This window comes from Cajanus cajan, chromosome 3, assembly GCF_000230855.2.
Source record: "Cajanus cajan strain Asha chromosome 3, NIPB_CcT2T_4, whole genome shotgun sequence".
In the NCBI taxonomy this organism is placed as follows: Eukaryota; Viridiplantae; Streptophyta; class Magnoliopsida; order Fabales; family Fabaceae; genus Cajanus; species Cajanus cajan.
The window spans coordinates 51,231,641-51,303,729 of record NC_138519.1 but is presented as its reverse complement, the minus strand read 5'-3'; the positions used below and the strand labels follow the sequence as shown (position 1 = coordinate 51,303,729).

The following is a 72,089-nucleotide window of genomic DNA, read 5'->3' as shown; positions in this document are numbered from 1 at the left end:
AAGGGCAAAATACAGAAAATCCAACAAATCATACAGAATAACTGAGCCTGGAGAGGCTTACCGAAAATACTCGTACAGAATAAATTGAGCCTGGAGAGGCTCGCCGAAATAATACTCCCTCAAAATAATTGAGCCTGGAGAGGCTTGCCTAAATAATACTCCCGCAGAATAATTGAGCCTGGAGAGGCTTGCCGAAATAATACTCCTTCGGAATAATTGAGCCTGGAGAGGCTCGCCGAAATAATACTCTTTCATCATAACTAAAGCCTGGAGAGGCTTGCAAAAATAATACTCTCTCAGAATAAATGAGCCTGGAGAGGCTCGCAGAAAAAATACTCCCCAGAGAAACCTCAACTCAAGCTCACGGGCCAAATTTCCCAGCGAGAGCTATCAAAGCAAGATCGTCAAAATGCCCAATGGAAGTACGATCACCCAAGCAGTATATACAAGTCAAAGGACTTAACACTTCCTCAGTGGAAGATAGCTCTCCGACTCAAAGCGCTGAGCGAGGCTAAGCCTGTAGAGGCTTCCTAAATAATACTCTGGGATACAATAAGATCCCCAAATCCCCAATCGCCTACTCAAGAGGCATCCCTGCAAAAAGGAGAAGAAAATCAAAAATATCAATAAGTATTCCCCAAGTGGAATCCGGCTCTCAGCCAAACATCGAACGTCAAGCCGATACGCCTAACAGAAGAGGCTAATCAAAATCAACGACAAAATCCCCCAGTGGATAACAGCCTACACAGAGGCAACACAATCAGAAAATCAAAGAGAGACACCCGAATAAGGATAGCCGGGATACTCCACTCACGTCAAAAGGACGTCAGCCAAACATAAGGCATCGCTCAACTCAGAGAGAGAGCATCTGTGTCTACACCCCAAGGAGTCAAAAATTCCCATGGGTACCAACTAAGCAATGCAAGTTGGGACACAAGAACCTATGAATGACTGCACATCCCCTAGACGGATCCCTGCGTTATCCAGCCCTCAGCGGCACAAAATCAGAAAAACAAACCGTCGAAGCAGCATTGTGGACTGTGGAGACAAACTATACTCAACTACCTCATTTTTGAGAGGCAAAGTCTGGAGAGACGATACTCAAACGAAGTCTGGAGAGACAATACTCAAACAAGGTCTGGAGAGACAATACTCAAACGAGGTCTGGAGAGACAATACTCAAACAAGGTCTGGAGAGACGGTACTCAAACAAAGTCTGGAGAGACGGTACTCAAACAAGGTCTGGAGAGACGGTACTCAAACAAAGTTTGGAGAGACGGTACTCAAACAAGGTCTGGAGAGACGGTACTCAAGGTCTGGAGAGACAGTACTCAAGGTCTGGAGAGACAGTACTCAAGGTCTGGAGAGACAATACTCAAGGTCTGGAGAGACAATACTCAGCCATCAGCGTCGTCAAAGGCACGTTGGTGTTAAACTTAGCTACCGAGGTTGTCAGAAGCGCCGAGGTATGCAATAACCTGGAGAGGCTACTCAACAATTTTCCCACCTGAAGACACTACAAGTCGGAAGGATGGCACATCACCCGGACAATTGGGTCAACTCCTTTACTTGTCAGCCGGTACACCAAAAGACCGTTTGACTAAGTAAAGGGGGGGCAGCTGTAGACCCCTAAAATTGTCCGGGTCGGAAATAAAGCTTGAAGACTCTCGAAGACTGAAGGAAGATCAGCCAGAAGGACTCCTGGAAGGCCCTAGGAGGGTTCTCTGTAGGTCTAGAGGTCTTAGAATAGCTCAAAATAAGGAAGTGGAGGGAATGAAGCCCAATACGGCCGTACTGAACTTAATACGGCCGTATTGAAGCTTCAATACGGCCGCAGTGAACTCAATACAGCGTATTGAAGTTTCTGAAACTTCAATACGGCCGTACTGAAATCAATACGGCCGTATTGAAGCTTCAATACAGCCGTATTGAACTCAATACGGCCGTATTGAAATTTCTGAACTTCAATACGGCCGTATTGAACTCAATACGGCCGTATTGAAGTTCAAAAATTTCAATACGGCCGTATTGCTTCTGTAGGCCGTATTGCGCCTATTCCCTATAAATATGACGTCAATTGGACGTCATTACACACTTTTTCACTCAGTTTTGACTCCCTCCTTGAGTATTCTGGGGTTTTTGAGCAGTGTTCTGCCCTAGAAATCTCTCTGGGAGTCGATCCGACGAAGTTCTGGAATTCCGAGCACTTAGCTTGGAGATTCGAACCTAGTCGAAGGGAAATCCCCCGGATTTCCATAGTCAAAATTTTATAGGAGGGAGTGAGCGGGCTTGTAGAGCGAGGGAACGCCAAAAAGCTTCCCAGTTTTACGAAATATATAAAAGCACGCTTCAAAGGTTTCTTCTTAAAATCCTTCCTTTTACTGCTTTCTGTGTGCATATTTAATTGTCATCATGTAGATATTTAAAGTATAATCGCTTATAATAAATAGGGGTAATTTAGTAATTTTACTGTTATTTTAGAAATAATCTGTCATAGGGAACCCGAAAGGGGCGCTGTGGGGTGCTAACACCTTCCCCACGCGTAACCGACTCCCTTACCCAACTCTGGTTGTAATGGCCAAAGTTGATTTATAAAATCAATTGCCTTATCCCTTTTTCCAATGTTTTGAGTAAAACATTGGTGGCGACTCCACGAACCCCTCCTTTTGCGAAAACCACTAATCCATGGAGGGTCCCGCTTGGGATTAATATGGATTAGTGAGACTTTTAATAAAATTGCTCGTTTGACAAGGTCTCAGTTTGAGAATACGTCATTCTAGCAATCCATATTTTTAAACAAATAAACGAGTCCAACCATCCTTCGCGAATGCCGAAAGCCCGTTTCGGGCCGGTGGCGACACCTCCCTCTACAAGACCGCTCGCTCCCTCCTATAAAATTTTAACTATGGAAATCCGGAGGATTTCCCTTCGACTAGGTTCGAGACTCAAGCAAATGGCTCGTGACTCAAGAACTTCGTCGGATCAACTCTCCGAGTGATTTCTAGGCAGAGCACTGCTAAAAAAAAACCCAGAATACTCAAGAAGAGGGTTAAAACTGTGTGTGAAAGTGTGAAATGACGTCCCATTGACGTCATATTTATAGGGAAGAGGCTCAATACGGTTTCTGGGGGTCAATACAGTCCGTATTGAAGTTTTGAACTACAATACGGCCGTATTGAATTCAATACGGCCGTATTGAAGTTCAAAAACCTCAATACGGCCGTATTGAAGTTCAGTGCAGCCGTATTGAGTTCAATGCAGCCGTATTGAACTTCAATACGGCCGTATTGAGTTCAGTGCGGCCGTATTGTAGTTTAAAATGTTCAATACGGCCGTACTGAACTCTTGGGAGGCCGTATTGGGCTTCATTCCCTCCACTTTCTTATTTTTTGCTACTCTAAGACCTCTAAACCTAAAGAGAACCCTCCTTGGGCCTTCTGGAAGTCCTTCTGGCTGATCTTCCTTCAGTCTTCGAGAGTCTTCAAGCTTTATTTCCGACCCGGACAATTTTAGGGGTCTACAGCTGCCCCCCCTTTACTTAGTCGGACGGCCTTTTGGTGTACCGGCTGACAAGTAAAGGAGTTGACCCAATTGTCCGGGTGATGTGCCAACCTTCTGACTTGTAGCATCTTCCGGTGGAAAATTGTTGAGTAGCCTCTCCAGGTTGTTTGCATACCTCGGCGCTTCTGACAACCTCGGTAGCTAAGTTTACCCTCTCCAGGGTCAACTTCACTTGACGCCCGAGCCGGAAGCTGAACACCAACGTGCCTCTGACGACGCTAATGGTTGAGTACTGTCTCTCCAGACCTTGAGTACCGTCTCTCCAGACTCTGAGTACCGTCTCTCCAGACTTTGAGTACTGTCTCTCCAGACTTTGAGTACCGTCTCTCCAGACTTTTGAGTACCGTCTCTCCAGACTTTGAGTATCGTCTCTCCAGACTTTGAGTATCGTCTCTCCAGACTTTCTTTGAGTACCGTCTCTCCAGACTTTCTTTGAGTACCGTCTCTCCAGACTTTGAGTACCGTCTCTCCAGACTTTGTTTGAGTACCGTCTCTCCAGACTTTCTTTGAGTAACGTCTCTCCAGACTTTCTTTGAGTACCGTCTCTCCAGACTTTGAGTACCGTCTCTCCAGACTTTCTTTGAGTACCGTCTCTCCAGACTTTGAGTACCGTCTCTCCAGACTTTGTTTGAGTACCGTCTCTCCAGACTTTCTTTGAGTACCGTCTCTCCAGACTTTCTTTGAGTACCGTCTCTCCAGACTTTGAGTACCGTCTCTCCAGACTTTGTTTGAGTACCGTCTCTCCAGACTTTGTTTGAGTACCGTCTCTCCAGACTTTGTTTGAGTACCGTCTCTCCAGACCTTGTTTGAGTACCGTCTCTCCAGACCTTGTTTGAGTACCGTCTCTCCAGACCTTGTTTGAGTACCGTCTCTCCAGACTTTGTTTGAGTACCGTCTCTCCAGACTTTGTTTGAGTACCGTCTCTCCAGACTTTGTTTGGTCTCTGACGACCTAGGCAACTGAGTTTGCCCTCTCCAGGGTCTGCGTCCGTGTCTTCTGATCACTTCGGCAATGCGAGTTTACCCTCTCCAGGGATCTGAGATGATTTTTTTTGTCTCCACAGTCCACTATGCTGCTTCAACGTTTTTCTGATTTTGTGCCACTGAGGGCTGGATAACGCAGGGATCCGTCTAGGGGATGTGCATTCATTCATAGGTTCTTGTGCCCCAACTTGCATTTGCATAGTTGGTACCCATGGGGAATTTCTGACTCCTTGGGGTGTAGACACAGATGCTCTTCTTGATTTGAGCGATGCCTTATGTTTGGCTGACGTCCTTTTGACGTAAGTGGAGTATCCCGGTTATCCTTATTCGGGTGTCTCTCTTTGATTTTTCTGATTTTTGTAGCCTCTGTGTAGGCTATTATCCACTGAGGGTTCTGGATGTTGATTTTGATTTTGTCTCCACAGTCCACGATGCTGCTTTGACGATTGTTTTTGATTTTTGTGCCACTAAGGGCTGGATAATGCAGGGATCCGTCTAGGGGATGTGCAGTTACTCATAGGTTCTTGTGTCCCAACTTTCCTTTGCATAGTTGGTGCCCATTGAGGAATTTCTGTTTCCCTGGGGTGTAGACACGAAGATGCTCTTTCTGAGATGAGCGGTGCCTTATGATTGGCTGACGTCTTTTCGACGATGGTGGAGTATCCCGGTTATCCTTATTCGGGTGACTTTTTGTTTTTCTGGTTTTGTCGCCTCTGTGTAGGCTGTTATCCGCTGGGGGATTTTGTCATTGATTGTGATTAGCCTCTTCTGTTAGGCAGATCATCTTGACGCTTGATGTTTGGCCAAGAGCCGGATTCCACTTGGGGAATGATTATTGATCTTTTGATTTTTTTTCTTTTTGTAGGAATGCCTCTTGAGTAGGCGACTGGGGATTTGGGGATCTTATGTATCCCAGAGTATTATTTAGAAAGCCTCTTCAGGCTTAGCTTCACTCTTCGTTTGAGTTGGAAAGCTATCTTCCACTGAGGAAGTCTAAGTCCTTTGACTTGGATATTTTGTTTGGATCATGCTTCCGTTGGGGAATTTTGCTGATCTCGCTTTGATAGCTTTCACTGGGGAATTTGGCCCGTGAGTGGAAGCTGAGATATCTCTGGGGAGTATTATTTCGGCGAGCCTCTCCAGGCTCAATTATTCTGAGAGAGTATTATTTCGGCGAGCCTCTCCAGGCTCAATTATTCTGTGGGAGTATTGTTTCGGCAAGCCTCTCCAGGCTCAGTTATTCTGCATGAGTATTGTTTTTTGTTCAGCCCGAGAATGCGAGCTGAGACGTCTTTTGGAGAGTATTATTTCGGCAAGCCTCTCCAGGCTTAATTATTTTGTGGGAGTATTTTTTCAGCAAGCCTCTCCATGCTCAATTATTCTGTGGGAGTATTATTTCGGCAAGCCTCTCCAGGCTCAGTTATTCTGTGGGAGTATTGTTTCGGCAAGCCTCTCCAGGCTCAGTTATTTTGCATGATGAATTGGTTTTTTTGTTCAGCCCAAGAATGCAAGCTGAGATGTCTTTTTGGAGAGTATTATTTTGGCAAGCCTCTCCAGGCTCAGTTATTCTGTATAATTTGTTGGATTTTCTGTATTTTGCCTTTTTGTTGATTTTGGCTTTTTCTGTGTTTTTGCCTTTTTTGTTGATTTTGGCTTTTTCTGTGTTTTTGCCTTTTTTGGTTGATTTCGGCTTTTTCTGTACAGAAATGTCTCTGAGGAGTATTATTTTGGCAAGCCTCTTCAGGCTCAGTTATTCTGAGAGAGTATTATTTCGGCGAGCCTCTCCAGGCTCAATTATTCTGTGAGAGTATTATTTCGGCGAGCCTCTCCAGGCTCAGTTATTTCTGAGAGAGTATTATTTCGGCAAGCCTCTCCAGGCTCGGTTATTCTGTATGGTGAGAGAGTATTGTTTCTGCAAGCCTCTCCAGGCTTAATTATTCTGAGGAAGTATTTTTTCAGCAAGCCTCTCCAGGCTCAATTATTCTGTACAAACTGAGGAGTATTGTTTGTATCCTTGCCTTTTTTCGTTTTCGGCTTTTGTTTACTGCTGTCATACACAAGCAATTTTCTATTTTTTCTATTTTATGCAATTGCCTCATGATAAGGTCTTTGAATGTGCAACTAATGTGTGTGATGCACAAATGCAAGTTTTATTATTTAATGTTTTTAGAAAAATGAATGGTTCTCCCTATCCTCCTTTTCTTGGAGGAATTTCTGTCATCGACGTGAGGGAATATTTTTGTGAGCCTTTTATGCAGGAGATTATGGATTTTATAGGAACCCCTCCAATTTTCTTTATTGACCGATTATTAAGGAATTTCATACAATTTTTTTTTTTTTTTTTTAGAAATACCAATTTAGAGGCATAATCACATGGTCAAGAGAGAAAAGAAATGAATAGATATTTTATTAATATTCACAAGTGTTTTTACAGAAAGATATACAGAAGGAATTTCTGAAGAATGGCTGGCCAGGGTAGGCTATATACATTTTTGGCTTAAACAATTATATCTGTAATTGTTGCTCTTCCCGTTCCCCTAATCGCTTCGGGTGAGATGCATGGGCCAGGAGTGTAGATGCTGCAAGACGCTCGCTTCTAGAAGATAATCACTTGAACCGCCTTTCGGTTTTCGATTCAAGTGACCGTTGCTTGTTTTGCTTTTACATCTTATTCTTTTGCCCCTAACTTTTGCCTAGGACGTATCCTAGCGGGGATAATTTTGCCTTTGTTTTGCCTAGTACCCTTGTACTGGTGGGCTTTTTGTTTTGCCCTAACTTTTGCCTAGGATGCCCTTTTTTGGGTTTTCATCCTAGCGGGCTTATGCAAGCAACGTCTTCAAGCATAGTACTTCTTTACCACGTCAGTGTTGACTGGGTATCGAAGTTCTTCTCCATCCATGTCCGTGAGGATCAATGCTCCTCCTGAGAAGGCTCGTTTTACCACGTATGGTCCTCCGTGATTTGGGGCCCACTTTCCGATTTTGTCCTTTCGAGTTGGTAGCAATTTCTTCATTACCAACTCTCCCTCATGGTAGACTCGAGGGTGGACTTTCTTGTCAAAAGCCTTTTTGGTCTTCCTCTGATAGGCTTGACCATGGCATATGGCGTTCAGCCATTTTTCTTCAATGAGGTTCAACTGGTCATACCGGCTTTGAACTCATTCTTCCTCGGAAAGTTTTGCTTCCATAATTACCCTTAGAGAAGGTATCTTGACTTCGACGGGTAGAACTGCCTCCATCCCATAGACGAGGGAGAATGGAGTAGCTCCTGTAGATGTGCGTACTGAAGTCCTATAACCATGAAGAGCGAAGGGTAAGATTTCGTGCCAGTCTTTAAATGAGGCAACCATCATTTGCCCTATTTTCTTGATGTTCTTATTGGTTGCCTCGACTGCCCCATTCATCTTTGGCCGATATGGGGAAGAGTTGCGGTGTTGGATCTTGAATTCTTGGCACAGTTCTTCCACCATTTTGTTGTTCAGATTAGGTCCATTATCAGTGATGATTTATTTCTCCGTGCTTCCACTAGATTATCCTAAAATCTTTTGGGACAAGAGAGAAAAGAAAAGAAAGATATTTTTGTTCTGAAGTTTGTGTTTTAGAGGGGATTTATTTTTCAAAAATGGTTTTTGTAAGAATGGATGGCCAAGGTAGGCTTATGTGTTTAGGCTTGTTTGATTAAACACTTATGAAGTTAAAAAGTCGTGTTGTGATTCGACAACTTGGATAGCTTCCCTTGAACCTTTCTTTTTGAATTCGGTTCATGGTACCATCATGGATTTATTTTTGTTTTTTGATTGTCCTTATTTTTGCCTAAAACACCCTTTTGTGGCGTTTTAGCGGACCTTTGTTTTTGTTTATTTTTGTAACCCTAACTTTTGCCTAGGTCACCCTTTCGTGGGATTCCTAGCGGGTCTTTTGCTCTTATTTTTGCGCAGTCCCCTTTTTGAGTTTCCTGCCGAGCTTCTTTTATTTTGAAAGGTTTCTTTTTACCCATGATGGTCATTTGTCAAGGCCAAGGGAAGGTGCTCCAAGTTGTCACACACACCTCCACATGAAAATGATGTGGATTTATTATTATTAAGATGGTTTTAACCTCATTCATGTTTATTCAGACAGGGTTAAAAATGATGTGGTTTAGAATTTTATTATAAGCAAGAAAAGAAGCAATGAAGAATGATTTTATTATAATCATAGTGGAAACATGTGTCCTTATTTCATCACTGATATGGGTCCCAATATTGACCTCTTTTATCTCTCGGCCCTCCCCCAAATTCACGGTCTCGAGCTTCTTGATCTAGCAATCTTTGCAGATCCGGAGAAATGGTCTCCTCATCACTGTCCAACTCAACCCATTTATCCTCAACTTTTCGGATCCCGGTCAGAGCGAACAATTACAGACATAATTATTTTATTGGTTCTGTTTAGGTTTAGAATTATTAATGTTAATGAGGAAAGAGAGAAAAGAACAAAAAAGAGAGTAAAAATGCCTCTTTATTGATATGTATTAAAACTGTAGAAAAACCCTTATTTACATGAAAAGGTTCTCATGATCTCGGGTACTGATCATGAGTCCCTAAAAGAGAAAAATGAAGGGGCCCTATCGTGGCTTGTTCTTCTCTCTACTCCTGCTTTGGTAGAGGATTCTTGCTCACGTCGGGCGCTGTCGAATCGAAGGTGACCCACCCGGCATCAATAAGGTTTTGGACCTTGTATTTGAGAGCTAGGCATTTCTCTGTTGAATGCCCTGGTGCCCCCGAATGGTATAAACATTTGTCTTGTGGCTTGTACCAATCGGGGTAAGGTGGGTCGATCTTCCTTGGTGGAACATGAGCTAGAAGTTTGGCTTCTACTAGCTTCGGCAGGAGATCGCTATAAGTGGTCGGAAGTTTATCAAACTTCTTCACAGGGGTGAATTACGATCTTCCCGACTTCGAAGTGAAAGTAGCCGAGGGTATGGTTATAGCATTGACTCCTCCCTCTTTCTTCTTCCCGAAGGTCTTCTTAGCTTCATATGATTGGGAAGGCTTAGCCAGCTTCCCACTTTTGAGTCCTTGTTCCACTCTCTCCCCAATGGTGATGATGTCCGAGAAGAGTGTCGTTGTGTTCCCTATCATTTTATCGTAATAGGGACCAGTCAACGAGTTGATGAATAAGGACACCGTCTCCTTATCCGACAGCGGGGGCTCTATCTGTGCCGCCAACTCCCTCCATCGTTGGGCGTACGCCTTGAAAGATTCGTCACTTTTCTTACTCAAGGCTTGAAGATCTGACCTATCGGGTGTTAGGTCGATGTTGTATTTATAGCGCTTGAGAAAGGCGTCGGCCAACTGCCTCCATGTATGTACTAGATTTCCATCTAGCTGCATATACCAATTGAGTGCGGTTTCAGCCAAGCTCTCTTGAAAGCAATGAATTAAGAGCTTTTCATTGGTAGCATATGCAGCCATTTTGCGACAGTACATGGTGAGATGACTTTTAGGGCAAGTCGATCCCACGTATCTCGGGAAATCTGGCACTTTAAATTTAGGAGGAAATTGAATATCCCTCACTAAGCACATGTCGGCGGCATCTTTAATATCGAAATCATGCCCCTCCATAGCCCTTAGCCGATCCTCTAGGGCGTGGAATTGTTCCTTTGAAACTTCGGGCTCTTTAATCATAATTCCAGCCCCAATAGGTATGGCGTGTGGAGGCTCTTCTTCATGCACCTCCTCTTCCTCATGATGGGACCCATGGTCACTGTGGCTTGATCCATGGACGTTATGTTGACGCATGAGTTCCATCATTTGCGCCATTTGTTCTTTGAGCTGTGAGAGCTCGGCTGTAAGCTTCTTATTTTGGTCCTCCAGCGCTTCCATCTTCTTGATTTTCTGCGCGCGTGTGAGGACAGAGAGATGACCAGCCACTTTCTAAAATGAATGTTTTATTCTAATTAGTTTATTCATGGTATGAATACACTCTCGATGTGAGCTTGATAAGACTCCATCTTTAAGGCGCTGCCTTTTTAAGATGAAGGTTTATCACCCTCCCTAGCCTATGATCTCTCCCCAACGGAGAATCTCAATAGTCATGGGTCCCTTTTGCTCACATCGAGAGGGTATTGGTGATCCTAAAATGAATAATTGATGAGGATGCATGAGGTCTTATTGGCAATGATGTACATGCTCCTCGCTTTTTATTATATTTTCACACATTGGTTTTTCCTCTCATGTCATGACATTTTCATGCATGGGGATTATTCTTTAGACCTTATCACGAGGTTATTTATTAATGCACAAACAATTGCACATAAGCATTTACACAAACAATTCACTCATCCACGAACAGTCACGAGCGAATCACGAGGTAGGGGTATCCTGCAGAAAAGTGCATATTCAAGGTGGTTCTAACTGTTCTCACCGGTCTGAGGCCCCCAAGGTGCCCCCATTATAGGGACCCAATTCCTCTCGTTGTAAGTCGATGGAAAGCTCCAACGCACTGTCGGACTCGAGTTCATGGTTATCACCTTGAGTGATGCTTTCCGACAACGGTCTACGGGCACCTATAGACCCATTCGACAACCGGCCGTACTAACATCCACTCCCTATGGCTTACCACTCATGCCCCCGGGTATAGAGGGAACTGTTGTGTGCAAAGGTTTGTGTGCAGTTTTTATTTCAAACATTTGCGAAAATTTAAACATACAACAGTTATTAAAGCCATATAAATAAAGCATGTTATCATACAAACAAGGGGTAATGAAGTAATTTTAACTATTATTTGTTAAAAATAATCTGTCACTAAATGGGACTGACTCTCTAGACTTCCCCAGCAGAGTCGCCATCTGTCGCCACCGGCCCGAAACGGGCTTTCGGCATTCGCGAGGGATGGTTGGACTCTTTTATTTGTTTAAAAATATGGATTGCTAGAATGACTTATTCTCAAACTGAGACCTTGTCAAACGAGCAATTTTATAAAAAGGCTCACCAATCCATGTTAATCCCAAGCGGGACCCTCTATGGATTAGTGGTTTTCGTAAAAAGAAGGGTTCATGGAGTCGCCACCAATGTTTTACTCAAAACATTGGAAAAAGAGGTTTAAGGCAATCGATTCAAAAATCGACTTCGGTCATTACAACCAGAGTCGGGTAAGGGAGTCGGTTACGCGTGGGGAAGGTGTTAGCACCCCACAGCGCCCCTTTCGGGTTCCCTATGACAGATTATTTAAAAATAATAGTGCAAAATTACTAAATTACCCCTATTTATTCTAAGCAATTATAAATTAACTATCTACATGATGACAGTTTAAATATGTACACACAGAAAGCGGTAAAAGAAGGGACTTTAAAGAGATAAACCTTTGAAGCGTGCTTTCTTATATATCTTGACAGAAATTGGGAAGCGTTTTGGCGTTCCCTCCCTCTACAAGACCGCTCGATCCCTCCTATAAAATTTTAACTATGGAAATCCGGAGGATTTCCCTTCGACTAGGTTCGAGACTCAAGCAAATGGCTCGTGACTCAAGAACTTCGTCGGATCAACTCTCCGAGTGATTTCTAGGCAGAGCACTGCTCAAAAAAAAACCCAGAATACTCAAGAAGAGGGTTAAAACTGTGTGTGAAAGTGTGAAATGACGTCCCATTGACGTCATATTTATAGGGAAGAGGCTCAATACGGTTTCTGGGGGTCAATACGGTCCGTATTGAAGTTTTGAACTACAATACGGCCGTATTGAATTCAATACGGCCGTATTGAAGATCAAAAACCTCAATACGGCCGTATTGAAGTTCAGTGCAGCCGTATTGAGTTCAATGCAGCCGTATTGAACTTCAATACGGCCGTATTGAGTTCAGTGCGGCCGTATTGTAGTTTAAAATGTTCAATACGGTCGTACTGAACTCTTGGGAGGCCGTATTGGGCTTCATTCCCTCCACTTTCTTATTTTTTGCTACTCTAAGACCTCTAAACCTACAGAGAATCCTCCTTGGGCCTTCTGGAAGTCCTTCTGGCTGATCTTCCTTCAGTCTTCAAGAGTCTTCAAGCTTTATTTCCGACCCGGACAATTTTAGGGGTCTACAACCCCAAGGAGTCAGAAATTCCCCATGGGTACCAACTATGCAAATACAAGTTGGGGCACAAGAACCTATGAATGACTGCACATCCCCTAGACGGATTCCTGCGTTATCCAGCCCTCAGTGGCACAAAATCAGAAAAAACGTCGAAGCAGCATAGTGGACTGTGGAGACAAAAACCATCTCAGATCCCTGGAGAGGGCAAACTCACATTGCCAATGTCGTCAAGAACACGGAGGCAGATCCTGGGGAGGGCAAACCGCAGACCCTGGAGAGGGCAAGACTCACGCTACCAAAGTGACTAGAAGCACGGAGGTACGCAGACCCTGGAGAGGGCAAACTCACGCTACCAAAGTGACTAGAAGCACGGAGGTACGCAGACCCTAGGGAGGGCAAACCGCAGACCCTGGAGAGGGCAAACTCACGCTACCAAAGTGATCAGAAGCACGGAGGTACGCAGACCCTGGAGAGGGCAAGACTCACGCTACCAAAGTGACTAGAAGCACGGAGGTACGCAGACCCTGGGGAGGGCAAACCGCAGACCCTGGAGAGGGCAAGACTCACGCTACCAAAGTGACTAGAAGCACGGAGGTACGCAGACCCTGGAGAGGGCAAGACTCACGCTACCAATGTGACTAGAAGCACGGAGGTACGCAGACCCTGGAGAGGGCAAACCGCAGACCCTGGAGAGGGCAAGACTCACGCTACCAAAGTGACTAGAAGCACGGAGGTACGCAGACCCTGGAGAGGGCAAGACTCACGCTACCAAAGTGACTAGAAGCACGGAGGTACGCAGACCCTGGAGAGGGCAAACTCACGCTACCCCCGTTGTCAGAAGCACCGAGGTATGCACGAGCCTGGAGAGGCGACGACTAATACTCAACCTGGAGAGGCTACTCAACAATTTTCCACCGGAAGACACTACAAGTCGGAAGGATGGCTTATTCCCCGGACAATTGGGTCAACTCCTTTACTTGTCAAACGGTACACTAAAAGCCGTTTGACTAAGTAAAGGGGGGGCAGCTGTAGACCCCTAAAATTGTCCGGGTCGGAAATAAAGCTTGAAGACTCTCGAAGACCAAAAGAAAGTCAGCCGGAAGGACTCCTGGAAGACCCTGGAAGACCCTAGGATGACAATCTGTAGGTTTAGAGGTCTTAGAGTAGCAAAAAATAAGAAAGTGGAGGGAATGAAGCCCAATACGGCCTCCCAAAAGTTCAGTACGGCCGTATTGAACATTTTAAACTACAATACGGCCGCACTGAACTCAATACGGCCGTATTGAAGTTTCTGAACTTCAATACGGCTGCACTGAACTCAATACGGCTGCACTGAACTTCAATACGGCTGCACTGAACTCAATACAGCCGTATTGAGGTTTTTTTGAACTTCAATACGGCCGTACTGAATTCAATACGGCCGTATTGTAGTTCAAAACTTCAATACGGACCGTATTGACCCCCAGAGGCCGTATTGCGCCTCATCCCTATAAATATGACGTCAATTGGACGTCATTCTACACTTTGACACGGAGTTTTAACCCTCTTCTTGAGTATTCTGGGTTTTTTTGAGCAGTGCTCTGCCTAGAAATCACTCGAAGAGTTGATCCGACAAAGTTCTCGAGTTCTGAGCTTTTTGCTTGAGTCTCGAACTGAGTCGAAGGGAAATCCTCCGGATTTCCATAGTTAAAATTTTCTAGGAGGGAGCGAGCGGGCTTGTAGAGCGAGGGAACGCCAAAAAGCTTCCCAGTTTTACTTGAATATAAAAGCACGCTTCAAAGGTTTCTTCTTAAGACCTTCCTTTTACTGCTTTCTGTGTGTATATTTAACTGTCATCATGTAGATAGTTAAGTTATAATTGTTTAGAATAAATAGGGGTAATTTAGTAATTTCGCACTATTATTTTTAGAAATAATCTGTCATAGGGAACCCGAAAGGGGCGCTGTGGGGTGCTAACACCTTCCCCACGCGTAACCGACTCCCTTACCCGACTCTGGTTGTCATGGCCGAAGTCGATTTTTGAATCGATTGCCTTAAACCTCTTTTTCCAATGTTTTGAGTAAAACATTGGTGGCGACTCCATGAACCCTTCCTTTTTATGAAAACCGCTAATCCATGGAGGGTCCCGCTTGGGATTAACATGGATTGGTGAGCCTTTTAATAAAATTGCTCGTTTGACAAGGTCTCAGTTTGAGAATAAGTCATTCTAGCAATCCATATTTTTAAACAAATAAAAGAGTCCAACCATCCTTCGCGAATGCCGAAAGCCCGTTTCGGGCCGGTGGCGACAGGGATGATCAAACGTTCAATGGTGAAGAGGAGCTCCTTTCCAAGGCCAAGATGGTGACCTTAGAGGGTGGACGTTCCTTCAAGGGTGAGGCTAAGTGATGGTGGGCGTGAAAGGTGGAGTCTTGGGCGAATAGGAGAAAGGTTGGGAGGATGGTGTTTTTGGGTGTTCTAGTTGGCTCTCTTCACCAAGTGGAGATGAAGTCCATTCAAGGTAACCCTAAACTCACTCTAGGGAGGAGATAGGAGAGGTAGGCCATGTAGACCTAGTGACTAAGGAGAGGATTTGAGGCAAAAATGCTCACTCAAATTCATATATTCCAAAGTATTTACATGATGCATAGCCTAGGGTATTTATAGGAGTGGGAGGCATCTAGGGTTGCATTTGGAGAGTGCATGGACGAAATTCACAAGCCAAATGCACACCAAATGAAATGCAAATGAAACCTAGATGCAACTTGGTGGCCAAGGATGGAATCTTTGGGATTAGTTAGGCTACATCTAGGTGCATGATAAGACCATGCAACCTTTGCCCTCCACTTGGGCCTAAGCCTTTCTAACACCAAAAATAGGTCCAAGAGCCACAAAAATTATGTCTAGGTTTTGTTCCCACCCTAATCAAATACCTTAGCCCAAAAATAAAAACCTATGATCTAAAGCACCCCATAATACAAGGGTAAAATGGGAAATATAAAAGAAAATAAATCCTATGACTAAAATACCCCAAAATACAAGGGTAAAATTGGAAATACAAGTAAAATAGATCCTATGTCTAAGATACCCCAAAATACAAGGGTAAAAATGGAAAATCAAAGACAAGGGCAAAATAGGCATAAACATAAATTCTAGGCTACCAAAGCTTAGGAGAGTGATTAGTGTATTTTAATCTTGAGAAACATGTCTTCTAGGATTTTGACTTCCCTATCCTCTTCCAATCTCCTAGCTATGGATTAGTGATGAGTCCCACATGAAGTTCCATGGATGGTCCTCCATCAGTTCTTCACCTACACCCAAAGATAACAAACCAACCAAGAACAAGAAGGAGGCCAAAGGAATAAAAACTGAAAATGCTCAATTAAAAAGCTAAACTCAAAGAGAGATTAATGAGACAAACATAAGAATTCCAAAGAAGACAAGCAAAAATTAAGACAAATTAAGAAGGCTAGCACTCAAAGAGAAAATCCTAGAATGGCACTAGAATGGAGTAAGTCTTTAAAGGTTTTGCAATTGTGAATCTAAGTCCTTTTTGGTAAGGTCCAACGTCGGTTTTGAGTCTCAAATTAGGTCCAAAAATTTATTCCAAGTTCAACTCCAAAGTGCAAAGGTAATTAGGTCAAGTTCACAAGTCTAACAACAAGTCCTTTTTGTTTTCTTTTTGTTCCTTTTGTTTTCTTTTGGGCCTTTTTGGTCACTTTTTTTTTCTAATTTTTTTGTCCAGTTTTTGTTTCTATTTTCTTTTAAATATGTTACTTGGTTTTTACAGTAGATGAATAAAATGCAGCACATAAAGGAGTCAAATTTAGAGACACAAGTGGCAACACATGAGTGGGTGATAAGGTATATTGTGAGTGGAGTGTGTGTTATACTAATTCTTTCTTTTTGTTCAGATTTTTGTCAAAGATTCCAGCACTCACACACAAAATTTAACCACTCGCACATGTGCACAAAGGAATAATCATGTAATGATGAGCATGGAAAGGTGGCCAATCATGTATGTGTAGGAAGCAAATAACATATAAATTTCAACACAAATTTGGAGCATTCCAAGGACTAGTTAACATGCATGAATGACCTCAAAATGGTGCAGCAAAATTTTGGCCACCTCATGGAAAAACATATACATTTCATATTTTCATGGTTTCATACATCAAATGGGTGCATCATACATATATATTTTTTTATCTTTTTGAGAAAGGTGAGATAAACACTTTTGACAAAACTTTAAAGGTAAAAAGATCAAAAAGAGATGGAAGACATGTTCTTGATGTTCATAATATATTTTTCCAGCAACAAGAGTAAAGACAAAAATGGCACACAAGAACCTAAAACTCAAGAAAAACCTTAAAGCATAAAAGGAGGCTCATGAATAAGTAATGAACCATGGAGCAACATAAGAAGACATTTTTAACAAGGTTTTCATGGATGACAATGAACTCAAAGATGACGTAAATCAAGACTCAAAAAAAGAAAAGACTCAAAGAAATGGAAAGGAAGCTAGTTACCTTTAAAGATAACCTAAGCTCTTGATACCAAATGATGGACTCCTTCCACCAAGGGGATGATCAAACGTTCAATGGTGAAGAGGAGCTCCTAGCCAAGGCCAAGATGGTGACCTTAGAGGGTGGACATTCCTTCATCTTCCTCCATTCTCCTAGCCATGGACCTAATAATGGGTCCAATATGAAACTCCAAGGGTGGTCCTCCATCACCGCCTCTATCAAACGAAAAGGCATGTCGTTTCAAAAAATGAGACATGGAATCCAACGTTTAGAAAATAAGGAGACTCAATAATAGGTGAAACGAAGAGTAACAACATTTTCGCGCGGTTTCCCAACAGCTCCTTCATTCTTACATTATTTGGAGCTCGAGGGGCTAGTGTACCATCCTGGTTGGGTTAGTAAGCTTGATCAAACTCGGCCAACAGTCAAGGTTATCAGAAAGTCACATCGACTCATATCGGCTTATAAAGACCACATCACCTATCAACCACCTTGGAAAGATAAGATACAATCTATGCACCTGAGCACAATTATCATGAAACCGGTAAATAATGATAATCCTAAAATCACCAAGGTACGCATACTGCCTACATATGAGAGACATCTATACCATCAAGGACTAACTTAAGCATCGAAGTTTTTTTTGCAAGTACCAACCCCACCTCAGAACATCCTACCCACACTGTCGCAACCCAAAAATTTCCAATCTCGCGACTAATGGTTTATACATCGATCCTTTTAAAACTCTCATTAATCAAGGAATGCCCGGACACCAAACTAATCCTTAATTAATGGTTTTGAAAAATGGTTCATGGAGTCGCCACCAATGTTTTACTCAAAACATTGGAAAAAGAAAAGGTTTTTTAAAACAGAATCCAATAATGGCCTTGATAGCTAGAATTGGGTTCGGGGGTCGGTTACGTGTAGGGAAGGTATTAAGCACCTCCACAACGCCCTCAATTGGTACCCTATGATGAAGTTAACATTATAAAAGATAATAATAGAAATATTAAATCCCTTTTTGTTAATAATTATTTACATGCTTGAAATTTAAATTATACAATTATCCCTAAAATGTCTACATGATTGTTTTTATTACAACAATAATTGTTGTAAATAAAAAATAAATAAGAGAGAAAGAAATTAACTGAAATACCTCTTAAATGAGCTCTATTTGATCTTCAAAACAGGAATATTTTAGGTGCTTTATGACAACCCTTCACACTACAATGCCTCACAAAATCTCAAGAAATACAAAAGAGAGGGAGAGAGAAAAAGAGAGAAATTTTGAGCTCTAAGGAGTCTGGACGAAATTTTGGAGTCCTGAGAAATGAGTCCAAGCAGTCTATTTATAGACTTCAGAAAGGGTCCAGAACGGCCCGTTCCAAAATTGGAACGGCCCGTTTTGGATCTGGCCGTTATGTATAAATTTCATAACTGGAACGGCCCGTTATGAAATTGGAACGGCCCGTTCCAGAGATAAGATTAACACACAAATTGTTGGACTGGAACGGGCGTTCCAATCGAGGATTTTTAGGCCATTTTATTAACTTGGAACGGCCCGTTCTAGTTTTGGAACGGTCCGTTCCAATTAAGATTTTAACCCTTTTTTGAGGAGGTTGGAACGGCCTGTTCCAATCTTGGAACGGTCCATTCCAATCTTGGAACGGCGCGTTCCAATTTAGGAACAGCCCGTTCTAAATTAGGGTTATTGGCTCTTTTAGGAACTTGGAACGGCCCGTTCCAAATTGGGAACGGCCTGTTCCGGGTTTGGAACAGCCCGTTCCAGTCTTCTAAAATTAGCTTATTTGGGCTTTTGGGCCTTCTAAAGTCCTATCTTGTTGTTTACATGCTTCGGAGCTCTTTTCCTTCGTAACAGAGGTCCATTCCCTTGTTTGTATGCCCCCAGACAAAAATAGGTGTCTACACGCACGAGCAAAGGAGATCCACCATTCTAACAAAGGAAGTCATCCTTAGACCAACTTCTAGTGAGAATACTTTTTATAATGTTTTTCTTAGTCATTAATGCATTCACCATAGGTTTATTTATTATTTTACTCTACATGATGGCATTTAAATGTTAAAATTTTATAAATTTGATTCAAATAGATGTATAATTCCTATAAAATAAGGTTGATTTCATTTTAATCCCCTTAATTTTAGTTATCTTCATTTTAGTCCTTTCAACTTTTAAATATTTATATTTTGATCCTCTTAAATGTTAGTTATTTTTCGCTATAGTCCTTTCAAATTTTGATCCTATAATTTCTCAACCTTTTTCTTTCGGTTCCTATATAATTTTTTCTCTTTTGTCCATTGGATTTAATAGCTAACACCATAATGAAAAAAAATTGCAGGAATTAATTTGAAGAAAAAATTAAAAAGACTAAAAGAAAAAATCCATATTTTCCCGGAAAAAGTCATTTAAGTCTAAAAAATAAACAAAATAAAATTTTGTGTTGCTCATAAAAAACAAAATAAAAAAGAGAGAAGAATTTTCCAAACTAACCCAAAACCTGGGCGGGCAAGTTACATACATATAAATATATAGATACAGAGTCAATTAACAAGTGCGTTGGTTTTTGTTTTGGGGGGAACACAACACTAACCCCCACCGCTCCTACCTTAATTTTCCCTTCGGTACCATGTATGCGAATAAATAATGTTACAAGTACTGCATGCATATATATAATATGAATTATGCATATGTATGTTCCACGAATGAGAAACCCATCTAAGGCTAAACCAAACTACACATATATAAAAGCAAGGATCATGAGTTTCACTTTGCATGCTTTTTAGGAGGAGCTTGATCTAATAATTCCGACGTATTCTTATCTTCTTGATCTTGTTGTTGTTGTGAGACAGAATATATTGTTTTTGTCTGCGACCCTCGACTTAATGGTGAGCATGGTGACTTAGGTGGCACACGGGGAACCGCAGTGCCAGTGCTAGTGGTATAAAGTTCTGTCACTTCTTCCATGCCTTCATCGAGATACACCACATCCTGCGTAGTTAACTGATGGTAGTCCACAATTTCCCTCAGAAAACGATTCTCCCGGGCATATACCTCATTCTCACTAGCTAACCGACCCTTCTCAGCAAGAAGTGTCTCTAGTTGAAGCCGGATCTGCATCCAACACAATAGTATCAAGTTAGCTTTAATTTGTTTCTATCATCACCACTTGTTGGTAAAAATAAATAGATAAAACAGAACTGAGTGATAAAATTTTTTGTTAAAATGTGATACAAACTTCTAGAATAAGCTATATCATTTTAAAAAATACATAGATGTATACTAGTAACTACTAGATAATACAAATTCTAGAATTATGTAGACAATTATATATAGATAGAAAACTCTAGAATAGATATCTTTAGAATCTTCTACATAAAACATGAATGATGGTGTTGAGGCCTATAAATAAGTCATGTACTCAACGTTTACATTCAAGCAACTAGTAAGTCATTTCCACTACTCAAATTTATTCTACTATTCCTCTCTAAGCTAGTTTCTTCTCAACAAAGCCTATCATTATAAATTTGCCTCCACATTCTTTCTACCAATCAAATAAGTTTTTACTATTTGATAATTCATAAACTAACAAAATCAATAAAACTAGAGTCTGGAAACTAAATAATATCACATACTGCATGGTTAAAACAAATATAAAATATCCTATGACTCTGAAGTAGCAAACTTAAATAAGTAATAATGAATACCAACCAAATCATCATCTGCACGGATAACGTTTTGCCCCTTATCGCTACCCTCGCGGTCCCGTAGTAGTTTGTTTTCTTCTTCTAGTTGAGCACAACGTGCTTTAGAAAAAGCCAAATCTGCTTTAACGGTTTTCAGCTCCCGTAGAAGCAATTTTGCTTTGGCAGCTGTTGCCATTGCGACCTGCATGTCGCCCAACCAAAGCAAAATAAACTGGCTTTCTTCAAAATTGTGCAAATATATATATCCATCATTTGACATAACGATGAAATAAAAATTGAAGGAAGACAATATTCATTAATTTCATTGTTTGAGTGCATGCAGACACACACAAATAATTACAACATAGTTGCTAGAGCCACCTTACGTCGCGAGATGCCTTGAGTTGTGTTTCATGGATAGTTTGTGGGTCTCCTGTCTGGGCTGGTTGCTGCCATGGATTCCACGTTCCTGAGTCCTCTGGAGAAATTCCTTTTAGCTTTATTGGAGTTCTCAGAACTGCTGTCTTATCCACACCCTCCTGACACGCCATTCAACAATTATATTCATTATTCAATATTCAAGAATTAACTTCATTTTTGCGCCATCATGTAACAAGATATTTACACTTATAATGATCACGCACCTGGGCACGAGCAACACGAGAAAAGACGGCAAGAGAGTGTGACTTGGACATGACGTCATTGTGTTGTGGGGATGACTTATCTTCCTCCAGAATTTCTTTGGCTTTCTTAGCGAGGACGCCCCACACACCAGTCTTGGAAACATCCCCGTAACTATCACAACTCTGCATGGCATGCATGCAAATATATTCACTATCAAATTTTCTGGCATGACAATCTGATGCATACAATGTTACATGAAGGTGCGTAGAGTAGAAAAAATTATTAGGGGAGAGGGGAAAATGAAAAAAATTAATAACACTTGCCGGAGCGGAGGACAGGAGAGTTGGATGGATCATATAGTCCTCCCATTTTTTTTTTAAATGAATCCAAATTACTACAAATTTTTTTTATGATCTCTTAAAGCTTATAAAAAAATATTGTAAATTGATACATGAGAATTGTCATGATAGTTTACATTTAGAAATAGAAAAATAGAGAAATATATATATATGGTTGATTTATGATGCGATATATATTGTAAATTGATACATGAGAATTGTCATGATAGTTTACATTTAGAAATAGAAAAATAGAGAAATATGTATATATGGTTGATTTATGATGCGATATAAAGAAAGATAAAAAGATATAAATATGGTTGATTTATGATGCGATATAAATTAAGAAAGATAAAAAGATATAAATGAATTACATTTAAATTATAAGTGATGCAGAAACACATAATAATTACCTTGGATCTATGATGTTGATCAAATTGAGGTTTGGCAAAAGTGAAGGAAAGAGAGGGATCACGACGAACAGCAGAGGCTTTGATGGCCTGAGCAGCAAGGGAAGATGAGGATGAGGAAGAGGGGTTCTTGAAAGAAAAGGAAGAGGACAAAGATGGAGGAGGAGGATCATTGGCATTGCCATTTTCATCTTGATGAATCTCTTCCTTGAAGGTGGAAGCCCTGGACATGCCATGTTTTCTCCTGTATGCCATTGCCACCACCACCACTGCCGCTACCACCACGCGATACGATCACAAACACAAAACAACTATCTTTGTCCTTCCCACCTTTCAACTCATAACCAATCCTTTCCCATTTTAAATGTCGCCACCTTTAACACACAAGTGGGTGGTTCCTGGATGCCATCTTCAACGTAGGATTCGTAGCGATTCACGCCCCCTTTTTTTCTTTTCTTAACTGTTGTAACCATATTTTACTTTCCCGCACGCTTCTATCCATCATTCGTAGAGGCCCAAATAGGTCTAGAACATTCTCATCAAGGGACTAAATATAAAAATTAAATTGTATTTTTAAATCTAGTATATATTAAATTTAATAAAAAATTAAAAGACTAATAATATTTAACTACATGACGTGAAAACTAAATTATGTAAATTAAATATTATAATAAGAGAAAAGAAATTCCATTTTTTAAAATTTAAGATAAGCAATTCTAATGAGAGAGATGTTTTATTATATTTCAATATTATGTTTTATGTTTTAAAAACAAAATTGATCCTCAAATTTTATTAAAGTAAAATTTAATTGTTAATTTGAGAATAATAAGAATCATACCTTTCTTGCTTAAAAAGTATCACAATAAAATAATAATTCTATAATTTATCTTTAATACGAAATATTTAGTATAAGATAAGACATTGGCACTACCACAAGATACGTTATCTACATCGGTTCTTTAATACTATCTACATCGGTTCTAAAACCGATGTAGAATCAATTTGCGTCAGTTTTAAAACCGATGTTGAATAGTCATAAAATCTACATCGGTTCTTTGTATAACCGATGTAAATTTGTACGCCAATCTATATCGGGTCTTATTATAACCGATGTAAATTTGTACACCAATCTACATCGGTTCTTATCATAATCGATATAAATTTATATACAAATTCTACATCAATTTTTTGCATAATCGATGTAAAATTAGACCCTCATTTACATCTGTTCATCTCTGAACCGATGTAAATTATTATTTTTTTTTTGAAAAATTTATTTGATTTTAGGTTTCTTTCTAATTTAACCTGTAATAAACACATATATAATTCTCTGCCAGATTTTTTAAAATGTGCATGAAATTAAAAGATTAAACAAAAACCACAAACAAATCAAAATAGACAAAAAGAATAAATTCACTTACACAAAAAATACACTATATGGCATATGTAATTAATTTTAATTTTCATCTACAACTAATTAAGAAAAATCCTGAAAATCAAGGCTATAAAACTTGTCCACCAAAATCACAATAACAAACCATATTAAAGCATGAAACAACCCACTATGGCATGGTATTTGTTCCTAGGCAGCTATTATAAGCTATTTGTTGTCTTCACCTAAATCAACAATATATCCAACAATAATTCTGGTCCTAAAATTTATATGATCGCTGTCATTCTTTTATGTGATCACCGTCATTCTTTTATACTATTGTAATTTTAAAAAAATAAGAGCAACAATAATTCTAGCCCTAAATGTAGCCAATTTCTCCAATCATCCAACATCAACCAGTTAATAGAACAAACATAAAATAGAAACTAAAATTTGATATAGTACAAACATAATAATGAATATGTATAGCAATACAACACCAAATCAACCAGAAAAAAAAAAAACTAAAATGTGATCTAACCCTCCACGTAACCGGAAACCAAAATGCAACATCGTAAAAAATCATGATCTATTTGTAAATTTTTCTAAAAAGAACTTTGTCCGTTGACTCCGAATTTCTTCCAATTTTGTTTCTGGCAATGGTTCAACATCGTCAAAAAGATGTAACATACATCATGATATTAGTTACATCATAATCATTAAAAGAAATTAATCAATATTGTTAAAAATAAAAGAATTATATTACCTCGATCCAATCAGTTGTTACTTCCCCTTCAATTATGTATAACATCCAATTCATCACGTAGTATCCACATTCATAATGTCCTTGTTGCATATTACTCTAAAACGAATATCAATTTGAGTTGTATAAATAATATTTTAATTAAGCTAATAAAAGTAAATTTTTAGGTATATTGAGGTAACAAACCACTTACCATGGGGTAAATCCAATCTAGGTTCTTTGGTTGTGCTGTAGATCTACCACTCATAACATTAGACACAACCATAACACTAAAGAAAATAAATCCAGATAAGTTACATGATTAAAATTTCTAATAGAGAGCATAAGTTAATAAGTGTTACAAATTAAAGTTTACCTTTTTTATTAAATTTTTGAATTGTACATTAGGCTTACGATGCAAAGAACAAAACCAGATTGCAACATTGTTTGTAGGAAAAAGAACCAAGAGCTTCAAATGATTTATATATTGAGCCACAATTAGTTAAACAACATATACATAAATGTAGACCCCTAAAATTGTCCGGGTCGGAAATAAAGCTTGAAGACTCTCGAAGACTAAAGGAAAGTCAGCCGGAAGGACTCCTGGAAGACCCTGGAAGACCCTAGGATGATTATCTGTAGGTTTAGAGGTCTTAGAGTAGCAAAAAATAAGAAAGTGGAGGGAATGAAGCCCAATACGGCCTCCCAAGAGTTCAGTACGGCCGTATTGAACATTTTAAACTACAATACGGCCGCACTGAACTCAATACGGCCGTATTGAAGTTCAATACGGCTGCATTGAACTCAATACGGCTGCACTGAACTTCAATACGGCCGTATTGAGTTTTTTGAACTTCAATACGGCCGTATTGAATTCAATACGGCCGTATTGTAGTTCAAAACTTCAATACGGACCGTATTGACCCCCAGAAACCGTATTGAGCCTCTTCCATGAACCCTTCCTTTTTATGAAAACCGCTAATCTATGGAGGGTCCCGCTTGGGATTAACATGGATTGGTGAGCCTTTTAATAAAATTGCTCGTTTGACGAGGTCTCAGTTTGAGAATAAGTCATTCTAGCAATCCATATTTTTAAACAAATAAAAGAGTCCAACCATCCTTCGCGAATGCCGAAAGCCCGTTTCGGGCCGGTGGCGACAGATGGCGACTCCACTGGGGAAGCCTCGAGAGTCAGTCCCATTTAGTGACAGATTATTTTTAACAAATAATAGTTAAAATTACTTTATTACCCCTCACTTGTATGATAACATGCTTTATTTATTTGGCTTTAATAACTGTTGTATGTTTAAATTTTCGCAATTGTTTGAAATACAAACTGCACACAAACCTTTGCACACAACAGTTCCCTCTATACCCGGGGGCATGAGTGGTAAGCCATAGGGAGTGGATGTTAGTACGGCCGGTTGTCGAATGGGTCTATAGGTGCCCGTAGACCGTTGTCGGAAAGCATCACTCAAAGTGATAACCATGAACTCGAGTCTGACAGTGCGTTGGAGCTTTCCATCGGCTTACGACGAGAGGAATTGGGTCCCTATAATGGGGGCACCTTGGGGGCCTCAGACCGGTGAGAACAGTTAGAACCACCTTGAATATGCACTTTTCTGCAGGATACCCCTACCTCGTGATTCGCTCGTGACTGTTCGTGGATGAGTGAATTGTTTGTGCATTGTTTATGTGAAATTGTTTGAGCATACATTGCATTTCTTTAAACATACAACATTCCTATTCTTTTAAAAAAATAAGAATAAATAGGAATAAGAATCTTCCATTATACGGTGTTAACATCTACCTTCATCACATTCATATAGGTAGATTCCCTTTTCACCCAAAAAATATATACAAAAAACAAAGTACCCAAAAAAAGAAAAAAGGGTTATTTATCCAAGCCAAGCAATATCATGCATCATCTTAGGGACATCCTAAAAACATGATAATTCTTAGTTGAATAAACACAATGCATGCATATTCAACATCATCATCTCATATCATGCATATAGATCATGGAGGGATCTAGGAGTCATTCATTTCATACATCTCTCCTAGTAATCCATTAATAAACATTAATAAAAAGAAAGAATTAATCGATGCGTATGTTCAAAAGAATGGATCGCACGCCGTTCGTTATCAAGTGTAAGCCAACAACCACGCCAAGCGAACACACGTCAACTCCGTTGTTGGTAATTAAGACGAATAAAGGGGAAGGTCCGACACCGTTAAGGATCACTACTCCAAGGCCTTTTCCCTACGAATCGAATAAGGCTGTGCCGTGGATATACGACATCCATTTTTCTGCCGACAGCGATATCTCTAACATCGCTGGACTTGGGGGCATGACTAGGAGTGGCAGGATCTACACTCCCGAAGATCTTCATGATAAAGCCCCCAAGAATAAAGAAAAAGAAGAAAAGAAAACCGAGGAAAAAGAATCCGAGGAGGAGACAGACGAGCTGTTAAAGTTTATCCGACAGAGCGAGTACTCCATCGTGGATCAACTTCATAGGACGCCAGCAAAGATTACGCTGTTGTCGTTGATCCTAAGCTCCGAACCGCATCGGCAAGCTCTGTTGAAAGTTTTGAACAAGGCATATGTGTCGCATACCATCTCCCAAGACAAGTTTGAGGGGATTGTTAGTCACATCACGGCTAATGATCACCTCACTTTCACCGATGAAGAGATCCCCGCCGAGGGACCTAATCACAACAAGCCCTTGCACATCTCCATAAAGTGCAAGGAGTATCACATCGCTAAAGTCTTGGTAGACAACGGATCTTCCTTGAATGTGATGCCAAAAAGAACGCTCGATCAAGTGGCAATCAAGGGAGTCCAAATGCGCCCGAGCAACATGATCGTTCGAGCTTTCGACGGATCTAAAAGAGAAGTAGTGGGAGAAATCAATCTTCCAATCCAAATTGGACCCACTATCTTCAACGTCGAATTTCAAGTGATGGACATTACTCCCGCATACAGCTGTCTCCTCGGCCGACCTTGGATTCATGATGCGAAAGCTGTACCCTCTACGCTCCACCAGAAAGTCAAATTCATTGTGGGTGACAAGCTGGTGACTGTACAAGCTGAAGACGATATACTCATCAGCAAGCCATCCACCATACCTTATGTGGATACAGCAGAGGAAGCTTTAGAAACCGCCTTCCAAGCATTGGAAATCGCCAATGACGAAACGTTTCCCCGAGAAACGAAGAAGGTAGCCTACATGCTCACCAAGAATGGATACTTGCCTGGACAAGGACTTGGCAAGGATTCTCAAGGAATTCCCGAGCTACCCGTTATCAAGGATAATCCGGGGAAACAAGGGTTAGGATACAACCCTTATAAAGATCAAAGGACGAAGAGAAACCAAGATCCTTCTCGACGTTCTTTAAGCCAGATCTTTAGGAAGGCCGGTTCACAAGTGTTAAGGCCGTTCGTCGTCATCAAGTGCTCTTCTCCTTCCGATAGGGATGTATAGACCTGATGACTATTAGAGATTACTCCTCGGGGACAGCCCGACCCCCGAGCCTCGATAGGGCACATGTTTCCACTATGATTATAATAAAATCATTCTTCATTATTTCTTATTGCTTCTTTTCTTGCTTGCAATAAAATTCTAGACCGCATTATTTAACCCTGTTTGAATAAACATAAATGAGGTTAAAATCGTCTTAATAAAAATAAACCCGCATCTTTTTTATGTGGAAGTGTGTGACAACTTGGAGCACCTCTCCTTGGCCTCAATAAGTGCCGTCATGGATAAAAAGAAATCCATTCAGGACAAAAATCCTAAAAAACAAAAAGCTCGGCAGGAAACCCAAAAAGGGGACTGCGCAAAAATAAGAGCAAAAGACCCGCTAGGAATCCCACAAAAGGGTGACCTAGGCAAAAATTAGGGTTACAAAATAATGAACAAAAACAAAAGCCCGCTAAAACTCCACAAATGGGTGTTTTAGGCAAAAGTTAGGGCAATCAAAAACAGAATAAATCCATGATGGTACCACCAACTGAATTCAACAAAGGGGCTCAAGAAAAGCTATCCAAGTTGTCAAATCACAAACGTTAATAACCAAGACGTGCTTAACTTCATAAGTGTTTAATCAAACAAGCCTAAACACTTAAGCCTACCATTGGCCAAGCCATTCTTACAAAATCCATTTTTCAAAAATAAATAATCCCCTCTAAAACACAAACTTTCGAAAAAAAATATCCTTTCCTTCTTTTCTCTCTTGCCCCAAACGATTTTTGAATAATCTAGTGGAAACATGGAGATATAGTAGTCAATAGGAGGGTTGACACATCTTCTAAAGGAAAGGAAAATCATTTGGTTGATGACACCAAATCTCAATATAACATGCATCATTCCTCGGTTACAGAAATCGGCAGCACACAGCCCGTCTAGAGGAATGGCAAAAATCCAAACAAAGAAACGCATCGGTTAATTCTTTTGAAAAGTGAATCAAATAGAATTAGGTGCATCATACTGCATACATGCATACAGATGATAGGTGTAATGGAAGATCACTTATTCTCTGTTTATTGAAAAAAAAAAACAAAAAAAAACAAAAAAAAACAAAAAATATAAACTTCAGAAAAACAATACGCCCGTATCATGTTCAGTACGCCCGTACCAAAATTAGGGTTATGAACAAATTCTCAATTCAATACGGGCATACTAAAATGAATAACGGCCGTATTGGCAATAACAGAAATCCTCCCTCACGTCAATGACAAAATTCCTCCAAGAAGAAGAGGATAGGGGGAGCCATTCATTTTTTCTAAAAAAAAAAAAATTAAATAATAAAACTTGCATTTGTGCATCACACACATTAGTTGCACATTCAAAGACCTTATCATGAGGCAATTGCATAAAATAGAAAATAGGAAAAATTGCTTGTGTATGGCAGCGGTCAACAGAAAAAGCCGCAAATCAACAGAAAAGGCAAAAATACAGAAAAAGCCAAAAACGACAAAAAAGGCAAAAGATTTAGAAAATCGATCGCCTCGTACAGAATAACTGAGCCTGGAGAGGCTTGCCGAAACAATACTCATGCAGAATAACTGAGCCTGGAGAGGCTTGCCGAAACAATACTCCCACAGAATAACTGAGCCTGGAGAGGCTTACCGAAATAATACTCCCACAGAATAATTGAGCCTGGAGAGGCTTGCTGAAAAAATACTCCCACAAAATAATTAAGCCTGGAGAGGCTTGCCGAAATAATACTCTCCAAAAGACGTCTCAGCTCACATTCTCGGGCTGAACAAAAAAACAATACTCATGCAGAATAACTAAGCCTGGAGAGGCTTGCCGAAACAATACTCCTACAGAATAACTGAGCCTGGAGAGGCTTGCCGAAATAATACTCTCTCAGAATAACTGAGCCTGGAGAGGCTCGCCGAAATAATACTCCCCAGAGATATCTCAGCTTCCACTCACGGGCCAAATTCCCCAGTGAAAGCTATCAAACCAAGATCAGCAAAATTCCCCAAGAGAGGCTTGATCATCTAAACAGAATATCCAAGTCGAAAGGACTTGAAACTTCCTCAGTGGAAGATAGCTCTCTGACTCAAGCGCTGAGTGAGGCTAAGCCTGCAGAGGCTTCCTAAATAATACTCTGGGATACATAAGATCCCCAAATCCCCAGTCGCCTACTCAAGAGGCATTCCTACAAAAAGGAAAAAAATCAAAAGATCAATAATCATTCCCCAAATGGAATCCGGCTCTTGGCCAAACATCAAGCGTCAAGATGATCTGCCTAACAGAAGAGGCTAATCACAATCAATGACAAAATCCCCCAGCAGATAACAGCCTACACAGAGGCGACAAAACCAGAAAAACAAAAAGAGTCACCCGAATAAGGATAACCGGGATACTCCACCATCGTCGAAAGGACGTCAGCCAATCATAAGGCACCGCTCATCTCAGAAAGAGCATCTTCGTGTCTACACCCCAGGGAAACAGAAATTCCTCAATGGGCACCAACTATGCAAAGGAAAGTTGGGACACAAGAACCTATGAGTAACTGCACATCCCCTAGACGGATCCCTGCGTTATCCAGCCCTCAGTGGCACAAAAATCAAAAACAATCGTCAAAGCAGCATCGTGGACTGTGGAGACAAAATCAAGATCAACATCCAGAATCCCCCAGTGGATAATAGCCTACACAAAGGCTACAAAATCAGAAAATCAAAGAGAGACACCCGAAAAAGGACAACCGGGATCCTCCACCAACGTCAAAGGACGTCAGCCAAACATACGGCATCGCTCAATTCAAGAAGAGCATCTGTGTCTACACCCCAAGGAGTCAGAAATTCCCCATGGGTACCAACTATGCAAATGCAAGTTGGGGCACAAGAACCTATGAATGACTGCACATCCCCTAGACGGATCCCTGCGTTATCCAGCCCTCAGTGGCACAAAATCAAAAACAGTCGTCGAAGCAGCATCGTGGACTGTGGAGACAAAAAAAAAAAAATCATCTCAGATCCCTAGAGAGGGTAAACTCGCATTGCCGAAGTGATCAGAAGACACGGACGCAGACCCTGGAGAGGGCAAACTCAGTTGCCTAGGTCATCAGAGACCAAACAAAGTCTGGAGAGACGGTACTCAAACAAAGTCTGGAGAGACGGTACTCAAACAAGGTCTGGAGAGACGGTACTCAAACAAGGTCTGGAGAGACGGTACTCAAACAAGGTCTGGAGAGACGGTACTCAAACAAGGTCTGGAGAGACGGTACTCAAACAAGGTCTGGAGAGACGGTACTCAAACAAGGTCTGGAGAGACGGTACTCAAACAAGGTCTGGAGAGACGGTACTCAAACAAGGTCTGGAGAGACGGTACTCAAACAAGGTCTGGAGAGACGGTACTCAAACAAGGTCTGGAGAGACGGTACTCAAACAAGGTCTGGAGAGACGGTACTCAAACAAGGTCTGGAGAGACGGTACTCAAACAAGGTCTGGAGAGACGGTACTCAAACAAGGTCTGGAGAGACGGTACTCAAATAAGGTCTGGAGAGACGGTACTCAAACAAGGTCTGGAGAGACGGTACTCAAAGAAGGTCTGGAGAGACGGTACTCAAACAAGGTCTGGAGAGACGGTACTCAAACAAGGTCTGGAGAGACGGTACTCAAACAAGATCTGGAGAGACGGTACTCAAACAAGGTCTGGAGAGACGGTACTCAAACAAGGTCTGGAGAGACGGTACTCAAACAAGGTCTGGAGAGACGGTACTCAAACAAGGTCTGGAGAGACGGTACTCAAACAAGGTCTGGAGAGACGGTACTCAAACAAGGTCTGGAGAGACGGTACTCAAACAAGGTCTGGAGAGACGGTACTCAAACAAGGTCTGGAGAGACGGTACTCAAACAAGGTCTGGAGAGACGGTACTCAAACAAGGTCTGGAGAGACGGTACTCAAACAAGGTCTGGAGAGACGGTACTCAAACAAGGTCTGGAGAGACGGTACTCAAACAAGGTCTGGAGAGACGGTACTCAAACAAGGTCTGGAGAGACGGTACTCAAACAAGGTCTGGAGAGACGGTACTCAAATAAGGTCTGGAGAGACGGTACTCAAACAAGGTCTGGAGAGACGGTACTCAAAGAAGGTCTGGAGAGACGGTACTCAAACAAGGTCTGGAGAGACGGTACTCAAACAAGGTCTGGAGAGACGGTACTCAAACAAGATCTGGAGAGACGGTACTCAAACAAGGTCTGGAGAGACGGTACTCAAACAAGGTCTGGAGAGACGGTACTCAAACAAGGTCTGGAGAGACGGTACTCAAACAAGGTCTGGAGAGACGGTACTCAAACAAGGTCTGGAGAGACGGTACTCAAACAAGGTCTGGAGAGACGGTACTCAAACAAAGTCTGGAGAGACGGTACTCAATCAAAGTCTGGAGAGACGGTACTCAAAGTCTGGAGAGACGATACTCAAAGTCTGGAGAGACAGTACTCAAGGTCTGGAGAGACAGTACTCAACCATCAGCGTCGTCAGAGGCACGTTGGTGTTCAACTTCCGGCTCGGGCGTCGAGTGAAGTTGACCCTGGAGAGGGTAAACTTAGCTACCGAGGTTGTCAGAAGCGCCGAGGTATGCAACAACCTGGAGAGGTTACTCAACAATTTTCCACCGGAAGACGCTACAAGTCAGAAGGTTGGCACATCACCCGGACAATTGGGTCAACTCCTTTACTTGTCAGCCGGTACACCAAAAGGCCGTCCGACTAAGTAAAGGGGGGGCAGCCGTAGACCCCTAAAATTGTCCGGGTCGGAAATAAAGCTTGAAGACTCTCGAAGACTAAAGGAAAGTCAGCCGGAAGGACTCCTGGAAGACCCTGGAAGACCCTAGGATGATTATCTGTAGGTTTAGAGGTCTTAGAGTAGCAAAAAATAAGAAAGTGGAGGGAATGAAGCCCAATACGGCCTCCCAAGAGTTCAGTACGGCCGTATTGAACATTTTAAACTACAATACGGCCGCACTGAACTCAATACGGCCGTATTGAAGTTCAATACGGCTGCATTGAACTCAATACGGCTGCACTGAACTTCAATACGGCCGTATTGAGTTTTTTGAACTTCAATACGGCCGTATTGAATTCAATACGGCCGTATTGTAGTTCAAAACTTCAATACGGACCGTATTGACCCCCAGAAACCGTATTGAGCCTCTTCCCTATAAATATGACGTCAATGGGACGTCATTTCACACTTTCACACTGAGTTTTGACTCCCTCCTTGAGTATTCTGGGGTTTTTGAGCAGTGTTCTGCCCTAGAAATCTCTCTGGGAGTCGATCCGACGAAGTTCTGGAATTCCGAGCATTTAGCTTGGAGATTCGAACCTAGTCGAAGGGAAATCCTCCGGATTTCCATAGTTAAAATTTTATAGGAGGGAGCGAGCGGGCTTGTAGAGCGAGGGAACGCCAAAAAGCTTCCCAGTTTTACTTGAATATAAAAGCACGCTTCAAAGGTTTCTTCTTAAGTCCTTCCTTTTACTGCTTTCTGTGTGTATATTTAAATCTATCATCATGTAGATATTTAATTTACAATCGCTTATAATAAATAGGGGTAATTTAGTAATTTTGCGCTATTATTTAATAAATAATCTGTCATAGGGAACCCGAAAGGGGTGCTGTGGGGTGCTAACACCTTCCCCACGCGTAACCGACTCCCTTACCCAACTCTGGTTGTAATGGCCGAAGTTGATTTATAAAATCAATTGCCTTATCCCTTTTTCCAATGTTTTGAGTAAAACATTGGTGGCGACTCCATGAACCCTTCCTTTTTATGAAAACCGCTAATCTATGGAGGGTCCCGCTTGGGATTAACATGGATTGGTGAGCCTTTTAATAAAATTGCTCGTTTGACGAGGTCTCAGTTTGAGAATAAGTCATTCTAGCAATCCATATTTTTAAAAAAATAAAAGAGTCCAACCATCCTTCGCGAATGCCGAAAGCCCGTTTCGGGCCGGTGGCGACAATAAATTAAATGCAATTAACAAACATGCACTTACTGCTGATCGACATAAGGAGCCAAGTAAATTTGCTTTGGTGAAGTTTTTATCCTTTCATCGATATAATTTTGAGACTAATCTTTTTTATTCCCTGATTTTTTTATTGTCTAGGGCTTAAAAAATCCATACAAGTCACCATGGCCAAGCTCCTCAATGTTTTGATTCAAATATCTGAAATATATGCAAAAGAAAGAATTAATTATGAATGCATCATAGTCAAAAAGATAATGATACTAAGAATTGTGTACTTACAACATTCATAATTCTATCATTGAGATATTAAGCATTTCACGTTGTATTAATTCATATATCTTGAAATGAAATATACAACTTAAAATCATGATTGTTGACACCAAATAGACTTGTAGGACATATCACCTGAAATGATTAGATTGGGTAAGTAACAAACCTAAAATAAAAATATGTTAAATACTCTTCATATTAGTTAGACAAGTTACCTGAAATGGTTGGCCATAAAGTAAGGACTTTGACGCCTTACGCAAGTCACTAATAGGATCACTATTAGGTTTCAACCTATCAGGAGGTGGTACTCGTATGTTTTCTCCATCAATTCCCTATACAATGATCAAAAATCAAATATTGATATTAATAAGCAAAAATATGTATTGGTAAATAAAAATATTAATAATGAAAACCATAGGTTAAAAATATATACAGTGGTTGAAATATCTCCCACAAGATGTCTCGTCCATGAAATGAAAGTCTGTAGGGCCTATCCAACCAATTGAACCTCTGAAGTAGGTACAGGAAGTGGAGCATTAGAATCTCAAAATTGCTCAACAACCACCTTCACCGAATCATTTGTCAAAGGCACATGGTGTACGACTAAATTCCCCTCATAAACTCTACCAATGGCCACTACACGAAGAGGAATCTCATCAACGCATAACTCACATTGATTGGAGATATCAACATGAGGCTCACCCCAAAGGGATTACCAATAATAGTAGTAGTTGAAGGAGTTGGACAACTGCCTTTAGTGCTAGCACAAGCCACCATAGCATGATCTACCTCAACTGGAGGAACATCCTATGACTATTGAGCACTCATATTTGGGTACTTTGACATTAAACTTTGTGTGACCCCTACATATATTTGTTGTGTGAAGGCTTTAAAATCCTGGGGGCTCAATTTAGAAAAGGATGAGCCTTGTGACAATGGTCCAAAGTAATTACCAATAGTAGCTCCAGCCCCAGCTGTACGAACACGACCAGGGTGCTCTGGTTGCCCAAGGGCAGTATTCAATATATCTTGACGACCTTCGGGAATAAAAGAACCTTGTGATGTGTGCTCCTCCAACACATTCTACAATAAATAAACTTTGTGTTTAATATATCCTACAATAAAAATTTCTACAACAAATCTTAAGATAGGTAAAGAGATTTTGATGGAGGACCATCCAAGGAGGATGTATACATGAAGGCCATTGGACCTTTGACTAGGTCCATGGTTAGGAAGCTAGAAGAGGCTTCTACAGAGAAGGTGCTTCTTAGACCTTTGCTCTTCATGAGCATTGATTATGATTCCTCTTATTAGTCTCTTGAGTTTCCATTGTACATACTTGTATAGTTGATTTCTTGTACTTTGTATATAGTAGATACTTGTATAGGTGTATTTTTGCCTTTGTATTTGAGAGGCACTTTATTTCCTTTTTAGTAGCTATTGTATAATGTTTCTAGGGTAGGTTACTTGGACACTTTGACCCCATTTAACCTAACCTAGAAATACACTCTTTTCTTAGTTTTCTAGTAGTAGGATTGGGAGTGGCATTAGCAAGCTAGAGAGTGTCACTAGCAAGCTAGAGAGTGGTACTAGTAATTTAGCCAAAAGGTGGTCTTAGGCTAAAATTTTCATATTGGACTCATTTTACTCCTAACTTTTCATAGATTTGATTTAGCTAGGTTCCATTCACATTGGATGAACCTAACTAAACCAAATTAACAATTTCAAAACCGGATGGAGTAAAATAAATCCAAAGAGCCGCCCACCTAAATGTGTTCACACTTGTGTTCGCACTTGTGTTCACACTTGGGCGAATAGCTTGGTTCTTCTTAAGCTTGGAAGCTTGAAGCACAGGCTTCTCCTTAGCAAGCTTACCAAGCAAGCTAAGTGAGAAGCTTGCTCTCCAAGCCTCTTGACCTTGGACGGATTAACTAGACCCTACCATGGTTCCTAGTGAACCATGGTTAAGGCTAGCTTGCTCTCTAAGCTTCCTACTTCTATATACTTGTAATCCTTTCATTGTAAGACACTTTTGGATGTATTGAGATTTGATTTCTAAAAATATTGTTCAGATTACTCTCTTCTAAAAGTCCCTAAACCTCTTTGATATTCATCCAATTCTCTTATCCCTTCATAGAAGAGTGTGGTGAGAATTGAAGAGGCTTATCTCTTCATCAAGGAATGGCGCCTCTTGGGAGAGTTCTCCACCAAGCCATGGTGGTTCTAAGGTCTCCTCCTCCATTGGAAACCTTAGCCAAGCTTAGGAAGGATCAAGGAGCCGAAGATCTAGGGGATAAACTTGAAGAGGATTCTCATCAATCCGGATTCTCCAAGCAAGTTTCCATCAATTGGTATCAAGAGCTAGGTCTCCTTGGTAAATTCGTTCCTAAGCTTCTTGTCTTGTTTTGTTCGGTTCAAATCATGTTAATATGTGTCTAAACTGTTCCTCCATGTATTTCCTTTTATTGTCTTGTGTTTGTGTGCCTTGAGTGGTTCTTGTGTCACATCCATAAATCTATAGAACACACTCACTTTGTCTTGCTTATTTTTGGTTCATCTTCTAAATTCTTGTGAATCAATCTTTGTGTGTGCCTTAGGTATTCATTGTATGTCTTTTTAAATGTTTTAGGGTTGCTTTTATCTTCCATTGGACTCCTATAATTTCGGACTAAAAAGAAACTTCTAAAAAGAAACAAGAATACAAGCATTTTACATTTCTTAATCTACTAGTTTTGTCTTAGAGTCATGTGTAGTTGTTTTACTTGTCATTAAATCCTTGTTGTGCCTTTTTATTTTTGAATCTAAATGTGTTAGCCACTGTTCATATATGGTGTCATTGCTGGTTGAACATTAATAATTCTTAGAGTGCTCATAAAATGATTCCAATGCATGTTGTTAGACCTAACATGTTCTATAGTCAATTTTTTGTGAACTTCAATTGCTATTTGTTTCTTAGCAATTTGTGACCAGCAATTCCTTGTGTGTCTTGTGCTTGTTTTGAAAAAAAAAAGAGTTAGAAGTGTATTAAAAATGAAAATCAAAGTGTACAAAAGATAAGAACAAACTAGTATCAAAACTAGTAACATTTTGTGGTTGAAATTTTTGACTAGTACACTTACACTTCTACTCTTCTTACTTCTCTTTTCTCCACCACTTGGAAACCTCTTTATTAATTGTGTGGCCTCTGTTTTAAGTGCTTACTCTCTGTATTCAAAGAAAATAAAGAAAGAAAAGAGACAAAAATACAAGAAAAATAAAAGAAAACAAAAGAGAAAAAAAAACCTAGAAAAAGAAAGGTGAAAACAAAACATTAGTAGTAGCACTTGGCCTTGAAATTTTGTGTGATTTTTCTTGAGGTTTGTTTGTTGTCCAGTGGTTGGAAAAAGACTTTTAAACACTCAAAACAATTGCACAAATTTTTTTTTGGTTTTTGTATCCATTCTAGTGCCATTCCTAGGACTAATCTTTTGTGTGCTAGCTTTTGAAATTAGCCTTTATTTGTTGCTTTGTGTCTTCTTGGCTCTCTTTGTTTTGTCCCATTAATTCCTACAATAGTGTAGCCTTTTCTAAATTGTGCTTTTCAGTTTTCATTTCTTGGCCTCTACTCTCTCTTGTTTGGTTGTTAAGCCTTGGTGAGACATAATACTTTTGAAGCCATCACACTTGGAAGGAAGGACTAATTGAGACATATTTTAATCTCAAAGGGGTCTACACTTGAAGGAGATTGAGGTACAAATAACCTGACTGAAACACCTTGGAAAGGCTCACTTGTTTGTTATTTTTGCAGCCAAGACTTGTTTTGATTTTTAGGTCAAAGTTAGAGACGGATTTTGGAAGAAACTTAGTGACGGATTTGAAGAATTTGGTGACGGATTTGGAAACCTTAGTGACGGATTTGTGGAGACCAATTTGGGACGTTTCATCTTGACTCCAAGGCTGTTCCAAGCTTGTCCCTAACCGCCCTTGGTGGAAATTCTTCAAGAAGCTTTGATTTGCATTGTTTCCATTGTCTTGTAACTCTTTAACCCTACCTTGGGTTAACTTTGTTTAGTTTACTTTTGTTAACATAAACCTACATTTAGGAGTGGTTGTTTGGGAAATTGATTAAGTCCCACCACTTCCTAAATAGTATTAAATAAATACTACTAGACACGTTTAGTACTTGTGGAAGGGTCCCCAAAGGCTTTAAGTGCCATTTGGGCTTCCACTAGGACACGCCTAGTTTTACAAGGTTTCATATTACGTATAGAACTTGTGGAAGTGTCCCAAAAGACTTCAAGTGTCACTTGGACTTCCACCCTAGGACCCTACGACTAGTATATGTTTTACTTGCTTTCCTTAAACTTGTTTAATTTCTAAGTTCATTTAGAAGGCTTCCTTTGTCTATTAGGGGTTTCGTGCACATACACAACTACTTGACTTGCTTGTGTGAAAAACTTGTTTTGTAAGAAAGGTATAAGGGGGTTTAGTAATTTCCACTTGAAAAGGCTTGGTTATTAAGTGGCTCCTTGTAGCTCACTTCCCTTGATAGTGCAACTTGTATACTTAGACCTCCAAGTACTTAGTATTGTCGCCACCGGCCCGAAACGGGCTTTCGGCATTCGCGAAGGATGGTTGGACTCTTTTATTTGTTTAAAAATATGGATTGCTAGAATGACTTATTCTCAAACTGAGACCTTGTCAAACGAGCAATTTTATTAAAAGGCTCACCAATCCATGTTAATCCCAAGCGGGACCCTCCATGGATTAGCGGTTTTCATAAAAAGGAAGGGTTCGTGGAGTCGCCACCAATGTTTTACTCAAAACATTGGAAAAAGAAGTTTAAGGCAATCGATTCAAAAATCGACTTCGGCCATGACAACTTGAGTCGGGTAAGGGAGTCGGTTACGCGTGGGGAAGGTGTTAGCACCCCACAGCGCCCCTTTCGGGTTCCCTATGACAGATTATTTAAAAATAATAGTGCAAAATTACTAAATTACCCCTATTTATTCTAAGCAATTATAAATTAACTATCTACATGATGACAGTTTAAATATGTACACACAGAAAGCAGTAAAAGAAGGGACTTTAAAGAGATAAACCTTTGAAGCGTGCTTTCTTATATATCTTGACAAAAATTGGGAAGCGTTTTGGCGTTCCCTCCCTCTACAAGACCGCTCGCTCCCTCCTATAAAATTTTTACTATCGACTAGTTCGAATCTCCAAGCTAAAATGCTCGGAATTCCAGAACTTCGTCGGATCAACTCTCAGAGTGAATTCTAGGGCAGAACACTGCTCAAAAACCCCAGAATACTCAAGGAGAGGGTTAAAACTGTGTGTGAAAGTGTCAAATGACGTCCAATTGACGTCATATTTATAGGGATGAGGCGCAATACGGCCTCTGGGGGTCAATACGGTCCGTATTGAAGTTTTGAACTACAATACGGCCGTATTGAATTCAATACGGCCGTATTGAAGTTCAAAAAACCTCAATACGGCCGTATTGAAGTTCAGTGCAGCCGTATTGAAGTTCAGTGCAGCCATATTGAATTCAATGCAGCCGTATTGAAGTTCAGTGCAGCCGTATTGAAGTTCAGAAACTTCAATACGGCCGTATTGAGTTCAGTGCGGCCGTATTGTAGTTTAAAATGTTCAATACGGCCGTACTGAACTTCTGGGAGGCCGTATTGGGCTTCATTCCCTCCACTTTCTTATTTTTTGCTACTCTAAGACCTCTAAACCTACAGATTGTCGTCCTAGGGTCTTCCAGGGTCTTCCAGGAGTCCTTCCGGCTGACTTTCCTTTGATCTTCGAGAGTCTTCGAGTCTTATTTCCGACCCGGACAATTTTAGGGGTCTACAGCTGCCCCCCCTTTACTTAGTCAAACGGCCTTTTAGTGTACCGGTTGATAAGTAAAGGAGTTGACCCAATTGTCCGGGGAATAAGGCCATCCTTCCGACTTGTAGTGTCTTCCGGTAGAAAATTGCTGAGTAGCCTCTCCAGGTTTTGCTTCGCTCGTCGCCCGAGCCGGAAGCTGCATACCTCCGTGCTTCTGAACACTCTGGTAGCGTGAGTACCGCCTCTCCAGGCTCAACTTCACTCGACGCCCGAGCTGGAAGTTGTGAGTACCGCCTCTCCAGGCTTAGCTTCGCTTGCCGCCCAAGCTGGAAGCTGTGAGTACCGCCTCTCCAGGCTCTGCTTCGGTGCTTCTGACATCCTAGGCAGTTGAGTTTGCCCTCTCCAGGGTTAGCTTCGCTTGCCGCCCAAGCTGGAAGCTGTGAGTACCGCCTCTCCAGGTTCTGCTTCGGTGCTTCTGACATCCTAGGCAGTTGAGTTTGCCCTCTCCAGGGTTAACTTCACTCGACGCCCGAGCTGGAAGTTGAACACCAACGTGCCTCTGACGACGCTGATGGTTGAGTACTGTCTCTCCAGACCTTGAGTACCGTCTCTCCAGACTTTGAGTACTGTCTCTCCAGACCTTGAGTACCGTCTCTCCAGACTCTGAGTACCGTCTCTCCAGACTCTGAGTACCGTCTCTCCAGACTTTGAGTACCGTCTCTCCAGACTTTGAGTACCGTCTCTCCAGACTTTGAGTACCGTCTCTCCAGACTTTGAGTACCGTCTCTCTAGACTTTGAGTACCGTCTCTCAAGACTTTCTTTGAGTACCGTCTCTCCAGACTTTCTTTGAGTACCGTCTCTCCAGACTTTCTTTGAGTACCGTCTCTCCAGACTTTGTTTGAGTACCGTCTCTCCAGACTTTGTTTGAGTACCGTCTCTCCAGACTTTGTTTGAGTACCGTCTCTCCAGACTTTCTTTGAGTACCGTCTCTCCAGACTTTCTTTGAGTACCGTCTCTCCAGACTTTCTTTGAGTACCGTCTCTCCAGACTTTGTTTGAGTACCGTCTCTCCAGACTTTGTTTGAGTACCGTCTCTCCAGACTTTGTTTGAGTACCGTCTCTCCAGACTTTGTTTGAGTACCGTCTCTCCAGACTTTCTTTGAGTACCGTCTCTCCAGACTTTGCTTTGTCTCTGACGACCTAGGCAACTGAGTTTGCCCTCTCCAGGGTCTGCGTCCGTGTCTTCTGATCACTTCGGCAATGCGAGTTTACCCTCTCCAGGGATCTGAGATGATTTTTTGTCTCCACAGTTCCACTATGCTGCTTCGATGGTTTTTTCTGATTTTGTGCCACTGAGGGCTGGATAACGCAGGGATCCGTCTAGGGGATGTGCAGTCATTCATAGGTTCTTGTGCCCCAACTTGCATTTGCATAATTGGTACCCATGGGGAATTTCTGACTCCTTGGGGTGTAGACACAGATGCTCTTCTTGAATTGAGCGATGCCTTATGTTTGGCTGACGTCCTTTGACGTAAGTGGAGTATCCCGGTTATCCTTATTCGGGTGTCTCTCTTTGATTTTCTGATTTTGTAGCCTCTGTGTAGGCTATTATCCACTGGGGGTTCTGGATGTTGATTTTGATTTTGTCTCCACAGTCCACGATGCTGCTTTGACGATTGTTTTTTGATTTTTGTGCCACTGAGGGCTGGATAACGCAGGGATCCGTCTAGGGGATGTGCAGTTACTCATAGGTTCTTGTGTCCCAACTTTCCTTTGCATAGTTGGTGCCCATTGAGGAATTTCTGTTTCCCTGGGGTGTAGACACGAAGATGCTCTTTCTGAGATGAGCGGTGCCTTATGATTGGCTGACGTCCTTTCGACGATGGTGGAGTATCCCGGTTATCCTTATTCGGGTGACTCTTTTTGTTTTTTATGGTTTTGTCGCCTCTGTGTAGGCTGTTATCCGCTGGGGGATTTTGTCATTGATTGTGATTAGCCTCTTCTGTTAGGCAGATCATCTTGACGCTTGATGTTTGGCCAAGAGCCTGATTCCATTTGGGGAATGATTATTGATCTTTTGATTTTTTTCCTTTTTGTAGGAATGCCTCTTGAGTAGGCGACTGGGGATTTGGGGATCTTATGTATCCCAGAGTATTATTTAGGAAGCCTCTACAGGCTTAGACTCACTCAACGCCTGAGTTGGAGAGCTATCTTCCACTGAGGAAGTTTTAAGTCCTTTGACTAGATATACTGCTTGGGTGATCGAGCCTCCCTTGGGGAATTTTGCTGATCTTGGTTTGATAGCTTTCACTGGGGAATTTGGCCCGTGAGTGGAAGCTGAGGTTTCTCTGGGGAGTATTATTTCTGCGAGCCTCTCCAGGCTCAGTTATTCTGCGAGAGTATTATTTCGGCAAGCCTCTCCAGGCTCAATTATTCTGAGAGAGTATTATTTCGGCGAGCCTCTCCAGGCTCAATTATTCTGAGAGAGTATTGTTTTTTGTTTAGGGTTTGAATGCGAGCTGAGACGTCTTTTGGAGAGTATTATTTCGGCAAGCCTCTCCAGGCTTAATTATTTTGTATAATTTGTTGGATTTTCTGCATTTTGCCTTTTTTGTTGATTTTGGCTTTTTCTGTGTTTTTGCCTTTTTTGTTGATTTTGGCTTTTTCTGTGTTTTTGCCTTTTTTGTTGATTTCGGCTTTTTCTGTATTTTTTGTTGGATTTTCTGTATTTTGCCTTTTTTGTTGATTTTGGCTTTTTCTGTGTTTTTGCCTTTTTTGTTGATTTTGGCTTTTTCTGTGTTTTTGCCTTTTTTGTTGATTTCGGCTTTTTCTGTATTTTTTGTTGATTTTGGCTTTTTCTGTATTTTTGCCTTTTTTGTTGGTTTTGGCTTTTTCTGTACAGAAATGTCTCTGAGGAGTATTATTTTGGCAAGCCTCTTCAGGCTCAGTTATTCTGAGAGAGTATTATTTCGGCGAGCCTCTCCAGGCTCAATTATTCTGAGAGAGTATTTTTTCGGCGAGCCTCTCCAGGCTCAGTTATTCTGAGAGAGTATTATTTCGGCGAGCCTCTCCAGGCTCAATTATTCTGAGAGAGTATTATTTCGGCAAGCCTCTCCAGGCTCAGTTATTCTGAGAGTATTATTTCGGCAAGCCTCTCCAGGCTCAGTTATTCTGTACGTTTTATTGATTTTCTGAATTTCTGCATTTTGTTTGCTGCTGTCATACACAAGCAATTTTTCTATTTTTTCTATTTTATGCGACTGCCTCATGATGAGGTCTTTGAATGTGCAATTAATGTGCGTGATGCACAAAATGCAAGTTTAATTATTTTATTAATTTGTTTTTTTTTTAGAAATGAATGGCTCCCCCTATCCTCTTCTTCTTGGAGGAATTTTTGTCATCGACGTGAGGGAGGATTTCTGTTATTGCCAATACGGCCGTTATTCATTTCAGTATGCCCGTATTGAATTGAAAATTTGTTCATAACCCTAATTTTGGTACGGGCGTATTGAACATGATACGGGCGTATTGTTTTTCTGAAGTTTATATTTTTTGTTTTTTTCAATAAACAGAGAATAAGTGATCTTCCATTACACCTATCATCTGTATGCATGTATGCAGTATGATGCACCTAATTCTATTTGATTCACTTTTCAAAAGAATTAACCGATGCGTTTCTCTGTTTGGATTTTTGCCATTCCTCTAGACGGGCTGTGTGCTGCCGATTTCTGTAACCGAGGAATGATGCATGTTATATTGAGATTTGGTGTCATCAACCAAATGATTTTTCTTTCCTTTAGAAGATGTGTCAACCCTCCTATTGACTACTATATCTCCATGTTTCCACTAGATTATTCAAAAATCGTTTGGGACAAGAGAGAAAAGAAGGAAAGGATATTTTTTTTTCGAAAGTTTGTGTTTTAGAGGGGATTTATTTTTGTTTTGAAAAATTGTTTTTGTAAGAATGGCTGGCCAAGGTAGGCTTATTGTGTTTAGGTTTGTTTGTTTAAAACATTCATGAAGTTAATCAAATCTTGTTATTGACGTTGTGATTTGACAACTTAGATAACTTCCCTTGAACCTTTCTTTTTGAATTCGGTTCATGGTACCATCATGGATTTCTTTCGTTTTTTGATTGTCCTTATTTTTGCCTAAAACACCTCTTTGCGGCGTTTTAGCGGACTTTTGATTTTATTCATTTTCGTAACCCTAACTTTTGCCTAGGTCACCCTTTTCGTGGGATTCCTAGCGGGTCTTTTGCTCTTATTTTTGCGCAGCCCCCTTTTTGGGTTTCCTGCCGAGCTTCTTTTATTTTAAAAGATTTCTTTTTACCCATGATGGCACTTGTCGAGGCCAAGGGAAGGTGCTCCAAGTTGTCACACACACTTCCACATAAAAATGATGCGGGTTTATTGTTATCAAGATGATTTTAACCTCATTTATGCTTATTCAAACAGGGTTAAAAATAATGTGGTCTAGAATTTTATTGCAAGCAAGAAAAGAAGCAATAAAGAATAATGAAGAATGATTTTATTATAATCATAGTGGAAACATGTGCCCTATCGAGGCTCGGGGGTCGGGCTGTCCCCGAGGAGTAATCTCTAATAGTCATCAGGTTTACACATCCCTATCGGAAGGAGGAGAACACTTGATGACGACGACAGGCCTTGACGCTTGTGAACCGGCCTTCCTAAAGATCTGGCTTAAAGAACGTCGAGAAGGATCTTGATTCCTCTTCGTTCTTTGATCTTTAACAGGGTTGTATCCTAACCCTTGTTTTCCCCGGATTATCCTTGATGATGGGTAGCTCCGGAATTCCTTGGGAGTCCTTGCCAAGTCCTTGTCCCGGCAAGTATCCATTCTTGGTGAGCATGGAGGCTACCTTATTCATTTCTCGGGGAAACGTTTCAACATTGGCGATTTCCAATGCTTGGAAGGCGGTTTCTAAAGCTTCCTCTGCTGCATCCACATAAGGTATGTTGGATGGCTTGCTGATGAGTATGTCATCTTCAGCTTGTACAGTCACCAGTTTGTCACCCACTATGAACTTGACTTTCTGGTGGAGCGTAGAGGGTACAGCTTTCGCATAATGAATCCAAGGTCGGCCAAGGAGACAGCTGTATGTCGGAGTAATGTCCATCACTTGAAATTCGACATTGAAGATAGTGGGTCCAATTTGGATTGGAAGATTGATTTCTCCCACTACTTCTCTTTTAGATCCGTCGAAAGCTCGAACGATCATGTTGCTCGGGCGCATTTGGACTCCCTTGATTGACACTTGATCAAGCGTTCTTTTGGGCATCACATTCAAGGAAGATCCGTTGTCTACCAAGACTTTTGCGATGTGATACTCCTTGCACTTTACGGAGATGTGCAAGGGCTTGTTGTGATTAGGTCCCTCGGCGGGGATCTCTTCATCGGTGAAAGTGAGGTGATCATTAGCCGTGATGTGACTAACAATCCCCTCAAACTTGTCTTGGGAGATAGTGTGCGACACATATGCCTCGTTCAAGACTTTCAACAGAGCTTGTCGATGCGGTTCGGAGCATAGGATCAACGACAACAGAGTAATCTTTGCGGGCGTCCTATGAAGTTGATCCACGATGGAGTACTCGCTCTGTCGGATATACTTTAACAGCTCATTAGTCTCCTCCTCGGATTCTTTGTTTTCCTCGGTTTTCTCTTCTTTTTCTTTCCCTTTATTCTTGGGAGCTTTATCATGAAGATCTTCGGGAGTGTAGATCCTGCCACTCCTAGTCATGCCCCCAAGTCCAGCGATGTTGGAGATATCGCTGTCGGCAGAAGAATGGATGTCGTATATCCATGGCACAGCCTTATTTGATTTGTAGGGAAAAGGTCTTGGAGTAGTGATCCTTAACGGTGTTAGACCTTCCCCTTTGTTCGTCTTGATTACCAACAACGGAGTTGACGTGTGTTCGCTTGGCACGGTTGTTGGCTTACACTTGATAACGAACGGCGTGCGATCCATTCTTTGAACATACGCATCGATTAATTCTTTCTTTTTATTAATGTTTATTAATGATTTACTAGGAGGGATGTATGAAATGTAAACCTAGATCCCTCCATGATCTTTGATAAGAATGCATGATATGAGATGATGACGTTGAATATGCATGCATTGTGTTTATTCAACTAAGCATTATCATGTTTTTAGGATGTTCCTAAGATGATGCATGATATTGCTTGGTTTGGATAAATAATATTTTCCTTTATTTTTCTTTTGGGTATTTTTGTATTTTTTGGGTGAAAAGGGAAACTACCTATATGAATGTGATGAAGGTAGATGTTAACACCGTATAATGGAAGATTCTTATTCTTATTTATTCTTATTTTTAAAAGAATAGGAATGTTGTATGTTTAAAGAAATGCAATGTATGCTCAAACAATTTCACATAATCAATGCACAAACAATTCACTCATCCACGAACAGTCACGAGCGAATCACGAGGTAGGGGTATCCTGCAGAAAAGTGCATATTCAAGGTGGATCTAACTGTTCTCACCGGTCTGAGGCCCCCAAGGTGCCCCCATTATAGGGACCCAATTCCTCTCGTCGTAAGCCGATGGAAAGCTCCAACGCACAGTCGGACTCGAGTTCATGGTTATCACCTTGAGTGATGCTTTCCGACAACGGTCTACGGGCACCTATAGACCCATTCGACAACCAGCCGTACTAACATCCACTCCCTATGGCTTTCCACTCATGCCCCCGGGTATAGAGGGAACTGTTGTGTGCAAAGGTTTGTGTGCAGTTTGTATTTCAAACAATTGCGGAAAATTAAACAAACAACAGTTATTAAAGACAAATAAATAAAGCATGTTATCATACAAACAAGGGGTAATAAAGTAATTTTAACTATTATTTGTTAAAAATAATCTGTCACTAAATGGGACTGACTCTCGAGGCTTCCCCAGTGGAGTCGCCATCTGTCGCCACCGGCCCGAAACGGGCTTTCGGCATTCGCGAAGGATGGTTGGACTCTTTTATTTGTTTAAAAATATGGATTGCTAGAATGACTTATTCTCAAACTGAGACCTTGTCAAACGAGCAATTTTATTAAAAGGCTCACCAATCCATGTTAATCCCAAGCGGGACCCTCCATGGATTAGCGGTTTTCATAAAAAGGAAGGGTTCGTGGAGTCGCCACCAATGTTTTACTCAAAACATTGGGAAAAGAAGTTTAAGGCAATCGATTCAAAAATCGACTTCGGCCATGACAACCAGAGTCGGGTAAGGGAGTCGGTTACGCGTGGGGAAGGTGTTAGCACCCCACAGCGCCCCTTTCGGGTTCCCTATGACAGATTATTTAAAAATAATAGTGCAAAATTACTAAATTACCCCTATTTATTCTAAGCAATTATAAATTAACTATCTACATGATGACAGTTTAAATATGTACACACAGAAAGCGGTAAAAGAAGGGACTTTAAAGAGATAAACCTTTGAAGCGTGCTTTCTTATATATCTTGACAGAAATTGGGAAGCGTTTTGGCGTTCCCTCCCTCTACAAGACCGCTCGCTCCCTCCTATAAAATTTTAACTATGGAAATCCGGAGGATTTCCCTTCGACTAGGTTCGAGACTCAAGCAAATGGCTCGTGACTCAAGAACTTCGTCGGATCAACTCTCCGAGTGATTTCTAGGCAGAGCACTGCTCAAAAAAACCCAGAATACTCAAGAAGAGGGTTAAAACTCAGTCCAAAAGTGTCAAATGACGTCCAATTGACGTCATATTTATAGGGATGAGGCGCAATACGGCCTCTGGGGGTCAATACGGTCCGTATTGAAGTTTTGAACTACAATACGGCCGTATTGAAGTTCAGTGCAGCCGTATTGAAGTTCAGTGCAGCCGTATTGAATTCAATGCAGCCGTATTGAAGTTCAGAAACTTCAATACGGCCGTATTGAGTTCAGTGCGGCCGTATTGTAGTTTAAAATGTTCAATACGGCCGTACTGAACTTCTGGGAGGCCGTATTGGGCTTCATTCCCTCCACTTTCTTATTTTTTGCTACTCTAAGACCTCTAAACCTACAGATTGTCGTCCTAGGGTCTTCCAGGGTCTTCCAGGAGTCCTTCCGGCTGACTTTCCTTTGATCTTCGAGAGTCTTCGAGTCTTATTTCCGACCCGGACAATTTTAGGGGTCTACAAGTATTACACCAAAAAGAGAAACTCTTTGTGAAAATCTTTATCACTCACTTTGCAAAATTTGTTAAGATTTGTGAAAACCTTTTCTCTTGCAAAAATGAGTGATCATTCCCATGAGAGTAGTGTGCATGGTCATCATTCTCCTAAGAGTCATAAAAGCACTAAAGATGAGCTCAGAAAGCTTAGGGAATATATTAGGAAAAAAGAAATAGAAAATGAAAAAATTAATGAAACAATAAAAGAGTTGTTGAATAAGCTTGTGGTGGGTGATACTAGCAAACCCCATGGCAATGAGGGTCATGGGCCTACTAGGCCCAAAAGACATGAAAATGAAGGGCCTTCTAGGTCTCATAAGAACACACATGATGAAGGGTCATCTCGGCCCAAAAGCCATCATTCACACACTCACTCATCTACAAGTGAAGGGTTTTATAGTAGTCACCATGATGATGGCTACTATCAAAGACCCCCTAGGCATCATAGGCCTAGGCATGAAACAACCTCTTATAGAGAACCTAGGTTTGACCTTCCTCCCTTCCATGGAAAAGACAATGTTGATGACTACTTAGATTGGGAGATGAAGGTTGAACAACTCTTCACTTGCCACAATGTGAGCGAAGAGAGAAAGGTTCTCATGGCTACCCTAAGCTTTCAAGGGTATGCCATGTATTGGTGGACTTCCCTTGTAAGGGAAAGAAGAACTCATCATGAGCCTCCAATTCAATATTGGAATGAGCTTAGAAGTGCCTTAAGGAGAAGGCACATTCCTCCATATTTTGAGAGGGAGTTGATGGACAAGCTCCAAACACTCCAACAAAGAAACCTTTGTGTTGAGGAATATAGGCAACAAATCGAGTTGCTTATGATGAGGGTTGGCATAAGAGAGGAAGAAAGAACCACCATAGCTAGGTTTCAAAGTGGCCTAAACCTAGAGATTAGGGATAAAGTTGAACTATTACCCTATAGAGATCTAAATGAGCTAGTTAAACTTTGTGTGAGAGTAGAACAACAAATTAGGAGAAAGCCTACCCTTAGGAAGGAATCTACCTCATACCCTAGAAAGGACTTCAAGAAGGAGGGTCCACCCTCCTATTCAAAAGAAAGGCCACTAAAAGAAAAAAAAAAAAGAAAAACCTTCCCATGATACTAGGACTAGTTCTATTAAGTGTTTTAAATGCTTAGGAAGGGGACACATAGCTTCCCAATGCCCCACAAAAAAGACCATGATCATTAGGGGCAATGAAATCCTAAGTGAAGAGAGCACTTCATCTTCTTCATCCTCCTCAAATGAAGAAGATGAAATTCTTAGTTCTAGTGAGGAAGCACCATGTGAGAGTGATCTATTAATTGCGCAAAGGTTATTAACCAACCAATTAAAAGAACAAGATCAATCACAAAGAGAGAACCTTTTTCATTCTAGATGCAAAATTTTCAAGAACACATGTTCTCTCATTGTTGATAGTGGATCTTGTAATAATTTTGTAAGTCAAAGGTTGGTTGATAAACTTCACTTAACTCCTATAGCCCATCCTAAATCTTATAAACTTCAATGGCTTAATGAGGATGGACCTATGGAAGTTAAGGAAAAAGTAAGTGTGCCTTTCTCCATTAGAAAATACAAGGATGAAGTTTTATGTGATATAATTCCAATGGATGCAAGCCACATTTTACTTGGAAGACCATGGCAACATGATAGAAAGGCCATTCATGATGGTGTCACCAATAAAATCCGCCTAGTCCATCTAGGCAAGAAACACACTTTGACTCCTCTTACACCTTCCCAAGTGTTGGAGGATCAAATAGTTATGAAAAAAAAATTGAGGAAGAAAAAAAAAGGAAAAATTAGAAAAAAAAAAAAAAACCTCCTAAGTCTTGAAAGGGAGGGAGAGAAGGTTATAGAGTTGGAAGGAAGTGTCCCTTCCAAGGAAGTTGTCCCTAGAAGTCAATTTTCAATAAATCATTCAATAAAACAATGTCTTCTAGTTGAACAACCTCTTTTCCTTCTCTATGTTAAAGAGACACTTGTTGCCACAAATTTTAAACTTGAGTCTCTACCAAAGGGGATCCAAAATCTTTTAAAGGAATTTGATGACCTATTTCCCAAAGAAGTTCCAAGTGGACTTCCTCCTTTGAGGGGAATAGAACATCAAATTGACTTGGTTCCCGGGGCAAGCCTACCCAATAGGCCTGCCTATAGGACCAATCCCCAAGAAACTAAGGAAATAGAGACCCAAGTTGAAAGTTTGATGAAGAAGGGATGGGTTCAAAAGAGCCTAAGCCCTTGTGCTGTGCCCGTTCTTTTGGTTCCAAAGAAGGATGGAACTTGGAGAATGTGCACAGATTGTAGAGCTATTAATAATATAACTATTAAGTATAGGCATCCAATCCCTAGACTAGATGATATGCTATATGAGTTGCATGGAGTACTCATATTTTCTAAAATTGATCTTAAGAGTGGTTATCACCAAATAAGGATTAAAGAAGGAGATGAATGGAAAACCGCTTTTAAGACCAAGTTTGGATTATATGAGTGGTTAGTCATGCCTTTTGGTTTGACCAATGCTCCTAGCACATTTATGAGACTAATGAACCATGTCTTAAGGGATTGTATAGGGAGGTTTGTAGTTGTTTATTTTGATGACATCCTTATCTATAGTAAAAGCCTTAAAGACCATTTAGGTAACCTTAGAAATGTCTTACTCATTCTTAGGGAAAACCATCTCTATGCTAACTTAGAAAAATGCAAATTTTGCCAAGAGAATGTGAACTTCTTAGGTTTTATAGTTGGCAAAGAGGGGGTTAAGGTTGACCCCAAAAAGGTTAAGGCCATTCAAGAATGGCCTACCCCTAAGAGTGTGGGAGACATTAGGAGTTTTCATGGCTTAGCAAGCTTCTATAGGAGGTTTGTTAAAGATTTCTCCACCATAGCATTTCCTCTTAATGAGTTGGTCAAGAAGGATGTGCCTTTTATATGGGGGGAGAAACAAGAAAAGGCTTTTCATAACTTAAAGGACCAACTCACACATGCACCCATTTTAGCTCTTCCAAAATTTTCCCAAACTTTTGAGCTAGAATGTGATGCAAGTGGAATAGGTATAGGTGCGGTTTTACTTCAAGGTGGCCACCCCATTGCATATTTTAGTGAAAAACTTAGTGGTCCCACCTTGAATTATCCCACCTATGATAAAGAGCTTTATGCTCTCATAAGAGCCCTCAAAACTTGGGAACATTACTTAGTGACTAAAGACTTTATAATTCATACCGATCATGAGTCACTAAAGTATTTGAGAAGGCAAGGTAAGATAAATAAAAGGCATGCTAAGTGGGTGGAATATTTAGAGAAATTTCCATATGTTATTAAATACAAGAAGGGGAAAAGTAATGTGGTGGCCGATGCACTTTCTAGAAGATACACATTACTTATTACTTTGAGTTCCCAAATTCTTGGATTTGAAAACATTAGGGAATTGTATGAAAAGGATCTAGATTTTCAATCCACTTATGAGCAATGTCTTAAAAAGGCCTTTGATGGATTCTACATTGATGATGGATATTTGTTTAAAATGGGAAAAGTTTGCATACCCAAAGGATCCATTCGAAAGCTTTTAATTAAAGAAAGTCATGAAGGAGGTCTCATGGGCCATTTTGGAGTTGATAAAACTCTAAGTTTTATAAAAGAAATATTTTATTGGCCACACATGAGAGTAGATGTCCAAAGGTATTGTTCAAAATGCATAGCTTGTTTACAAGCTAAATCCAAAATTATGCCTCATGGACTCTATACACCTCTACCTATAGCTAGCACCCCTTGGGTTGACCATAATGGATTTTATACTTGGTCTTCCAAGAACCCAAAGGGGTCATGATTCTATTTTTGTGGTAGTGGACCGATTTTCAAAAATGGCTCACTTTATTCCATGCCACAAAATAGATGATGCTAGCCATATCTCAAGACTTTTCTTTAAAGAAGTTGTAAGATTACATGGAATCCCTAAAACAATAGTTTCAGATAGGGATGTTAAGTTCCTTAGTCACTTTTGGAAAACACTTTGGGAAAGACTAGGAACTCAACTTTTATTTTCTACTACTTGTCACCCACAAACTGATGGGCAAACCGAAGTAGTAAATAGGTCCCTATCTACACTATTAAGGGTTATCTTAAAGAACAACAAAAAGTCTTGGGATGAACATCTTCCTCACATTGAATTTCCATATAATAGGGTAGTTCACAAGACTACCAATCTTTCTCCTTTTGAGGTTGTTTATGGCTTTAACCCTCTCACCCCTTTTGATATACTTCCATTGCCTAGTACTTCTTCTTATTTGAATAAAGAAGGAGTTTCTAAGGTTGATTTTATAAAAAAACTCCATGAGAAGGTTAAAGACCAAATAGAAAAGCAAACTCAAAAATATATTGAATACAACAACAAAGGGAGAAAGAAACTTATTTTTGAAGAGGGAGACTTAGTTTGGCTTCATTTATGAAAAGAAAGATTTCCTACTCAAAGGAAGTCCAAACTAAGTCCAAGAGGAGATGGTCCATTCAAAGTCCTCCAAAGGATAAATGATAATGCTTATAAGATAGATTTACCTTCTGATTATGGTGTTAGTAATACATTTAATGTTTGTGATCTTATGCCTTTTTCAGGTGATGCTAACACTGATGATGAGATAGTAGATCTGAGGATAGATCCTTCTCAAGAAGGAGGGTATATGATGGAGGACCATCCAAGGAGGATGTATACATGAAGGCCATTGGACCTTTGACTAGGTCCATGGTTAGGAAGCTAGAAGAGGCCTCTACAGAGGAGGTGCTTCTTAGACCTTTACTCTTCATGAGCATTGATTATGATTCCTCTTATTAGTCTCTTGAGTTTCCATTGTACATACTTGTATAGTTGATTTCTTGTACTTTGTATATAGTAGATACTTGTATAGGTGTATTTTTGCCTTTGTATTTGAGAGGCACTTTATTTCCTTTTTAGTAGCTATTGTATAATGTTTCTAGGGTAGGTTACTTGGACACTTTGACCCCATTTAACCTAACCTAGAAATACACTCTTTTCTTAGTTTTCTAGTAGTAGGATTGGGAGTGGCATTAGCAAGCTAGAGAGTGTCACTAGCAAGCTAGAGAGTGGTACTAGTAATTTAGCCAAAAGGTGGTCTTAGGCTAAAATTTTCATATTGGACTCATTTTACTCCTAACTTTTCATAGATTTGATTTAGCTAGGTTCCATTCACATTGGATGAACCTAACTAAACCAAATTAACAATTTCAAAACCGGATGGAGTAAAATAAATCCAAAGAGCCGCCCACCTAAATGTGTTCACACTTGTGTTCGCACTTGTGTTCACACTTGGGCAAATAGCTTGGTTCTTCTTAAGCTTGGAAGCTTGAAGCACAGGCTTCTCCTTAGCAAGCTTACCAAGCAAGCTAAGTGAGAAGCTTGCTCTCCAAGCCTCTTGACCTTGGACGGATTAACTAGACCCTACCATGGTTCCTAGTGAACCATGGTTAAGGCTAGCTTGCTCTCTAAGCTTCCTACTCCTATATACTTGTAATCCTTTCATTGTAAGACACTTTTGGATGTATTGAGATTTGATTTCTGAAAATATTGTTCAGATTACTCTCTTCTAAAAGTCCCTAAACCTCTTTTATATTCATCCAATTCTCTTATCCCTTCATAGAAGAGTGTGGTGAGAATTGAAGAGGCTTATCTCTTCATCAAGGAGTGGCGCCTCTTGGGAGAGTTCTCCACTAAGCCGTGGTGGTTCTAAGGTCTCCACCTCCATTGGAGACCTTAGCCAAGCTTAGGAAGGATCAAGGAGCCGAAGATCTAAGGGAGAAACTTGAAGAGGATTCTCATCAATCCGGATTCTCCAAGCAAGTTTCCATCAGATTCTTTTATAAAAAAAATACTTACAATTTTTTTTGCAACTTGGTTAGTAGACTCATAAATCATCTCACCCGAACTTTTTGTGCGAGCCATCTTCCAGAACCTATGGCGTGGAGGAGGACGTGGAGGATCAATCACTACATCCTCACTAGCACCATAATGTATTGCTTCCTCCTTAAGGCTCTTAATTTCACTTTTCATAAAATTTCTCACAAGCGACTCATAACCCCCACGAGATAATAGGTGGGGAGCATTATTAAGTTTCTAGATATCTTGTGCTTTTTTTCTTACAAGCTGCAATAATTTAACAACCCCATAAGTAAAAGTGAAAAATAAACAAAAATATAATTAAATTTTAAAAAGAATAAACACTACTTACCTTCCAAGAAGGGTCATTTCGAATTTCTTTAAATTTTTCCCATTCTTCAGGGTCAATATTATACTCATCACAAGGGCTTTTACCCTTGTATTTCCTATACCCACTCCCTTGTAAGACAAGACGTATGTTGCCTAAATTTTGTAGCAATAGATGAAAGCATTTTACTCTTCAATATATTAGTATCACTAATGTCATACACTCCCTACAAAATAGTTTCAGATTTAAGAGTTAATAATAATAACATTAAAAATGATTATCATTTTTTCAAATTATGTAAATATAGTGGAAATACCAAAATATCCTGCCAAATCATGTTTTTAGTAGTTTGTGGGACTTCTTTCCAAGAAGGGACTAAAATACTAATCTTATCTCTAGCAAGGGTTCCCAAATAACTTGAAAATTGAGCTTTGTTTGGCCCTGAAACTATCCCAGTAGTGGGATCCACATCAAGTGATATTTTAGGCCATTTCACCGCTTATGGGCTAAACGTTTCATTCGTTTCGACTTCCTTTTTTCCTTAGATGTAGCTTGTGAAGTAGGGACTGTAGGAGCATGGGAGCCTTGAGGAGCATGGGAGCCTTGAGGAGTAGGGGAGCCTTGAGGAGTAGGGGATCTTTGAGGAGTAGAGCTCGGTTGAGTATCCATGTGTCTGTTTTGATAAAAAAATAACCAAGGTCAATTGGAAAATAAGTAATAAAATAAATTAAAAATATGAAAAAATGAATGAATAGAAAATTAAATAATACATCAAGATAAACATAACTTAATGCGGTAATAATGTTTTCCCATATGCCTTCATCATGGTCATTACGAGTGGCATGAAAGTTGTCTTGCTCAATTTCTTCGTTGTTAGTAGGCATACGTGTTGAGAAAGAAAGACTCTCCCAAAATTCAACTATTGAATCATCAACATTGTGTACACTTCTACCTTGTAGAACCACAGACCACCTTTCATCAATAGGATGTTTGACATAAAATACTTGTGTTGCTTGGTTTGCCATGATGAGAGGTTCATCCTTATGACCCAACTTGCTAAGGTCTACCATTGTAAATCCCATTTCATTGGTTCGCACACCAATGTTAATATCAACCCATTTGCACTTAAAAACAAGAGCTTTAAAGGCATCATAACTGATCTTCCAAATGTCTTCAATGACTCTATAGTAACTTGTAGATGCCACAACGAGATTTTTATCATTTGTACTAGAAAAATGCATGGATTGAGCCTGAAGAGTAACCCAACTATTTTGCATGGTACTATTGTCATCTTGCGACTTTGTGTAAAAGGAATAGTTATTGATATCATATCCAGTATAAGTAAAAACATTATATTTAGGTTCATTTGCAAGCCATTTTAATGTGTTAGAAACACCATCATCACTAAAGACTTTTTCTTTTAACCATTTTAATAATGTCTTTTTATGCTCGTTGACCAATGATTTTTCGTTCATTCTAGGGTTAGTTTTCTTCAAAAGGGCTTGATGCTCAGATATGTAAGGAAGAACCTCCTCAGTGTTTAATCCTACTTCTAGTGCACTAATTCTTGTGGATTCAAATTTTTTTTTTTAAAAAAAGAGTAAAGAGGCTGAAAACAGAGGAAAATACAGAGCTTAATGTTCAAAATTTCAAAAGAAAAGTGTACAAGAAGAATCCAACACAAAACCTAAAAACTAGTGCACTAGTTTCATCATTTTTCACTTGATTTTTGACTAACTTGTAGTCTCGGTTTCTATAGCTTGGAATCTTAAAAAAATTTGAAACAAAAGGCAAATACCTTCTATGGAATCTTAACTTGAATTTGGAAAAAGAAAGAATTTTAAAAAAATAGATAAAGCAATTTAAAGAGAAAAAGCCGAGAGGTGTACAACTACAAAATTCACTTGATTCCTTAGCTTGTTTGGACTACTATTTGGTGTGTTCTTATCCAATTGCTTCCAAATTTTTTTTGTGTTGTTAATCTACTATAGTACCTATCTAGGAACATTCCTAACTGAGTGCTAGCCTTCTTTGGAGTCTTAATTTTCAGTTTTATTTGTTGAACTTCTTTGAGTCTTGTCATATACACATATTACTCTTCACTTTTGGTATAAGCTTTCCAAATTGTGCTTTGTTGCTTGTCTTGTTTTCTTTCATTAAAATTTCTGTGCTGGAAGTGGCCTCAAATCCTTTCTTAAGGATCAAGCATTGACTCAACAAAGAGTAGGAAAAGTTTTGGACACTAAGACTACACAATTTGACCTAATTTAGTGACCAAACTCTTCCTAAACTTCCTTCACTTGAGTGACCTTTCCTTTCACCTTGTGAGCAGCCTCCTTTAACCACTTTTGTTGTGTTCATTGTGCAGGTCCAGGAGCATCTTATTTCAAGGATTAGTGGTGGATTAAAACACTTGAACAAGTGTTAGAAAAGTTGAACAACAAATCCATCACTAATTGGGTCACAAAAGCCACCATTTATTGCTTCCTAGGCTAGTTTAAATTTTTGCAATTTCTCTTGTATTTTAAACCAAGTTGTAAAGCTTGGAGGGAGTATTAAGAAGCTGGTCAGGTATATCTAACTCCTTGGTAGCCTACTCACGTGTAGTACTAGTGGAAGTGGCTTGGAAATTTCATATGTTTCAAGCTTCCACTTAGGGTTATCCGACTAGTTGATTATCCTTGCTTCCTTTAAGTTGTTTCATCTTAATTGTGTTTACTTTTATTGCCTTAATTCGTCTAGACTTCTGTAGTTTCATTCTTGTTCACGCTTAGTTAATTTCAAAAGCAAATTTGTGAAAAAGCATACAAAAGTTTTGTGAAAAGTTTCGGGGAATCAAAGATACCACAAAGGAGTTTAGTGATTTCCACTTGAAAAGGCTTGGTTATTAAGTGGCTCTTAGTAGCTCACCTCCCTTGATAGTGCAACTTGTACACTTAGACTTCCAAGTGCTATTTTTGTTCCTAGAAAATTACAAAAACATTTTATATCTTTTGCATAACATATAAAAATTCTTATTGCTTAATCATGAGTCATACTTCTCAAAGTAACAGTGAATTTGAATCTCCTAAAAGTTTTAAAAGAATAGTTAAGGAGGTTGAAGCACTAAAACTTTGGAAGAAACAAGAGGTACTTCAAAAGGAAAAAGCAAAAGATTGAAAGAGAAGTACAACTTATTGCTCTTGAGGAGGAGATAAATAAAATTAAGCAACAATAAGAAAAACTTTAAAAAAAAATCAATAAAAGTAAAAGTCAAAAAAGTTTTTCAAGGAGCTCAACCAAGAGTTCCAATGACTCTCAAAGCCAAGAGAATGATGGTAGTTTGAATATGGATGCATACTACCAACCTAAACCTAGGAGAATCATTAAGGAAACCAAAGTGAGGGAATCAAGGGTTGATCTCTCTTACTTTCATGGGAAAGAAAATGTGGATGCCTACTTAGATTGGGAAATGAAAGTGGAGTAAATCTTCACTTGTCATAAAGTAGGTGAGGAAAGAAAAGTTCCCTTGGCCACCTTAGCTTTCCAAGGACAAGCCATGTATTGGTGGACATCCTTGGAGAAAGAGAGAAGACTTCACAATGACCCTCCAATCACTTATTGGAATGAGTTGAGGAGTGCTATGAGAAGAAGACATATACCTTCTTATTATAGTAGGGAGCTTATGGATAAGCTCCAAAGACTCCAACAAAAGAACATGAGTGTGGAGGAGTATAGACAAAAGATGGAGTTGTATCTCATGAGTGCTGGAATAAGGGAAGAGGAAAGATTCACCATTGCTAGATTTTTAAGTGGTCTAAATTTTGATATAAGAGATAGAGTTGAGTTACTCCCTTATAGGGACCTTGATGATTTAGTCCAACTTTGTATAAGGGTGGAACAACAAAATTTGAGAAAAAATTCTTTCAAAGGTAAAACTCAAACTAGCTCTTATATCAAGAAGGAAGACAAGAGGGAGGGTCAATATCTCTTCTAAGAACTCTAGTAAGGGTCAAGAAAAAGAAACAGAAAAAGAAAAAGATAAAAATAAAAGTGTTGTCACTTCTAGTAGTAAAACTAGTGACATCAAATGGTTTAAATGTCTTGGGAGAGGCCGTATAGCTTCTCAATGTCCAACTAAAAAGGTTATGATTTTGAGAGGACAAGACATTTATAGTAGTCTTGATGAATCTAGTTCTACCACTTCAAGTGATAGTGAGACTCGTGAGGAAGATCATCAAATTGAAAAGATATATCCTGTTGATGGTGATCTTCTTATGATCAAAAGGCTTCTTGGAAGCCAACCTTGTCCCACTTCACTATCACAAAGAGAGAACATCTTTCACACAAGATGTTTAGTTTCTAAAAGATCTTGTTCTCTCATTGTTGATAGTGAATCTTGTTCTAATTATTGTAGTACAAGTTAGCCCTTACCACTCATTGTTGATAGTGGATCTTTAACAAGTTAGCCCTTACCACCATTCCTCATCCTCATCCTTATAAACTTCATTGGCTCAATGAAGGTGAGGAATTGGAGGTAAATCAACAAGTGAAGGTCAAGTTTTCTATAGGGGACTATAAAGACAAAGTTTTATGGGATGTGATCCCTATGGAAGCTTGTCATATTTTGGTTGGTACGCCATGGCAATTTGATAAACAAACTATACATGATGGCCTCACTAACAAAATATCCTTCACTCATAAAAATAAGGAAATTAATTTTAATCCTTTAACACCATCCCATGTGTTTGAGGATCAAAAACAAATGAAAAGAAAAAGAAATAAAGAAAGAAAAGAACATAAATTAGGAAAGAGTGTGGATGATGGGAATTCCACTAAGGCCTTTGTGACTGATCGAAGTCGTATCCGGTCAAATAAATACAGGTAAATGTAGTACTAAGAAGTGACTCCTAGGTCGTTTCCCAAGGACCGTCTTTTACTGTTAAAGGCTTAAACACACGAAATGGTGGGGGTTTGTTTTCGGATTTTCAATTTGTAACACAATAATACGAAATAAAACAGTAAGTAAAAAAGATTGGTTCCCTGCTCAGATTGCAACTCTTTTATCCCTGGTTCTCAGAACATTTCTCTGTTCATAACTTAATCTTTGTTCCATCCGAGTTAACCAACTAAGCGAAGATTAACTCAAGATTTCCCTACACGAATTAAGCAAACGTATACAACATTAAACCTCCCCACAAGATTAAGCAACTTGTGAGCAACCTGATTCATTAAGCATGAACAGCTATCAATAACGAAAACGTTTCAGAGGTTCAATGAAGAAGAACCAAGTAGAACACAGATTCAAATACAAATAAAACCTCAAATAGATATTGCAATCTGCTCAAGGAACCAACCCCAAGGGTTTTTAGCCTTCCATTAAAACAGAACAACAAACAGAAACGAAAATGCAGCAAGGCAGAGAAGGAAAACGAAAATGAACAAAAACAAAAATGAAGGAAAACGAAAATGTGTATTCTTCAAATATAAATGTTCAAGTTCCACAACCACAGAGGAGAAGAGTAAAACGAAAATACAATGGCAGCTCAAAGAGAACAAAACGTAAAAGAAAGCAACAAGGAAAACCCAAAACATCCAAACTGTAGCTACATGAGAGAAAACGTCCATGAATGAGAGAGGAGGCTATTATTCACGTAGTCACTTCAGCCTCTCATGTTAGTGCTGCCCAGTCAGCCCTACCCTAGGTGCAGTTGACCTAAAACGAAATTGGGCCCCCATCATACAAGTCTGACCCAATAATACAATAAAATAAAATACAGATTGAAATTAAATGCTCAGGTGGAAAAATGGTGCAGTGGTGACATGGCAGATGATGTGGCAGATGACGTGGCAGCTCCACTTGAAGTCCAGAAATTAATTCCAAGCCCAGATAATTATTAAACTGCCTTGAAAATAAAAATTTGGAATAATTAGATTCAGAAAATTCAAATTAGTTAAAATATGAATTACTGGTCCAATTAAAGCCCAAATAGAAAACAGTGCAGATAATCAACAATTAAGCGCAAATCAGAGATTAAAATAAGTACAGAAAGGTAAGAAAATAGGGGAAAATAATGACTCATCAAATTCCCCCACACTTAGCCTTTTGCACTCCTGGGCAAAATCAAAAAGCAGAGCAAGGAATAATTCCAAAGACAGCAAAGAGAGTGACACAACAGGAGGAAACAGAGACAAGAATACAAACATGAAAACAAACAGATTTACACAATGCTCAATGAATCCTGGGAAAAGAAAAGGAGTAAACAACATCCAACACGCAAAGAGTCAGAGAAACCAGATACTTATGGAAATCATCCAAGCATTTCAAAAGGTGAATCAAAAGCAACAGAGCCTCACTAGATGCACTGTATCACTGTATCTCTCAAGTGTCTAGGCAACTGTATACTCTCAAAGCACTCATGAAAACAAGCAACAGATAGACTTGGCAAGCCTCTAAAATCAACATCCAACAAACATGCACATAAGGATCAAAAGGTATTTTTAGGGTTGTAATGAGGCCAAGGACAGGGTAGAGGATAATATATGGGATAAGTAACTAAAAACTAGAGGAACCAGAGGAGCAATGGGGAATAAGTCAAGAATATGCACAAGAAACAAACCCAGAAACCTATAATGACCTCTATGATGATCAATCCTCTTTCTCTTGCCTCAAACAACTTCTTTTTTTTTCGATTTTTTTTTTCGTTTTTTTTTTTGAATGAACAGTACACAGTGAACAGTACACACGAAAATTTTTAAATGAGATAAGATAACATGCAGAGAAGTAAAGTGTACAACATAAGAAATCAACTAGCCAATATACATCATCCAATGAAACATACACACACCCCCACACTTATTCAAGAACTTATTCCCAAAACAATTCCAAAGCTCCAAAACTCCCTAAGGTTAAGGTAATCATGGTTTTTCGCTTAAGGCTTGTAATGAGCTTCAAACAAAAAGGGGAAATAGGCTTAGCAAGGGTTATCAGAGGAGTTAATTCAAGGTAGGCTTATTTGGCCAGAGGCTTATCAGAAAAAAAATGCCTTAATCATATCCAAAGATGCATGTGAATCAAGAAGTATCAAACAGAGTCAAGACAAAGCAACTGTGCAAGCAATCAAGAGGCATAACACACAAGTAAGAACAGAGAGTGGCTCAAATCCTCACACAGGGTATATCTGTCACAATTAAAACAACCTCTCAAACCTCAAAATCATCTTTCCAAGCAGAGAAAAACAGGGATTTCAAACCATATAGTATCAAGAAACTCCTATCCAAGAATGAAGTAAGTGCCTACAAACAATCAAAACCCAGAAATCACAGAGAAACATGCAAAACTGCACAGAACACCTAAACAAAAAACCTAAAATAACAAATAAACCCTAAAAGCATGTAACCAAAACAAAACAGTTCCCCCCCACACTTAAATCACACATTGTCCCAATGTGGCCCAAACAAAAGATCAGAGCAATCAGAACAATCAATAAATCTGGACAAGTGCAATAAAAGTCAAGAAGGAAAGGGGGAAAGAAAACTCCCTAAGTCATGGTGGGAGAGTAGCGGGGTCGAGTAGAGACATCTCCTTTTCAACTGCATTCAACAAGGATGGATTGCTGAGGAAAGGTTTCAGATGGTGCCCATTAACTTTGAAGCTCTTGTCTGTTGATTCACTTTTGACCTCAACTGTACCATAAGGAAAAACATTAGTAACAACAAAAAGTCCAATCCACTTAGAACGTAACTTACCACCCATGAGTCCGAGCCGAGAATTGTACAAGAGAACTTTCTGGCCAACCACGAAGTCCTTCCTAGATATCAAGCTGTCATGGAACTTCTTGGTTTTCTGCTTGTAGAACTTAGAGTTCTCATAGGCTTCAAGGCGAATCTCATCAAGCTCACTCAGTTTCAACTTTGATGGAGAAGGTGAAGAGGAGTGATAGGTGTTCTTCTCCTAATCTTCTCTCTAGCTCGGATCTTCTTCAAGGAGATGCAAACCAAAATGGATGAACACTTGTTGGAGGAAGAATCTCGGATATAGAAGAGGCTTAAGCCTTGGATGGAAGCATCCAAGCTTAAGGTGCAAGGGAAAGCTCACTTCAAAGAGGAGGAAACCTAATAGGGTTCCTAAAAGTGTAGCTCTCTCTCATGGTGACCCGTGAACGAAATTTGGCTGAATAAGCTCTCAAATTTCATTATTCTCAAAAGTGAATACAAAGAGTGAAGAAAAGGCTTAAGTATGCACCGAAAATGTGACACTTAGGCGCCTAAACTTAAGGCTCACAAATTGGCGCCTAATGTTTGAATTCAAATTTGAAATTTGAATTCAAACTTTGGTGCACATGTGTAAGTCTGAAAATTTAGGTACCAAGGTGCATTTAGGTTTGATTTGAGAGTGATTTAGGGTTAATTTGAGTGGCACATGTTCAGCCACCCATGGTGCTAAACATGTGACTCAAATGTAACTTAAATGACTTCCAAATTTAACCTAATTTAACCTAATTAGCATACTTTAGTATTCCTTGTATTTTCCTATTCTAATGACCTAATTACATTGGTCAAACAAATACAATGGAAAGGAAAAATTACAAGAATGAAAATGAGCCCAATATTGGGTACCAAAAGCCCAAAGGCCCATGAAGCCCAAAACTAGGCCCAACAAGCCTAAAACCTAAAATGCTACTCTATGTGGTCGAAAATACAAGACCAAAATATATTCAAACTATGCTAAAAAAATGTAATAAGATTGTTCATAACAAGATAGGCCCATGTTGACACTTGGTTTGGGCCTTCCAAGCCCATAGGGCCCATTGGACCTTGACAGGCCCAGTCTTCCATGTCTAGCCCACTCCTCTTGGATCTTTGAGTGTGTCTCCTCTTGCATTCCCAAGTATGATTCCATCATCCCCTCCCTCTTGAAAGGGATTTGTCCTCAAATCTAGAGGATGCATGGAAGAAAAATTAGCACCTACATGTAAAACATGCAAGGAATAAGAAATGACATGGTAAGAGAAAAGATCATGGATCCTAAGAGGAGTCCTACTATCTAACCTAACAAAGAAAGATAAAATATTAGACTCTCTAGAAATAGAAATAGGCTCCTCTCCTAAGCATAACCTAGAAGTAAAATCTAAAAATGTGATAACACTATGACTAAGACAACGAAAAGAATGATTTTTAAACACTACAATATCTTGCCTAAAGTACCCTAAATGGTAACCTAGACTTTTCCTAAAATATAAAGAAAAAACTACTAGAAAACGCCCTAAACAATTTTGGATTTGATTGTTTACTAGATACTCATAATCATATAAGCTATATTTATCTTGTAGGGAAGGAAACATATTAAGTTCAAAAGAGTAAGAACTTCCCATAAGATCAAATATAGAATATAGATTATTACAAGTTGTATCTACTAAACAATGTAAACCGAAAATTAGGTGCTTTATTAAATCCAAAGAAATACTTCCTTCCTTGTGCACCTTCAAGGAAGTAGTATAAGGAGTAACACTAGGAATAGTCCACTCCTTCTTCACTATATCTCGAAGTTGAGAATTCTTTGTTTGAAATTTATTTTGTTCCTCATTCTCAACTTTAAGATTAGTGGCAGCATTAGGATAAGAGTCAAAACTTTTATGAATAAAGAGAGTTCTTTTCAAGTCTTGTTTAGTCATAAAATAACTCTCCTTGGTCACAAAGGTTTTAGTGGAATCCCCTTCTTCCACACACTTTCCTTCTTTTCTTTCTTTATTTCTTTTTCTTTTCATTTGCTTTTGATCCTCAAACACTTGGGGTGGTGTTAAAGGATTAAAAACAATTTCCTTATTTTTATGAGTGAAAACTATTTTGTTAGTAAGGCCATCATGTATAGTTTATTTATCAAATTGCCATGGCCTACCAAGCAAAATATGACAAGCTTCCATAGGGATCACATCACATAAAACTTTGTCTTTATAATCCCCCATAGAAAACTTGACCTTCACTTGTTGATTCACCTCCAATTCCTCACCTTCATTGAGCCAATGAAGTTTATAAGGGTGAGGGTGAGGAATGGTGGTAAGGGCTAACTTGTTAACCAACCTTGTACTACAACAATTAGAACATGATCCACGATCAACAATGAGAGAACCAGTTCTTTTAGAAACCAAACATCTTGTATGAAAGATGTTCTCTCTTTGAGATAGTGAAGTGGGACAAGGTTGGCTTCCAAGAAGCCTTTTGATCATAAGAAGATCACCATCAACAGGATATAACTTTTCAATTTTAGGATCTTCCTCACTATTCTCACTATCACTTGAAGTGGTAGAACTAGATTCATCAATACTATTATAAATGTCTTGTCCTCTCAAGATCATGACCTTTTTAGCTGGACATTGAGAAACTATATGGCCTCTCCCAAGACATTTAAAGCATTTGATGTCACTAGTTTTACTACTAGAAGTGACAACATTTTTATTTTTATCATTTTCTTTTTCTTTTTCTTGACCCTTACTAGAGTTTTTAGAAGAGTCATGTTGACCCTCCCTCTTGTAGTATTTCTTGATATAAGAGTTAGCTTGAGATTTTCCTTTAAAAGAATCTTTTCTCAAATTTTGTTGTTCCACCCTTATACAAAGTTGGACCAAATCATCAAGGTCCCTATAAGGGAGTAACTCAACCCTATCTCTTATATCAAAATTAAGACCACTCAAAAACCTAGCAATGGTCAATCTTTCCTCTTTCCTTATCCCAGCCCTCATGAGATACAACTCCATTTTCTGTCTATACTCCTCCACACTCATGTTCTTTTGTTGGAGTCTTTGGAGCTTATCCATAAGCTCCCTACTATAATAAGAAGGTATGTTCCTTCTTCTCATAGCACTCCTCAACTCATTCCAATAACTGATTGGAGGGTCATTGTGAAGTCTTCTCTCTCTCTCCAAGGATGTCCACCAATACATGGCTTGTCCTTGGAAAGCTAAGGTGGCCAAGGGAACCTTTCTTTCCTCACCTACTTTATGACAAGTGGAGATTTGCTCCACTTTCATTTCCCAATCTAAGTAGGCATCCACATTTTCTTTTCCATGAAAGTAAGGGAAATCAACCCTTGATTCCCTCACTTTGGGTTCCTCGACTTTTCTAGGTATGGGTTGGTAATAATCATCAACTTTCAAACTACCCATATCTTCTTGGCTAGAAGAGACATTGGAACCTTTGGTAGAACTTTTTTGGCTTTTGCTTTTATGGATTTTTTCAAAAGTTTTTCTTCTCGTTGCTTAATCTTTTGTATCTCTTCCTCTAAAGCAATAAGTTGTACTTCTCTTTTAATCTTTTCTTTTTCTTTTTGAAGTACTTCTTCTTGCTTCCAAAGTTTTAGTGCTTCAACCTCCTTGATAATTCTTTTAAAACTTTTAGGAGATTCAAAGTCACTACTACTTTGAGAAATATGACTCATGATTAAGCAATAAGAATTTTTAAATGCTATGCAAAAGATATAAAATGCTTTTGTAATTTTCTAGGAACAAAAATAGCACTTGGAAGTCTAAGTGTACAAGTTGCACTATCAAGGGAGATGAGCTACTAAGAGCCACTTAATAACCAAGCCTTTTCAAGTGGAAATCACTAAACTCCTTTGTGGTATCTTTGATTCCCCAAAACTTTTCACAAAAATTTTTGTATGCTTTTCACAATTTGTTTGTTTTTGAAACTAAACTAAGCGTGAGAAAATAAAACTACACAAGTCTAGACGAATTAGGGCAGCAAAGTAAACACAATTATGGACAAGAAACTTAAAAGAAGCAAGGACAAGTAGCTAGTCCTATAACCCTAAGTGGAAGCTTGAAACATATGAAATTTCCAAGCCACTTCCACTAGTACTTGATGGAATCCCTCCTTCCATGGTTGCAGATAGTGAGTCAAGGGATACACCTTGCCCTTGATCTAGGCTCACCAAAGGTATGGGAAAGGAATGTTAAGGTGGACAAAGTGATGGACTCCTTCCACCAAGGGGATGATCAAACGTTCAATAGTGAAGAGGAGCTCCTTTCAAAGGCCAAGATGGTGACCTTAGAGGGTGGACGTTCCTTCAAGGGTGAGGCTAAGTGATGGTGGGCGTGAAAGCTGGAGTCTTGGGCGAATAGGAGAAAGTTTGGGAGGATGGTGTTTTTGGGTGTTCTAGTTGGCTCTCTTCACCAAGTGGAGATGAAGGCCACTCAAGGTAACCCTAAACTCACTCTAAGGAGGAGATAGGAGAGGTAGGCCGTGTAGACCTAGTGACTAAGGAGAGGATTTGAGGCAAAAATGCTCACTCAAATTCATATATTCCAAAGTATTTACATGATGCATAACCTAGGGTATTTATAGGAGTGAGAGGCATCTAGGGTTGCATTTAGAGAGTGCATGGACGAAATTCAGAAGCCAAATTCACACCAAATGAAATGCAAATGAACCCTAGATGCAACTTGGTGGCCAACGATGGAATCTTTGGGATTAGTTAGGCTATATCTAGGTGCATGATAAGACCATGCAACCTTTGCCCTCCACTTGGGCCTAAGCCTTTCTAACACCAAAAATAGGTCCAAGAGCCACAAAAAATATGTCTAGGTTTTGTTCCCACCCTAATCAAATACCTTGGCCCAAAAATAAAATCCTATGATCTAAAGCACCCCATAATACAAGGGTAAAATGGGAAATACAAAAGAAAATAAATCCTACGACTAAAATATCCCAAAATACAAGGGTAAAATTGGAAATACAAGTAAAATAGATCCTATGTCTAAGATACCACAAAATACAAGGGTAAAAATGGAAAATCAAAGACAAGGGCAAAATAGGAATAAAAATAAATGCTATGCTAATAAAAACTTAGGAGCTAAGGTCCAAAAGAGGCCTCACTCCTCCTATGGTTTTTCAACACTAACCCATTCCTTTTGCTTCCTTCAATACATCACCTCTTGGACTTCTTGGCCTTAGTGCTATTCCATCACAAAGGATGATAGGCGTGATGATGGGTTCCTTCTCCATGAAATGATGTAGAGATGAAGGAGAGGAAGCCTTGCCCTTGATCTAGGTTCAAGCAAGGTGGACAAAAGGAGGATATATGGTGAAGGAAAGGAGGTTGGCGTGAAATGATGGTGTTTGGGCGGAAGCACTTAGGGTGGAGGTGTTTGGGTGCTCAAAGTTGGCTCACTCCAAGGTAGGTGGAGGCCACTCTAGGTTTCCTACTCTCCAAGGGTGGAGATAGGAGGAGGCTAGCCGAAACTATCCTAGGGACTAAGGATGGATTTTGAGGCACAAAAGGCTCACTCAATATCATATAATCCAAAGTATTTACAAGTGGTGGGGGGTGGGGGTATTTATAGCAGAAGTTGCATTTAGGGTTGCATTTAGGGTGTGCATGGCCGAAAATGCCAAGGCAAATGCACTCCAAATGCAATGCCAAATTAACCCTAGATGCAACTTGGTGGCCAAGTTTGGAATCTATGGGATTAGATTGGCTATTTCTAGGTGCATGATAAGTCCATGCAACCTTTGCCCTCCATTGGGCCTAAGCCTTTCTAATCACCAAAAATAGGTCCAAACTCACCAAACTAGGCGTCACCTCCTATGTAATACCCTAGCCCAAATTAAAAAACCCTAATCATCTAAAGCACCCCATAATACAAGGGTAAAATAGGAAATACAAAGAAAATAAATCCTATGACTAAAATACCCCAAAATACAAGGGTAAAATTGGCAAATAAAATAAACCCTATACTAATGAGGCTTAGGAGGGTACTAATACTCTATGATCATGAGGAGAGTATCCCTAGGTGTGTGAACACCCTCCTCCTCTTCGACCCTCCTAGCCATGGACCTAGTGATGGGGCCCACATGTGTCTTCAAGGATGGTCCTCCATCATCCCCTCCTTCTTGAGAAGCATCTGTCCTCAGATTAATTTCTTCATCCAACTCCTCAGCTCCTAAAAATGGTGTGAGATCACAAACATTAAAAGATGAGCTAGTGCCATATTCAGAAGGAAGGTCTAATATATATGCATTGTCATTTATTTTGTGAAGAACTTGGAATGGTCCATCTCCCCTAGGGTTTAGTTTGGACATCCTTTGAGTAGGAAATCTATCCTTCCTCAAATGAAGCCAAACCCAATCCCCTACTTCAAAAGTGATTTTCTTTCTTCCTTTGTTGTTGTATTTGGCATATTTTTGAGTTTGTTGTTCAATTTGACTCTTGATCTTTTCATGGTATTTCTTAATGAAATCTGCCCTAGATACTCCTTCTTTGTGAAACAAGGAAGGGGTATTAGGGAGGGGCAAAAGATCAAGAGGAGTGATTGGGTTAAAGCCATAGACAACTTCAAAGGGGGAAAGATTAGTAGTCTTATGGACTACTCTATTGTATGCAAATTCTATATGGGGGAGACAATCATCCCAAGTTTTCTTATTTCCTTTGAGGAGTACCCTCAACAAAGTGGATAGAGATCTATTTACTACTTCGGTTTGGCCATCGGTTTGAGGATGACAAGTAGTAGAATAGAGGAGCTTAGTTCCTAGTTTTTCCCATAAAACTTTCCAAAAATGACTAAGGAACTTGGCATCCCTATCGGACACAATTGTTTTGGGTAGACCATGCAAACGGACCACTTCTTTGAAGAAAAGTTTAGCTATATAGCTAGCATCATCCACTTTGTGGCATGGTATAAAATGAGCCATTTTGCTAAAACGGTCCACTACCACAAAGATGGAGTCAAATCCCCTTTGAGTTCTTGGAAGACCAAGCACAAAGTCCATGCTAATATCTACCCAAGGGGAGCTAGCTATAGGAAGGGGGGTATAGAGTCCATGAGGCATTACTCTTGATTTAGCCTTTAAACAAGTAATGCATTTGGAGCAATGCCTTTGGACATCTATTCTCATGTGTGGCCAATAAAATTTAGCTTTCAAGAAACTTAGGGTTTTATCAACCCCAAAATGGCCCATGAGACCTCCTTCATGACTTTCTTTGACCAAAAGATTTCTAATGGATCCTTGGGGTATGCAAAGTTTGCCCATTCTAAAAAGATACCCCTCAAAAAGATAGAATCCATCAAAAGGCTTTTGGAGACATTTGGCATAAGTGGCTTGGAAGTCTAAATCAAGCTCATATAATTCCTTTACATCATCAAAGCCAAGTATTTGAGTTCCTAAGGTGGAGAGCAAGGTGTGCCTCCTTGAAAGGGCATCGGCTACCACATTGCTCTTTCCCTTCTTATATTTGATGATGTAGGGGAATTGTTCAAGATATTCCACCCACTTTGCATGCCTTTTATTCAACTTTCCTTGCCCTCTAAGATACTTGAGTGACTCATGGTCGGTGTGAATAAAAAATTCTTTAGTCACCAAGTAGTGCTCCCAAACTTGGAGAGCTCTTATGAGGGCATAGAGTTCTTTGTCATAGGTGGGATAATTCAAGGTGGCCCCATGAAGTTTTTCACTAAAGTAAGCAATGGGGTGACCTCCTTGAAGTAACACAGCACCTATGCCCAAACCGGATGCATCACATTCTAGCTCAAAGGTTTGATCAAAATTTGGTAGAGCTAGAATGGGTGCATTGGTGAGTTTCTCTTTTAGGTTTTTAAATGCTTTTTCTTGGGCTTCACCCCAAAGGAAGGGTACATCCTTCTTAACAAGCTCATTAAGAGGGGATGCAAGTGTGGAGAAGTCTTTTACAAATCTTCTATAGAAGCTAGCTAAGCCATGAAAACTTCTAACTTCTCCAACACTTTTTGGGGTGGGCCATTCTTGGATAGCCTTTATTTTCTCGGAGTCAACTTGCACTCCCTCTTTGCCAACAATGAAGCCCAAAAATTTAACTTGTTCTTGACAAAAAGTGCATTTTTCAAGGTTGGCATAGAGGTGGTTGACTCTAAGAATTATTAGGACTTGCCTTAGATGTCCAAGATGTTCATCTAAGGTCTTACTATACACAAGGATGTCATCAAAGTAGACAACCACAAATTTACCTATGCAATCCCTAAGAATATGATTCATTAGGCGCATGAAAGTACTAGGGGCATTAGTGAGGCCAAAAGGCATCACTAACCACTCATATAAGCCAAATTTGGTCTTAAAAGCAGTTTTCCACTCATCACCTTCTTTGATTCGAATTTGGTGATAACCACTTTTAAGGTCAATTTTGGAAAATATGATGGCCCCATGTAATTCATCTAACATATCATCTAACCTAGGAATTGGGTGCCTATACTTTATTGTAATGTTATTGATGGCCCTACAATCCGTGCACATCCTCCATTTGCCATCTTTCTTAGGCACCAAAAGAACGGGGACGACACAAGGGCTAAGGCTCTTTTGAACCCAACCCTTCTTCAACAAGTCATCAACTTGAGCTTCTATCTCTTTGGTCTCTTGTGGGTTAGTCCTATAGGCGGGCCTATTAGGAAGACTAGAACCCGGTATGAGGTCTATTTGGTGTTCTATTCCTCTTAAAGGTGGAAGTCCACTAGGGACTTCTTGAGGAAATAGATCATCAAACTCCTTTAAAAGTTTTTGAACCTCTTGAGGTAGAGACTCAAGCTCATGACTAGTGGCAGCAAGTGTCTCTTTGAAATAGAGAAGGTACAAAGGTTGTTCAATCAAAAGTGTGTTTTTGATATCATTTTTAAGGGATAAAACACTTTTATGAACAACTTCTTTAGAGGGGACACTTTCCTCTAAACTTGGCACCTCCTCTTTCCCTTCTTTATTCTTAAGGGAAAGGTCTTTTTTTTTCTTTTTTTGGCTTTTTACTTTTTTTTCCTTCTTCCTCTCTTTTGATTTTCATTTTGAGTTGGTCCTCATACACTTGAAAAGGTGATAAAGGACACAACACAATCTTTTTACCTAAGTGATGGAAACTTATTTTGTTGGTTAGGCCATCATGAATAGTTTTTTTATCAAATTGCCAAGGCCTCCCAAGTAGAATATGACTAGCATCCAATGGCACTATATCACATAAAATTTCATCTTGGTATTTGCCAATGGAGATAGGTATATTCACTTGTTGATTAACTTCAATACCTCCCTCCTCATTGATCCATTGTAATTTGTAAGGCTTTGGGTGAGGCATCGTAGTTAAGGATAGCTTATCCACTAATCTAGTACTACAACAATTGCAACTAGATCCACTATCCACAATAAGATAACAAGTGTTTTCTAAAACCTTGCACCTTGTATGAAACAAGTTCTCTCTTTGGGATTGGTCTAGGGTACTAGATTGGTTTCCAAGAAGCCTTCTAACCATTAACAAGTCTCCTTCACAAGGGTGAGTTTCTTCCTCGGACTCTAAGTTTTCTTCATCACTTGAAGGTGAAGAAGTAGCTTCATCAAGGCTACTATAGTGGTCTTGGCCCTTTAAAATCATGGTTTTCTTTGTTGGGCATTGAGAGGCAATGTGCCCTCGACCAAGGCATTTAAAGCACTTGATGTCACTTGTCTTAGTGTCTTTGGAAGTTGTCTTTTGAGAGGTTTCTTTTTCTTTTTCTTTAGGGAAAGGATTGGAAGAGGGGCCCTCCTTCTTGAAGCTCTTGGAATAAGATGGAGTGGAGTCTTTTCTAAAAGTTTTTCTTTTGAGTTGGTGCTCCACTCTAGAACAAAGTTGAACAAGCTCATTCAAATCTCTATATGGTAAGAGCTCAACTTTGTCCCTTATTTCAAGGTTAAGACCACTTTGGAATCTTGAGATGGTGGTCCTCTCTTCTTCCCTTATCCCAGCCCTCATCATGAGTAACTCCATAGATTTCCTATATTCTTCCACACTAGAGGACCCTTGTTTTAATCTTTGAAGCTTATCCATAAGCTCTCGGTCATAGTATGGA

General features: G+C 39.9%; 1 protein-coding gene across 1 annotated transcript; it reads right to left on the bottom strand.

Moving 5' to 3' along the window:
• Positions 1–19,593: 19,593 nt before the first annotated feature.
• Positions 19,594–22,518, bottom strand: LOC109794198 (uncharacterized). The gene is made up of 5 exons (XM_020353669.3): positions 22,176–22,518; positions 21,445–21,606; positions 21,187–21,339; positions 20,826–21,002; positions 19,594–20,228 (listed from the first exon to the last, which is right to left on the bottom strand). Exons 1-5 carry the CDS (start codon positions 22,425–22,427, stop codon positions 19,881–19,883), a joined length of 1,092 nt encoding a protein of 363 aa, XP_020209258.1. The 5' UTR covers positions 22,428–22,518; the 3' UTR covers positions 19,594–19,880.
• Between the last annotated feature and the right edge of the window lie 49,571 nt (positions 22,519–72,089).

What these genes read in the sequence shown, in the direction of transcription:
- LOC109794198 (XM_020353669.3), bottom strand. Translation starts at nt 22,427, where the DNA reads ATGGCATACAGGAGAAAACATGGCATGTCCAGGGCTTCCACCTTCAAG. An exon ending in AACTCAAGGCATCTCGCGAC is followed by an intron (nt 21,003 to 21,186) that starts GTAAGGTGGCTC and finishes GGCGACATGCAG; the next exon opens with GTCGCAATGGCAACAGCTGC. An exon ending in TCCGTGCAGATGATGATTTG is followed by an intron (nt 20,229 to 20,825) that starts GTTGGTATTCAT and finishes TGTTGGATGCAG; the next exon opens with ATCCGGCTTCAACTAGAGAC.